Source organism: Phacochoerus africanus, chromosome 8 (genome assembly GCF_016906955.1).
Source record: "Phacochoerus africanus isolate WHEZ1 chromosome 8, ROS_Pafr_v1, whole genome shotgun sequence".
Taxonomy (NCBI): Eukaryota; Metazoa; Chordata; class Mammalia; order Artiodactyla; family Suidae; genus Phacochoerus; species Phacochoerus africanus.
In genome coordinates, this window is record NC_062551.1 from 83,835,774 (window position 1) to 83,906,154 (window position 70,381).

At 50.5% G+C, this 70,381-nt stretch overlaps 2 protein-coding genes across 4 annotated transcripts; one reads left to right on the forward strand and one right to left on the reverse strand.

The window, feature by feature from the left end:
• The first annotated feature begins 21,450 nt into the window (after positions 1–21,450).
• On the forward strand, positions 21,451–27,847 carry TRNP1 (TMF1 regulated nuclear protein 1). Of its 3 annotated transcripts, XM_047792788.1 has the most exons (4): positions 21,466–22,458; positions 23,249–23,347; positions 24,134–24,230; positions 27,091–27,847. In XM_047792788.1, exon 1 carries the CDS (start codon positions 21,593–21,595, stop codon positions 22,295–22,297), a length of 705 nt encoding a protein of 234 aa, XP_047648744.1. In that variant the 5' UTR covers positions 21,466–21,592; the 3' UTR covers positions 22,298–22,458; positions 23,249–23,347; positions 24,134–24,230; positions 27,091–27,847. The 3 variants fall into 3 exon arrangements, with proteins under 3 accessions (XP_047648745.1, XP_047648744.1, XP_047648743.1); XM_047792787.1 differs by lacking the exon at positions 24,134–24,230; XM_047792789.1 differs by lacking the exons at positions 23,249–23,347; positions 24,134–24,230 and having other exon boundaries at positions 21,451–22,458.
• A 3,508-nt stretch (positions 27,848–31,355) lies between these two features.
• TENT5B (terminal nucleotidyltransferase 5B) lies at positions 31,356–38,847 on the reverse strand. Its single transcript, XM_047792790.1, has 2 exons — positions 38,395–38,847; positions 31,356–33,278 (listed from the first exon to the last, which is right to left on the reverse strand). Exons 1-2 carry the CDS (start codon positions 38,656–38,658, stop codon positions 32,256–32,258), a joined length of 1,287 nt encoding a protein of 428 aa, XP_047648746.1. The 5' UTR covers positions 38,659–38,847; the 3' UTR covers positions 31,356–32,255.
• Between the last annotated feature and the right edge of the window lie 31,534 nt (positions 38,848–70,381).

Genomic DNA, 70,381 nt, shown 5'->3' on the forward strand with positions numbered 1-70,381 from the left:
TTATACGTATATATCCCAGAAGATTAGACAGCGTTCCCTAGGACCTTGTTGTTTATAAATTCTAACGTAATAGTTTCCATCCACTGACCCCAAACTCCTAGTCCTCCCATATCTCCCCCCTCCCCTTTAGCAGACACAATCCTGTTTCTGTTTTGTAGGCAGGTTCATTTATACCTTATTTTATTGTATTTTATTTTATTTATTTATTTTCTTTCTGTCTTTTCTAGTGCCGCATGTGGCATGTGGACATTCCCAGGATAGGGGTCTAATGGAGCTGTAGCCACCGGCCTTCGCCAGACCCATAGCATCGCCAGGTCCAAGCCGAGTCTGTGACCTACACCACAGCTCATGACAGCAACGCCAGATCCTTAACCCACTGAGCAAGGCCAGGGATCGAACCCACAATTTCATGGTTCCTGGTTGGATTCGTTAACCACTGAGCCATGACGGGAACTCCTATACCATATTTTAGATTCCACATATAAGTGATATTATATGGTATTTGTCTTTGTCTCTTTTTTTTTAAGGGTTGCACCCATTGCATATGGAGGTTCCCAGGCTAGGGGTTGAACTGGAGCTGTAGCCACTGGCTTATGCCACAGCCACAGCAACGCGGGATCTGAGCCGAATCTGCAACCTACACCACAGCTCAGGGCTATGCCCTTAACCCATTGAGCGAGGCCAGGGATCAAACCTGTGTCCCCATGGATACCAGTCAGATTTATTTCCGCTGAGCCACGACTGAAACTCCTGTCTTTCTCTTTCTGACTTACTTCACTTAGTATGATAAATTCTAGTTGCACAGAATGATATTTAGAAGCTGTAAGGCCTGCAGTTTGGGGCGTTGGGAGAAGCAGTGGGTCAGGGGAGTGTGGGTGGTAAAGCCTGGATCCTTGGGTATCTAGTATCTGGTGTGCATCTCCCATAGGGGGCACTAGGGGGCAGCACTCAACAGCAGAAATTGCCAGAACTTTGGTGTCAACAGATCTGAGTTGGAATCCTAGAGGCAGCCCTGTGAGCTTCACCTCTTTGAATCTGAGCATTTCTCATCCTAAAATGGGTTTAATGTGAGCTAGGATAGTACATTGGTTCAGGGTTTGAACTCTGGAGTCAGGGGGTCTGAATTTGTGTCCCAATTCTGCTAGTTGTGTGACTTCAGGCAAGTTATTGAACTTCTCTGTGCCTTAGACACCTTGTCCATAAAGTGAAAGCAGTAATAGTTTCATGTGGTGATTGCAACAGAGGCCAGCATATGGTAAGTGCTAAGTAGTTGATAGATATTTTTTATTTTATTTTATTTTTTTTATTTTTTGGTAGGTATTTTACTTTAACCCCTTCTTCCTGTCCCCAGGCATTCTGGGGCCAGGACTCTCAGAGGCAAGACGGCTGCTCTGAGAATAAGCAGAACAAATTACTGTGACTGACCTTACTGTGCTAGGTATATTATAAGCCTTACTACATTTAATCCTCATAATAACACAGTGAATAGATCCTAAATCCTTATTTTATAGCTAAGAAAACAGAGGCTCAGAGATTTAAGCCTCTTGCCCAGCGTCACACAACTAGTAAGGGGCAGAGCCCAAGTTTATTCTTTCAGAGCCTGAGCTCTTTGCAGTGGCTCCTCTAGATACTGCCGAAACTGGGTCCTGGAGGATACTCCAGGCACCAGAAGAATAAGGGAATTCTCCGGTCAAGAATTCCCTTGTAGGGAGTCCCCTTCATGGTTCAGCGGTTAATGAACCCGACTAGGATCCATGAGGATTCAGGTTCCATCTCTGGCCTCGCTCAGTGGGTAAAGGATCTGGCATTGCCGTAGGTCACAGATGCAGCTCGGATCTCAGCAGCTATAGCTCCGATTCAACCCTAGCCTGGGAACTTCCATATGCCTTGGATATGGCCCTAAAAAACAAATGCAAACAAAACAAAACAAAAACAGAACCCTTCTAGGGGTTCCCTTGTGGTGCAGCAGGTTAAAGATCCAGCATCTTGGGGTTGCTGCTATGGCACAGGTTCGACGCCTGGCCCAGGAATTCCACATGCCACTGTCGTGGCCAAAAACAACAACAACAACAAAGAAAAAAAGATTAAAGAATTCCCTTCTGTAATTTGTTCCAATTCTGCCTACTGCACCTCTCTTTCCCAGATATAATCTCCTGGAATTCTGAATGGAATAAATAGAATGGAGCCACCTGAAAGGGAACCCAGTGGGGTGGAAGGGGACAGAATGATGGAGGAGGAGCAGAATTGGAACATGGAAGCTGAGGCTGTCTCAGCCTCTCTGATTGGTCAGGCCTATTTGTACTGGTCAGATAACGGGCCAATGACCATTCAGAGTTGCCTCTTCCCTTTCCTTCATTGGGCAAAGGATGGTGTATCCTGGAGGCTGGAGAGAACCAGGGGAGTCTGGGAGTTACCCTGGGAAATGGTAAGCAGAGACAGGTAAGCTGGGATCTGGGCTGGGCTGCTAATGTGGACAGAGCTGTGGCTGGAACCCTGGAATTCTAAGGAGCTGGGCTGTAGGGGCTTCTGAAACTCTAGGTTGGGTTGCTGGGAGGAAGATCCCAGGTCTACCTAACACTGGGGGAATCCTGGGGCTCCCTGGCTTTAGGCTGCTTGGCACTTGGTTGCTGGACCTGGAGGGAACTGCAGGCTGAGAAGCCATCCTGTACCAGGTAGAGGCAGGGGCTGCCCCTTTGGTCCTAAATTTGGTTCCAAGCTTGAGTAGAGATATTTTCTGCAGAGTCCTTGTGCTGATAAAATCTTCATCCAACTCCATTTTACTGATAAGGAAATAAAAGAACGGCTTTAGCTGATGTCACATAGTGAATAAGCATGGGCCCTGGAGGAGGTGGACGTTCCTCCTTTGCCTTGCTGTGCGGTGTCAAGATAGGCCTCAGTTCAAATCCTGCTTTTACCTGGCTTTGTGAGCTGGGACAAGCAACTCAGCCAGACATTATTATTATTATTATATTATCATCATTATCATTTTAGGGCTGCACCTGTGGCATATGGAAGTTCCCAGGCTAGGGGCCAAATCAGAACTGTAGTTGCCAGCCTACGCCACAGCCACGGCAACTTGGGACCCTTAACCCACTGAGCTAGGCTAGGGATCGAACCTGTGTCCTCATGGATACTAGTTGGGTTTGTTACCGCTAAGCCATGATGGGAATTCTCAGCCAGACCTACTTATTCATTAAGTCCTTCTCTTGCCTAACCTCCACCTCTCCCCCGTACTGCTCTCTCAGTCCCTTACACAGACACAGACACAGACACAGACATAAACACACACACACACACACACACACACACACACACACACACGCAGTGGAAAGGACACATGTGTCCGGTGCTGAGTCTCTTTGTCACTCACAAGGAAAAGTAGGCAGCTCTGGCCATTGAACGACACCACTTCCTGGCCCTCCCCCCACCCACCCCCCAAGTCAATCTCACATCTCCTGTTAAGCTTTCCCAGAGAGCCCCCAGCTAGGCCGTCTCCCTGAGCAACCTCAGAAGGCTCTCTGAGTCCCTCTGATGGCCTTGACTTCCTTTACTGCTTTCCCTGTCCCCAGATTGGAGCTCCCAGAGGGCAAAGTCCAGGCTGATTCCTCTCTGGGTCCCCAGCACCCAGCCTGGGGCAGGGGCCAAAGGCTGTGGCGGGGTATGGTTATGGAAAGAATAAGTGAAGGAAGCCTCTCCAAGCCCTCCCCTTTCACAGGAGCCCATAACCTTCACCCTCCCAAACCCCTGATGTGGTAGCTAGAGCCCTGGAGTGAGGGCTCCCGCAGACCTCGGATGGAATCCCAGCCCAGACTCTTCCTGACTGTGTGTACCTAGGAAATGACCTCACTCATTTGAGCCTCAGTTCCCTCTTCTATAAGCAGCCTTCCTGGGGAGGGGACATGGAAGCTGAGAACTGGAAGATCTAGATGGAAAGACCTGGAGAAGGGTCTTCTGGGCAGAGGAAAGAGATGATGTGAAGGCTCCAAGATGGGGATAAACTTGGCATGTTCAAGAAATAGGAAAGAGGGAGTTCCCATTGTGGCTCAGTGGTAACAAACCTGACACTAGGATCAGTGAGGACATGGGTTCGATCCCTGGCCTTGCGCAGTGGGTCAAGGATCCAGCATTGCCCTGAGCTGTGGCATAGAGGGAAGACGCCGCTTGGATCCTGTTACGGCGTGGCTGTGGCTTAGACCTGCAGCTGCAGCTCCGATTTGACCCCTAGCCTGTGAACTTCCATATGCCGCAGGTGCAGCCCTAAAAAGACAAAAAAAAAAAAAAAAAAAAAGGCAAAAATAGAAAAGACGGAGTTCCCGTTGTGGCTCAGTTGTTAACGAATCTGACTAGGAACCATGAGGTTTCGGGTTCGATCCCTGACCTTGCTCAGTGGGTTAAGGATCCAGCATTGCCATGAGCTGTGGTGTAGGTTGCAGACACGGCTCGGATCCCGAGTTGCTGTGGCTCTGGCATAGACCAGCAGCTAGAGATCCGATTAGACCCCTAGCCTGGGAACCTCCATATGCCACGGGTGTGGCCCTAAAAAAGAAAAAGAAAAAAGAAGAAGAAGAAGAAGAAATAGTCAGACAAGAGGGTGGAGCTGGAGCAGGTAGGAGCCAGCCTGGGCCCTTGTAGCTGCCTTCCAGCCCTGGCAGTGAAGGTGGGAAAGCAGGCCCGAAGGGAGGCTCTGGGAAGACTGGGGGCTGCAGGTATTCTTCCCATTTTATGGATGAGCCAACTGAAGCTCAGAGTGGGGAAGTCACCCAACCTCGTATCCTGGGCTTCTTCCCACCCTGTTCAATCTTTGCTGAAATCATAGGGAAGGTGGGGGGGAGGGAGGGCTGTCTCCTGAGCTGGCAGAGGTTGGCATGGGAGCTACTGTGGAGTGCCCCTTCCCTGGGTCCTGGATTTGTGCCACCTCCCCTAAGGAAGGCAGAGCCCTGTGAGGAGGCATTAAGGGAGGTGGTGACATGGATTGGGGATGGGCAGACCCAGACTGGAGCCCCCAGTCTGAGCAGTCTTGCCCTCAGTCTCCTCCATGAAGTCCCATCCTCAGAGGCCCTGTGTCCGAGGGATGAAGGAGGGAGGGGAACTGTGTGGAGGTCAGAGGTCAGCGCCGGGAGAGAACATGGGATACCTGGGCTGGGCTGGGTTCCCTATAAAATGGGGAAGGTTGAGGAGTGGCCAGGTTTTGCCCAAGGGGCTCAGAGGACAGGATGGGAGGGAGGCTGGGAGCTTAGAGCCTTGTCCAGCTCAGCTTCAGCCTGAATGACCTTGTGTTTGTTCCATTCTTCTAGACTGGTGCTTAGGGTCCCCATGCTCTGCCAGTTGGAGCCACTAGCATAAGAGCTCAACAATATATGAGCCAGCTGAGCTCTGGCCTCCCCTTGGAAGGGAAAGGCAGCCCCACATCAGAGCCAACCCAGCCAAGCCAGAGCCCTGCTGTTCCTTCCTCCCAGCTAGTCTTGGGGTGGTGGCGGTGGTGGTGTTGGTGGGGGCGTGGCAGCTCAGTCCAGGCCTCAGATACAGGAGGAGGGGGCCATGGAAGGAGGAAGAGGGAGAGGGAGGGGAGGTTCTGGCATCTGATGCACTCACAGCAAAAGCCTCTTTTCCTTGGAACCAGAGTGCTCTGTAATAGGCTGGGTGGGCTGGGCAGGGAAGGGAGGCTGGGAGGAGGGGAAGGCAGAATCAGAAAGACCTGGAAAGGGGGATGGAGACAGACCGAGAAAGTCAGCAAGAGACAGAAGGGAGAAAAAAGACAGAAGCAGCTGTAGTGGGCATACATATGGGTGCACACAATCAAGCAGGGAAGATACAGGCTTTTTTTTTTTTTTTTTTTTTCCCTTTTTGGCTTTTGTCTTTTTTAGGGCTGCACCCTCAGCCATATGGAGGTTCCCAAGCTAGGGGTAGAATTGGAGCTGCAGCTGCCCGCCTACCCCACAGCCACAGCAATGCAGGATCTGAGCTTCGTCCACCACAGTTCACGGCAACACCGGATCCTTTAACATACTAAGTGAGGCCAAGGATGGAACCCGAATCCTCATGAAGACTTAATTGGGTTCTTAACCTGCTGAGCCACAACAGGAACTCCTGATAAAGGCTATTTTTAAAAACCCACTCAGAGGCCTCATTCCCACTGGCTGGTGGGAAACCCAGCTTCCATTATCGTTAGGCTGTCCACGACAGCCCCTAGGGTTGGCCCAAGGCCGAGAGGTGTTACAGAACCAGACATGGACAAGGTCCTTCCATCTGCTCTCTAGCCCTCCTCGGTGACCTGACCGGCATGACTCCATCACATCAGGGACTATGCCAATCCGTGCCAGCCATGCTTGGCACATGGAATCTTTGGTCATCTGGGAGGCATTTGATGTGGGGTCCACTTTTCTGAATGCCACTGTCCCCTTGAACCCTGGGCCTAGAACCATCTATTCCTTGGGATCAGGGAGCCTGTACGGCCACCCCCACCCCATATCTAAGAGGTTGGGAAAGAGCCTCCCACTGTGGTCCCTAGAAGTCCTGGGCAGTTGTTGGTCCCAGAGTCATACCCTTGCATCCCTCTGGCACCTGGGTCTTGGGATCTGTCGCTTAGCAGAGTCTTTGTTCCTCAGCATCCTATAGCTGAGCAGCTGAGGCCAGCCCAGCAGTCCTTCTGGAGCCTGGAGGCTTTAGGCCAGTCAGAGAGCTTGGGGGAGGATCCCCAGACCTCTATCAGCCAGCCAGCTCTGAGGTAGTGATGGGGTAGCGGATGGCAGATGGGCAGAGCTGGAGCCTCGTCATGAGTGAGCAGGAGGGTCCTGATCCAGAGACAGATGGTCCTTAAATTATCCAGAACAAATTTACCTGTGTCTGCAAGGGCCAGGCCCTACCCCAATCTCGAAGGCCCCACATGACCTGGTCTTACATACTTTATTTAAAAATTTTGAGTTCCCGTCATGGTGCGGAGGAAATGATTCCGACTAGGAACCATGAGGTTCCGGGTTTGATCCCTGACCTTGCTCAGTGGGTTAAGGATCTGGCGTCGCTGTGAGCTGTGGTGTAGGTCTCAGATGCCACTCGGATCCTGCGTTGCTGTGGCTGTGGTGTAGGCCAGCGGCTGCAGCTACGATTGGACCCCTAGCCTGGGAACCCCTATTTGCTGCCGGTGCGGCCCTAAAAACCAAAATACATGCATACATACCTACATACATAAATATAAAAAATTTTTATTGCAAAATATCTTATACGTGTAGAAGAATATGTATGTGTGTATACACACACACATAGAAATATAAAAGTATACATATTGTTTAAAGAGTAAAAAATGAAGACACCCACTCATATTTTAATGGGATATTTCAGTACTTTTAAGCCCTCTGTATGGCCTTCTCTGCAGCCTCTTCTTCCCGCCTACTTCCAGAGCAAAACATCCTGAAAATAGTGTTAGTCATTCCCTTAATAGTGTTAATCATTTGGGCTGATTTTTCCACTGGGCACCATAAGCACAGTTCCTAGGCATCTCAATACTTTTAGGGTTCCACAAAAATGTTTTAATTTATTTTATAATGAGAGCTGATTTATGCTGTAAACTTTAAACTTATTCATAACTCTTAATTATATCTCAATAAAACTAAAAAAAGAATAAGGTGATTGAATAAATGAGAGATTTTCTTTACAGAATTATAAATATATGCAGATATTCCTCCCTCCAGTAGGGGGAGCTTTATCAGGTTAATAGTGCTTTATACCTAGTTCGCTAAAATATTTTAACTTAAAAGAATGTTGGCAGTTCCCGTCATGTCTCAGTGGTTAACAAATCCGACTAGCATGCATGAGCACTGAGGTTCGATCCCTGGCCTTGCTCAGTGGGTTAAAGATCCTGTGTTGCCGTGAGCTGTGGTGTAGTTTGCAGATGTGGCTCGGATCTGGCGTTGCTGTGGCTGTGGCGCGTGCTAGAGACCGAAGTTCCACTCCAACCCCTAGCCTGGGAACCTCTATATGCTGCAGGTGCAGCCCTAAAAAAGAAGACAAAAAAAGGAAAAAGAAAAAAGATTGTTGTGGGAGCTGCCATTGTGGCTCAGCGGTAACGAACCTGAATAATAATCATGAGGACTCGGGTTCGATCCCTGGCCTTGCTCATTGGGTTAAGGATCTGGCGTTGCCATGAACTGTGGTGCAGGTTGCAGCGGCAACTTGGACCTGGTGTTGATGAGGCTTTGGCATGGGCTGGTGGCTTCAGCTCTGATTCGACCCCTAGCCTGAGAACTTCCATATGCCAAGGGTTTATCCCTAAAAAAAGATTGTTGAATTATCAGATGTGTTTCCTTTACTAGTTGAAATGTTCACTTGGTTTTCTTCAATTAATAATATGGAGGAAATTATGAATTATATTAGTAGATTTTCTAATGTTTTTATTTATTTATTTATTTTATTTTTTATGGTTACACCCACAGTATATGGAAGTTCTTGGGCCAGGGATTGAATCTGAGCCACAGCTGTGACCTATGCTGGATCCTTGAACCCACTGTTCTGGGCCAGGGATCAGACCCACGCCTCCACAGTGACCAGAGTCGATGTCGTTGGATTTTTTTACCCACTGCGCCACAGCAGGAACACCTAGATTTTCTAATGTTGAATCGACCTTCCTAGAATAAACTCAACTCGGTCACAATGTGCTTATCATCTTTTACATACATGGCTGGATTTAGCTTGTTAATATTTTTGGGGGGCACTTATATCTATGTTCTTAAGTAATACCTTTCTGTAATTTTTCTTTTCTTTTTTGGGGGGGGGGGGCGTGCAGACTGGAGGCATATGGAAGTTCCCAGGCTAGGGGTTGAATTGGAGCTACAGCTGCTGGCCTACACCACAGCTCACGGCAACGCTGGATCCTTAACCCACTGTGTGAGGCCAGGGATCGAACCTGCAACCTCATGGTTTCTAGTCAGATTCGTTTCTGCTGCGCCACGACAGGAACTTCTCCAGTTATCTTTTAAATCTCTGCTACAACTGCAGTTCTGTAGTCCCAATCATCAACCCTAACACTGTTTATTATCCACCTCCCTTTTTTTCTTGGTCAATCTTGTCAGGAGTTTCTCCGTGCTGTTCCTGTGCCAGTTAGGAATTAGATTCAGCTGGAAGTATCAGACTCCACACAGCAGCTCGCTGTTGTAACCATCCCTAGAGTGAGGCCCTTGTCTTAAGGTCCTTGATGGCATCTGCCACATCTGTGTTTTTGCCAGCAGGATGCAGGAAAGGAGAAAAAAAAGGGCAGAGGTTGTGGGTCAGTTCTGCTCGTTGGCTGCTTAATATCCAAGTGCCTCAGACTCAGTCCTTGGTCCTCCCTCTGCCTTCTCTCTTTCCATGGTCATCTCATCCAGTAAAACACTGTCTAGGAGTTCCCATCGTGGCTCAGTGGGTTAAGGACATGATGCTGTCTCCTTGAGGATGCGGGTTCTATCCCTGGCCTTGCTCAGTGGGTTAAGGATCCAGCGTTGCCATGAGCTGTGGTGTAGGTCACAAACGCAGCTCGGATCCTGCACTGCTGTAGCTGTGGTGTAGGCCGGCAGCTACAGCTCCGATTACACCCCTAGCCTGGGCACCTCCATATGCCAAGGGAGTGGCCCTAGAAAAGGCAAAAAGACAAAAAAAAGAAAAAAAAGATCTGGCATTGGTGTGGCTGTGGCTAGGTCCATTTAATCTAAGAACTTCCATAGCCTGGGAACTTCCATATGCCGCAGGTGCAGCTGTTAAAAAAAAAAAAAATGCTGTCTATCTGCTGATAACTCTGAATTCACAGCTGCAACCCAGTCCTCTCTCCTGAGCCCCATTTAAATTCAGCTGCCCACTTGAAATTTCTGCTCAAGTATCTAATCGGTGTTTCAGACTCAACATGGTCAAAATTTAACTCCCTAGAAAACAAAAATCCAACAAAATGTTGGAGCTGGGACCCCAAATGGTCTCTTTCTTCTGAATGCTTCCTGATTGCAACTTCCAGTTAGAGGGGTTTTCGGTTTTGGGTTTTTTTTTTGGCTGCAGTGTGCAGCGGCTTGATGTGGGACTTCAGTTCCCAGACCGGGGATTGAACCCTGACCCCAGCAGTGAATGCACGAAGTCCTAACCACTAGACCACCAGGGAACCACCCCACAACTTGCAGTTTGATTGCAAGTTGGCTTCCCTTTCCCAAATAGAACACTCTCTGGATCCTAGCTTTCCATTGTTTAATAGATCTCAACCAGCATTAAGATTTAAAAAAAAAAAAAAAAAAAAAGAGGCAGTCGAGTAGTATGGAATAGATTAGACAGGAAATATCCATCTGCCTCACATATAATTAGGGTGAGTATTGCTTGTGAAACTTTGTCTGTGCCCCGGGTTCTGTTGTAAAATGTCTTTTTTTTCTTCCGGTTTTATTTATTGAGATAGAATGGACATGCAGCAGTGCATAAGTTTAAGGTGTATACAGCATAATGATTTGACTTAGGAACTTCATGAAATGATTATGCTGTGAAATGCCTTATCATGGGTTAAAGATCTGGGCCTTAGGGTTCAACAGGTGACTTCAGGGCCAACATCAGCTACAAGACCTATTTACTCCTGAGGAATTGCCCTTTCTTGTCATTTCTGACTTATGTTTCCTTACTCAGCTCACTGATGCTTTACAGAGGATAATTTTTAAAAAATTTAACCATCATTTATGGAGTTCCCCCTGTGGCTCAGTGGGAATGAACCTGTCTAGGATCCATGAGGACATGAGTTTGATTTCTGGCCTCAATCAGTGGGTTAAGGATCCGGTGTTGCTGCAAGCTGTGGCATAGGTTGCAGATGCAGTTTGGATCCCACGTTGCTTGGCTGTTGCTGGCAGCTACAGCTCCAATTTAACTCCTATCCTGGGAACTTCCATATGTCACAGGTGCAGCCTTAAAAAACAAAAAAAAAAAAAAAAAAAGGAATGGAAGCTGAGACTTGGAACTTTCAGTACCCCTCACCCCATGCTCAGGAGGGATTTGGGCTGGAGATTGAGTTAATAATTTAATCATGCCTATGTGATAAAGCCTCCATAAAAATCTCCAAGGTACAGTGTTTGGAGAGCTGCTGGGCTGGTGAACATATCCACATGCTGGGAGGCTGTTGCACCCCAGATCCACGGGACAGAAGACCCTTCCAGGTCTCATGCTAGGTATCTCTTCATTTGGCTGTTCCTTTGTATCCTTTATCTTATCCTTTATTAGATAATAAACTGGTGTTTCCCTGTGCTCTTGAGCTATTCTAGCAAATTACTGAATGCAAGGAGGGGGTCGTGGAAACCTCTGATCTGCAGCAAAGTTGGACAGAAGTTGCGAGTAACCTGGGGATCTACTACTTGTGATATGGCATCTGAAGTGAAGGCCGTCTTGTGGCAATAGGCCCTCACCTGTGGGGTCTCTCCTACGTCTGGTTAGTGTCAAAATCGAATCCCAGTGAATTGCAAGACACCCAGCTAATGTTGAAGAATTGATTGGTGTGGGAAAACGCACACACACGCATTTGGTGACCAGACGTGTCAGAAGTGAAGTGTTCTGTGAGCAGAGTATTGAGAATAGGAAAGAAAACTGTCGTGGTGCAGCGGAAATGAATCCAACTAGGAAACATGAGTTTCCAGGTTCGATCCCTGGCCTCGCCCAATGGGTTAAGGATCTGGCGTTGCCGTGAGCTGTGGTGTAGGTCGCAGATGTGGCTTGGATCTGGCATTGCTGTGGCTGTGGCATAGGCCAGAGGCTACAGCTCTGATTTGACCCCTAGCCTGGGAACTTCTATATGTTGTGATTGTGGCCCTAAAAAGACAAAGGACCAGAAAAGAAAAAAAATATATATATATATATTTTTCTTCTCTGTATTTCTTATTTATTTATTTATTTATTTATTTAATTTTGGGCCACAAGGAAATCTGAGTATTTCCTTTTTATTGAGTTTTGCCTTTTTTAAAGAAGAAATTTTAAAGTATAGTTGATTTATAATGTTCTGTCAATTTCTGCTGTATAGCTAAGTGATCCAGTCATGCATATATACATTCTTTCCCCATATTATCTTCTGTCATGTTCTAGCACAAGTGAATTGGATATAGTTCCCTGTGCTATACAGCAGGACCTCATTGCTTATCCATTGTAATAGTTTGCATCTACTAATCCCAGCTGAGTTTTGCTTTTCTGCATTAGACTGATGTGTCATCAGCATGATTTTACAAGTCAGACTTTCATTTTCCAGTGCACAGGAACTCAAATCATGTTATCTGAATGCGGTTATGCTAAGGCCAGTTATTTCAAATAATCTTTCCACCTTGAGAACTGAATGTATACCCTTCACATGATACACTATTTCCTAGTTAGGCTAAAAAATGAGAAAAGAGAATGGGCTACTATTGCAGACTTCTTTTGTTCTTCTTTTTATTTTTTCCTTACCAAAGGCGTGTGGAAGTTCCAGGGCCAGTGATCAAACCTGTGCCAGAGCAGCGACCTGAGCCACAGCCGTGACGATGCCAAATCCTTAACCCTCTGTGCTACCAGGGAACTCCTGTTGTTGTTTTTGGAATGAAGCAATTTATTATTCAGGGAAACAAAACAAAACCTCTTGACCTTGATTTCTTTACTAAACCTGCTCCTCCCTGGTCTTTTCCATCTCAGACAAGGGCACCACGATAGCTTCTGCTGCTCTATCCACAAACCTGGAGGGCCTTCCCTCACCCCCACACTAATCCATCCACAAGTCCTTTCATTTCACCTCCAATTAAAACTCAAATCTGTGCCCCCTCCTACCTCTTGCCATCACTCCTGGCCTGGCCACGTCCTCTGTCAGCTGGATTACTCCACTAATCTCCGAACTGTCCTCCTGCATTCTCCTCCTGCTGTCTTTCAGTTCATTCTCCACATAGCTAATAGCACGATCTTTGCAAAACAAATCAGATCCTGTTGATCCCCGCTTTAACCTTTCAAAGGCTTCCCCTGCTCATAGAATAAAACCCCAAATCCTCTCCCTAGCTTCCAGACCCAGCTCCTCTGACCTCAGCTCTCCTCATTTTCCTGCTGGCTTGGCAGACACTGAACACCTCTTTCTGTCTCAGGACCTTTGCACGTATTCGTTTTTCTGCTGGGAAATTTCTCTCCCCAGTTCTACCTGACTCCTCATCATTCATGTTTCAACTCAAATGTCACCTCTTAAGGAGGTGCCTTCCCGGCTCCCCTTTCTATCATGTCATCTTGTTCTTGATTTCTGGGGAAGCACTATGGCCTCATGGTTGAAGACAGGCTCTGGAGGCAGACTGCCTGGGTGTTGAATCCTAGCCTGGCCACCCCTTGACTATGTGACCTTGGTCGCATTTGCTTAACTACTCTGTCCTTCAGGCTCCTTATCTGAAAAATAAGGAGTACCTCATAGGATAGGTACTCTGTACTTGGCACAGAGTAAACACCAAGTAAATATTGGCAGGTATTTTATTGTTCCTTCATGGCACATTTCTTGGGAGTTAATTATTTTGGCTTCTGAAATGTAAGCTTTGTGGGAACAGGGATTGTGCTTTTTTTCTTTTTCTTTTTTTCTTTCTTTTTGTGGCTGCATCTGCAACACATGGAAGTTTTGGGGGCTAGGGGTCGAATCGGAGCTGCAGCTGCTGACCTACACCTCAGATACAGCAACACCTGATCCTAGCTGCATCTGCGACCTATGCCGCAGCTTGCAACAACACCGGATCCTTAACCCACTGAGCGAGGCCAGGGATGGAACCTACAGCCTCGCAGACACTATGTTGGGTTCTTAACTTGCTGAGCCACAATGGGAACTCCTGCGCTTCTCTTATTTACTGCTGTGCTCGGAGCACCTTGCACAGTGGCTGGTACATGGTAAGGGCTTAATTTTGTTCTGAATAAATGCGTGAAAGCAGACTCAATGTCACCCCTTTGGAGCTTACAATCTAGAGATCACGGACTCTAAACGTAGCTTTCTTACCCTTCAAGACCTGGGCATTTTAGAAAGGTGAAAACTGAGACCCATAAAGGTGGGGATTGATTTGAGCAAAGCTTCAAGGGGGAAAACATATTGCTGTTTCCAACTTCCCAGAGGGAAGTAACATTTCTACTTGTCAGAAATGTGATGAAACACCAAAAGCACATGGAACCTGCTACATCCATTGTGAACACAAACACAAGTCACAGCCTTTTGTTCTCGGAATGAGAACTAGGGCAAAATTTTCATCACAAGAGAAATTTTAAAAAAAGAAAACTTGTGAACTCTCTGGATGGAGCAGCAGGATGGGTTGCAGTGCTGTTGACTGAGATGGCACTGAACTGCAGGTTTTTTTTTTTAATTTTCTTTTTCTTTTTTTCTTTTTTTGCCACACCCACAGCATGTGGAAGTTCCCAGGCCAGGGATCGAACCTGCACCACAACAGCAACCCAAGCCATAGCAGTGAAAACGTAGGAGCCTTAACCGGCTAGGCCATTGGAGAAGTCTTCTTTTTTTTAAATTTTAGTTGATTTACATTGTTCTGTCAATTTCTGCTATACATCAAAGCGACCCAGTCATACATATATTTACATCCTTTTGCTCATATTCTCTTTCATCATGTTTCATCACACTTGATTGGACATAGTTCCCTGTGCTATACAGCAGGACCACATTGTCTACCCATTCTTTTTTTTTTTTTCCTTTTTAGGGCCATACTTGAGGCACATCAAAATTCCCAGGCTAGGGGTCAAATCAGAGCTGCAGCTGCCAGCCTATGCCACAGCCACAGCCACAGCCACAGCAACACCAGATCCAAGCCGCATCTGTGATCTACACCACAGCTCACAGCAATGCCGGATCCTTAACCCACTGAGTAAGGCCAGGGATTGAACTCAAATCCTCATGGAGCCACAGTGGAAACTCCCTGTGCCATATATATATATATACATACTTTTTTGGGTTTTGTTTTGTTTTTTTGCTTTTTAGGGCTGCACCTGCAGCATATGTAGGTTCCCAGGCTAGGGGTTGAATTGGGGCTACAGCTGCCAGCCTATACCACAGACACAGCCACGCCAGATCCGAGCTGCCTCTGCGACCTGCGCTATAGCTCATGGCAATGCCAGATCCTTAATCCACTGAGCGAGGCCAGGGATGGAACCCACAACCTCATGGTTCCTAGTTGGATTTGTTTCTGCTCCACCACAATGGGAACTCCCCCTGTGCCATATTTTAGATTCCCCATATAGGTGGTATCATATAGTATCTGACACTGCACTTTCGCCTTCCTGGGAAAGCTATCTGGTCCCCTGACTGGGGCCCTGCCCTCCCCCTACCCAATCATGTTGTTCTTGGGACCTTCAGGAATCCAGAGCCCTCATTCTATAGATGTGGAAACAGAGACTTAGAGAAGAGGAGGGACTTGCTCAAGTCCACATTGTGAATTAAACCCAAGTCTTCTGACTTGTGGCACGAGGTTCCTTTAAGATCTAATGAATACAAAAGCTCTTCATTTGAGAATGGTGAGAAAGAGGAGGTGAGGAGGAGGAGGGTAGAAGAAAGAGGAGATGTCAAATCAGGAGCCTGCTGATGAGTGTGGGGCAACCAGAGGCCTTGGGGGGAGGGCAGGGGAGTCTGCTGAGCAAAGAGGAGATGGAGGCTGCGGCCTGGCTGGGTTATTTTCAGAGCTGCTATCTTTGTCCGCATCTGCTAAATTATTAAACTGATATCACATCCTGGAGGATGCCAGACCAGGTTGCCAGGAAGAGGCTGAAAGGGAGGGGTTGAATCTCTTAGCAGAGGCCCTGAATCTTCTTGGCGGAGGTGGACATCAACTCTTTAAGCCTTGACCTCCTGCCCTACCCCACCCGCCTCTCAGCTGATGGAAGGTATCCTGCTTTGGGCTGCATCTTCCCTCCGTATAGTTCTGTGTCCACTGGCTGCAGTCCTGGGAGGGGAGTGTGTATAATGGACAGGACTCTGCATCTGGAACCAGGCCCCCCTTGGCTGCCTCTTCTCTTTCATGATCTCTAACTACAGAAGACTAGCTGTGAGAACTTGGATGCAGTCTTTTTTTTTTTTTTTTTTTTCTTTTTAGGACTGTACCTGTGGCATATGGAGGTTCCCAGGCTAGGGGTCTAATTGGAGCTGTACCCACCGGTCTACAACAGAGCCACAGCAACGCGGGATCCGAGCTGAGTCTGTGACCCACACCACAGCTCCCGGCAATGCTGGTGTCCTAACCCACTGAGCAAGGCCAGGGATGGAACCTGAATTCTCATGGATACTAGCTGGGATGGTTACCTCTGCACCACCATGGGAACTCCTTTTTTTTTTTTTTTTGGATATGCAATATTTATTTTGTTTTTTATTACAGTTGATTTACACTGTTCTGTCAATTTCTGTTGTACAGCAAAGTGACCCAGTCCTACGTAGACATACATTCTTTTTTCCTATTATCTTCCACGGTGTTCTATCCCAAGTGATTGTGTATAGTTCCCTGTGTTGAACAGCAGGCCCTCATTGCTTACCCATTCTAAATGTAACAGTGTGCATGGACTAACCCCAAACTCCCCATCCATTCCCCCTCCCTTCCCTCCCCTACCCTTTGGCAACCACAAGTCTATTCAGTCTTGGACAAATTTTTGAGTTTTGCATATCTGTATCTTTGCCATAGGTATCAGACCCCAAAGTTGACATAGAAAAAGTGCCTCTCTCAGAGTTGTGTGTGCAGCTAGGAGACGACTGAGCTTCAATTCAGATTCAAGTCTTTAATTCTGGATGCCTTTCCTTGCTATTCTTTTTTAAAATTTTAGTATTTTCTCTATTTCCTATCTTTCCTACAAAAGGAATGTACATTTTGATAAAAAATCAGGGAAAAAGATAATAAACTTTATAGTTTAAAAATATCTTTTTTCTGGAGTTCCCGTCGTGGCTCAGGGGTTAGCGAAACTGACTAGGAACCATGAGGTTGCGGGTTCGATCCCTGGCCTTGCTCAGTAGGTTAAGGATCTGGCATTGCCGTGAGCTGTGGTGTAGGTTGCAGACGCGGCTCGGATCCTGCATTGCTGTGGCTCCAGCGTAGGCTGGCGGCTACAGCTCCGATTCGACCCCTAGCCTGGGAACCTCCATATGCCATGGGAATGGCCCAAGAAATGGCAAAAAGACAAAAAACTATATATATATATATATATTTTTTTTTTCTGGGGAGTTCCTGCTGTGGTACAACGGGATGGCCGTAGCATCTTGGGAGCACTGGGATGCAGGCTCAATCCCTGGCACAACACAGTGGGTGAAGGATCTGGTGTTGTCAGAGCTGTGGCTCAGGTCACAATTGAGGCTTGGATCTGATCCCTGGCGGAGGAACTCCATATGCCGTGGGGTGGCCAAAAAAGAACAAAAAAAAATTTTTTTTTTTTTTCTGGGAGTTCCTGCTGTGGTGCAGTGGGTTAAGAATCTGACTGCAGTGCCTCGAGTTGCTATGGATACTCAGGTTTGATACTTGGCCCAGTGCAGTGGGTTAAAGGTTGCAGCTGTGGCTTGGATTCAGTCCCTGGCCTGGGAGCTTCCACATGCTGTGTGTACAGCCATTAAAAAAAAAAAAATTAGGAGTTCCCGTTGTGGCTCAGTGGTTAACGAATCCGACTAGGAACCATGAGGTTTCAGGTTCGATCCCAGGCCTAGCTCAGTGGGTTAGGGATCTGGTGTTGCCGTGAGCTGTGGTGTATGTTGCAGACATGGCTCAGATCTGGTGTTGCTGTGGCTGTGGCATAGACTGGCAGGTGCAGCTCCGATTAGACCCCTAGCCTGGGAACCTCCATATGCTGCAGGTGCGGCCCTCAAAAGACAAAAGACAAAAGACAAAAAAAAAATGTATTTTATAATTCCAAATGTGTTTGCCAGGCTGGCTGTGCCCTAAGAGGTGGTTGGCTGTGGCCCCGGTCCAATCTTGGGAGTGTGGAGCTCAGGGCATTTAAGGAAGCCATGAAGGAAGCTGGCAGATGCCAAAGCTCACTTACCTCTGGTCCTGTGCACATAGTGTTCCCATCCCAGATCCTTCTCCCTTCCTGTCCCCCACCATCTGTGTACCATGTACTTTGACTCATCCTTCAGGTTTCAGTTTAAATATCATCTTCTGCAGGGAACTCTCCCTGATCCCCTCCCCACCCAGATGGGCTCAGTGTCTGCTCTGTGTTCCCATAGCCCCTATTGCCCCATCCCAGGCAATAGCTCACTGCACTGCCATCATCTGTGTCCTCTCTGAGGGCAGGGCCCCATCGGATTGTTGCTGCGCCTTCAGCAGCCATCCTGACAAAGAATTTAATGATCAGATTTGTCAAATGAGGGGAAATAAAGAATGAATGAATGAAGAGTTCCTATTGTGGCTCAGTGGGTTAAGGACGCAATGATGTCTCTGTGAGGATGTGGGTTTGATCCCTGGCCTCAGTGGCTTTAAGGATTAGGCGTTGCTGCATAGGTCACAGATGTGGCTCAGATCTGGTGTAGCTATGGCTGTGGTGAAGGCCTCATCTGCGGCTCCAATTTGACCCCTGGACCAGGAACCTCGATATGTTGCAGCTGTGGCCATAAAAAGAAAAATAAAGAAAGAAAAAGTGAATGAAGGGGAGTTCTCTATTCCCAACAAGCTCTGTTCTCTTTTGCATACTTTTTCTTTTTTTCTTTTTTTGTTAATGGTTACACTCGAGGAATCTGGAAGTTCTTAGGCCAGGGACCAAATCCCAGCTGCAGCTGCAAACAATGCCATAGCCGGGGCTACATCGGACCCTTTAACCCACTGCTCCAGGCTGGGGATCAAACCTCTGCAGTGACCCAAGCCTCTTCAGTCAGATTCTTAACCCACTGCACCACAGCAGAAACTCTACTCTTATATTATTTTTCATTCTTTTTGTATTATTTTTCAGTTCCAACAAATATTCGAGTGGCCTTACGGGCCAGGCACTCTACCCAAATTCAAGGAAGTCTGATGATAAGCAAAACCAGTTTAGGGAGAGACTATGAAATAACTAAACAATAAATAAATACACATAGATGACTCATGGGAAATGCCATAGGGGACAGGAACAGGGAACATGTCAGAGATGACAGGGAAGTGAGCTATGACTTTAGGGTGGGTCACATCTGTGTTTGAATCTTTTCTTTTTTTTTTTTTTTTTGGCCTTTTCTAGGGCCCCACCTGAGTCACATGGAAGTTCCCAGGCTAGGCCTGAATCGGAGCTACAGCCACTGGCCTACCACACAGCCAAAACAAAATGGGATGTGAGTCTCGTCTGCGACCTACACCACAGATCTCAGCAACACCAGATCCTTGACCCACTGATCGAGGCCAGGGATCAAACCTGGGTCCTCATGGATACTAGTTGGGTTCATTTCCACTGTGCCACAACAGGAACTCCCTGTGTTTGAATCTTTGGCTGCTTATCTGCTGTGTGACCTTGAGCAAGTCTCTTTACTTCTCTGAGCTTAATTTTCTCATTGGGAATAAAGGCTGATGATGCTCCCTCTCCTAGGTATGCTGTGGAGAGATGGAGAATGTTCTTCTAGTCAATAAATGTGAATCTCCTATTCACGACTTGGCCAAGGTCACCCAGAAGGGCAGTGTATGTGGAATTTAAACTCACACACACAACAACAACCCCCTGTGATTATGTTGCATCTACAGATTAGAGATAATTAAAATCCTTTTCTAATGTTGAGTCTGCCAATCCATGAACATCACCTGTCTCTGGGAGTTCCCGTCGTGGCGCAGTGGAAATGAACCCAACTGGGAACCATGAGGTTGCGGGTTCGATCCCTGGCCTCGCTCAGTGGGTTAAGGATGCTGTGTTGCAGTGAGTTGTGGTGTAGGCCGGCAGCTGTGGCTCTGATTAGACCCCCTAGCCTGGGAACCTCCATATGGCGGGTGCAGCCTTAAAAAGACTCAATAAGTAAATAAATAAATAAAGGAGGCAATTTAGTAGGACATTCCTCCTCAGCAGGGGCAAGGGGTAACCTGCTAACCTTCCCATTGAGCCCCTCTGAGTTCCTGAGCCCCACCCCCCTCCCTCTGTGAGCCTCTGGCACCAATGTGCCCACTAATCCCCTCTTTCCTCACTGAACCCATCGCATTCACTGAGCCCACGCCCTCAGCCTCCCCTGGGCCTCCACTCCCCGTCACTGAACACCCCCCCCATCCCCTCCTAAATCCTCCTCCCCCTTCACTGAGCTTGATGCCCCCTCAAGCTTCTCTCTGAGCCCCTCTGAGCTACCTCCTCTCTGAGCCCCTCTGAGCTACCTCTCAGGAGCCGAGCTGTTGCCCCACAAGTCCCCATCACTCAATCTAAGGCATTTACAAGCACTTAGAGAACACGATGGGGTGTGGGCATGGGGATGGGGGGGGGATGCCTCACCCCCATCAGCCTCCTTTTCAGGCTGGGGCAGTAATCACACTGGCCACACATTTGTCAGTTCCCCCCTGAGCCCAAGATCTGTTGCAGTTCTTCCCAATCAGTTTCAGCTGTTTTTTGGGCCTCCAGCCCCTGCCACCGCCCAACACAGAGACCTCTCAGTTATGATGACACTTTCAAGCACATGGCAGGGCCACGGAGTCTGGGTCAGTGTTTGGAGATAGTATGGCCGTCACTTCTGCTGTGGGAAAATGGCCAGAACTCAGTACCATCATTTTGCCAGTACGACTAAAGTCCCAGTTAAAGAGGGTGCCCTCAGTGACAATGAAAAGATTCGGGTATCTGAGCTCTCAGAGGGCACGAATGGCTGAGTTTGTCTCTGAATGGTCTAGATTCAGACCCCGATCTTGGTAAGGCTCCACTGCACCTTCTGGATCTGTTTCTGCCTCTGTGTAAAAGGTGTAGGGACACCTACTGGGAGGAGCAAACAGGCGCAAGAACATGGAAAGAATTTTGCCCACTGTGCGGTGGGGCTCCTCTAGGGGGCCCACCAAGAGTTGCCAAAGCCACGAAAGCCACGCAGCAGCAGCCGTTCCGCAAATTGAGGGAGCCTGGTGAGTAACCAACCCTGCCATATCCCCACCTCGACACCAGTAGCTCCTCTGTGTTAATCTCTCCATCGCCACAGGAAGATTGGAGAACAGGGTCCTGGCGAAGTTTATGGCCCAGGAGACCAGGTAGAGCCTATTCGGCCAAGGGGCAGCGTGCGGTACAGGAAGGTGGACGGTGTAAGGAATCAAAACTCTTGAGTTCTAGTCCAGCTTTCACTGGTACCTGGTGTGCCATCAGGCAAAACTCTCAGCACCAGCTACTAGAGCTTTTGGCTCAGGGGCCAGACGAGAGAAGATGCGTTCCCCTTTCCACCCCGATTTTGGGGGAGGTAGATAGGGACTGGCTGCCCTAACGGGACTGCGTGGAACGAAGGTCCAAGGACCCGAAGGGTTTGAGCTCAGTCCTGACGGGGCGGGGCAGGGGAGGCGGGTTCAGGACCTGACAGTCTGACTGGCTGTGCTGCCCTTCGCTCCGCCCCGTGTCCTATAAGATGCACCGGCAGCCGGCGCGGCGCTGGCGCAAGGCTTTGGCTGCGTCTCTCTCGCGTGTGCGTCCTCCCCCGGGTGGGGGGACAGCGGGGGACAGCCAGCCAAACCCGAGGATCGACTGTTGTGGGCCGCCAGGGGGGCGGGGGATGCCGGGCTGCCGCATCAGCGCCTGCGGCCCGGGGGCCCAGGAAGGGACGGCGGAACCCGGGTCTCCACCGCCGCCGCCCCGGGAGCCCTTGTCGTCCCCTCAGCCCCCACCTTCAACTCCGACCTTGACCCCGACCCCGGCTCAAGCTTCACCGCTGCCCGAGGCGGTCCCGGAGTCGGCGGGCTCAGCGGAGGGGCAGGAGCTACAGCGTTGGCGTCAGGGCGCTAGCGGGGGCTCTGGGGGTACTGGGCCGGCAGGGGGCGCGGGCGACGGCCCCAGCAAGGTGGCTGCCGCGGCTGCTGGGTCTGGGGGCCGTGCGCTGGAGCTGGCCGAAGCTCGGCGGCGGCTCCTGGAGGTGGAGGGCCGCCGGCGCCTGGTGTCAGAGCTGGAGAGCCGCGTGCTGCAGCTGCACCGCGTCTTCCTGGCCGCCGAGCTACGCCTGGCGCATCGCGCCGAAAGCCTGGGTCGCTTGAGCGGCGGCGTGGCGCAGGCCGAGCTCTACCTGGCAGCGCACGGGTCGCGGCTCAAGAAGGGCTCGCGCCGCGGCCGCCGCGGCCGCCCGCCCGCGCTGCTCGCCTCCGCGCTGGGTCTGGGCGGCTGTGTGCCCTGGGGCGCCGGGCGCCTGCGACGGGGCCACGGCCCCGAGCCTGACTCGCCCTTCCGCCGAAGCCCACCCCGCGGCCCTGCCTCCCCCCAGCGCTAACCTCCGCGCGGGGACCCCTGGCCACCCCGACAGGCAGTCGCCGACTGAAGGATTACGGACGCCGGCTGGACCGACGGCGCCACCCACGCGGACGGACAGACTGGCCGACCACTGGAAGAGAGTTGGGGGGCCGGGGGCCCAGTAAAAGAGGCTGAACTGAGGTGCGGTGCATCCATGGGGTGGGGCGGGGCGGGGCAGGGCGGCGCTGCCTTCCAGGCTTCCCTTCCCCGGGGCTTCTGGAGTCTGCTGGGTCCTTAATAAAACTGTCCACTTTCTGTTGCCACCTCTCCCAGACCTCCTGGGGAATGAGGTGGTAGCACCAAGTCGCCATTATATAGTTGGACAAATTGGGGATGCTCAGATAGCAGGAGGGGTTTGCCAGCACACTTTTACCAACTGGATCCTGCTGCACTGACGCAGCAACCCCCTCCCCCAAACCTCCACCTGCGCTCCCTTTCCTGGGTCCCTTGGGGCTGTAAGAAGAATCTTGCCCTTGAGGCTGCTGCTTTCTGGCACCGCCCTCCTGGAGGACCGAATACTGAGGCCCCAGGATGGGGTGGGGTCTGGTACAGCGATATACCACCGAGGTCCCTCCTAAGCCCCTATTTTCCATCTGGGGAGATGGAATCCCAGAGAGTCTAAATTAGGCCCTTCCACTCCCAGGAGACAGATCTTTCTCAGGTCCCCATGCAGCTTCCAGCTGAGTACAGGCTGACTCATGACCAGAGTAGGGTGTTTGGTGACTGCCTAAAGCCTTGCTGGCTCTCCTAGGGGCCCCTCCTAACCTGTTGCCAAGATGGCTCTGCCAGGGATGGAGCCAGGTGACATCGTTTAACAGGACCCCGGGGGAGGGGGGAGGGCAGGTATGTCATCAGCTCTTAGAAAGGGGGAGCCTTAAAGGGCCAGACCTGAAATGAGATCTGCTTCTCTTCCTTTCTGCATGCCCTTCAGGCCCTCCAGTCTCCTGCCCCACTCAGCTGGGAATGGCCTGGCTGCTGCTCTGCTGCTCACCGGCTGCATCGACTGCAGCCTCACTTGTCAGTCTGTGAAGTGGGTATCTTCACCTTATGGAAGGGTTGTAGTGAGATTAACATAGGGCAGAGGTCTGTCTTCTCCATAAGTCGTGGAAGAATGTTTTATTCCTTTATATCACACCTAGAAACAGGCCCTGCTTTGGGGAGCTAATTTAAAGTCCTCATTTTATGGAATGGCAAGGTCACACGGCAGCTACGGACAAACCTAGGTCCTAAGCCCATGTGTCCTTCCTGCAGCATCTCTCCCCCATCCAGGGCAGGGGCTAGAGAGAACTGGCATCAGCCTGTCTGCTGTGTGACCTAGAACAATTCTGCCCCTCCTTTGGGTGGGTTTCCTCAGTCCTTCTCTGAGCAGAGCTGTCCCTCCTCATTTCAGGGCTTGGGAGTGGTGACAAGGGGGTAGGATGAGATCATTAGAGTCATGGGAATCTGGTTTAATCCTAGAGTCCTCTGGGTCAGGCTCACTGTTCTGAAAAGCAGAGCCCCAGGGGCCCTCCCCTAACCACCCCCTCCCCTGCCCCCAGCCCTTCCTCTCCCAGGTACCAAATTTTTGGCTGGTTTCTCAGCTAACAACCAGGCCTTCCTGAACTCATTCTTTGGGACTCAGAGACTCTGAGATCTTTGGGTCTGGGAGGGCATGAGGGACCCTGGCATCCTCTGGCCTCCCCAGAGAGCGAGGATCTTCCAAAGCTACTTGGGTCATTTTGGGTCTAGAGGCCCAGAGAGGACAAGGACTCCCTGGAGGTGACATAGGAGCTCAGGTTGCAGTGCTGGGCTGCAGCCAGGACTGTTTGTTTTCTAGGTTGCACAGAAGAGGGACATTTGGTCCAGAGAAGCTTTTAGCTAATGGTGTAAAGTGCTCTGTGCCATCACAATTTTGCCTTCTCGGGGATTTATTGGTAATCAGCTTTGTCCTGATTTGGAGGAGGGGGGTGGGGTGGGTAGGGCATTAGAGATGGCTCTTGCTGGAAAATCGATATATGTAGGAAGTAGAGACTAGTCCAGGTGTCACAGGCAGCTTTGTCCCCTCCCTCCATTTCCAGATGTCCCACTCCCACTCTTCTCACCAAGGGCATCTGCCAGGGCACACAGCGCTCAGTGGCTTGAACCCCAGCTCTTGGTTCAGTATTCTTCCCACTCAGCCAACTAATCACCTTCCCCTCTGTTCCTGGCCCACTCAAGGCCCCTGTAGCAGGCTCCATTTTCTCCTCAATCAGCAAACATTGATATCTGTTCAGTCCAGGGGCTCAAGAAGCAGCGCTGAATCAGAGGGTCTCTGCTTTCAAGGGCTTGTGTCTCCCAGTCCTCCTCTAGGGAGCCTTCCCGTCACCGGCGCAGGGGACCCTCTGGGGCTGGGCAGTTTATGTTGCAGGGAGGGCTGTTTTTAGGCCTGCACAAGTAACTATAGCCCTTCCCCACCCCCAATTACTTCCTGAACACTTCCTAGAAGGTCCCTAGCCATCTAGCCCTGGGGGCCCAACAGAGTACAGGGGCTCCTGAGGGGTCTGTGCACTGAGGGACACTGATGGCCACCAGCGAATCTGGGATCTCCGCAAAGGGAAGTGACGGGGGGAACCGGAGCCTTTCCTCAGGCTAGGGCCTAGGGCTAGAAGACCGGTTCAAGGCTTGAGCAGGGATCTGCCCCTCCCCTGGAGGAGCCCTTTTCACTCTCTTGGCCCCGCCCTCGCCGAGTCAGGGCGCCTCTGGACGGTGCCACCAGAGGGCAGTGTGGGCTGCTTCCCGGGCGTGGGGGCGTGGCCTGGAGCAGGCGCGGCCTTCCAGTGTCCCCGCCCCCAGCCAGTCCCCACGTTGTCCCGGCTTCGCAGGCTTTGAGCTTTAAGGGTCTGGCAGAATGAGCGGGTACTGGTGGTCACTTAGAGATGGGGCGGGCCTCTGGCCTCACAGGGGAGGTCCATTAGGAAAGATTTTCCTGAAAAGAGAGGTTGCTTCTGTGGGCGGTCACAGTCTGGGTGAAAGCCCAGAGTCATTTCTCTCCTCCCAGATTTGCTACCCTGATAATTGATGAGAACACCGCACCCCGCTGCCACCTGGGGATCAAGGCGGCTTTCTAAAGATTAGGTTGCGGCAACAGATCTCAACCAAGGTGCACCAAGCGTGCAGTGGGCTAGACGTCTCTAGGAGGTTCCCTTCCCCAGACGGCCAGGTCCCCTGAAAAAAATCCAGGATCCCAGTCTTCTCTGAGCTGAAGGAGAGACTCTTTACCTCCTCCCCTATTTTACAGCCAGCGTGGGAGGAGGTATTTGGGAAAACTGGGAGCTCCCCAGCCTATTTCTTCCCACATCAGACCTTGACCACACCCTGGCCAGGAGTGATGGGGGAAGGGAATCCTTGGTTCTGGAATAAAATATAAACCACCACCTCAAATATGCCAGGCACTGTGCTAAGCACTTTGCAGCTGTCTTTTCAGGAAAATCTTTCCAAAGTTGCTTCAACCCATCTACTTTGCAAAGTAGGAGTTATCCCCATTCCCACCAATGAGGAAACTGAGGATCGGGGAGTGCAGGTGACTTGCCTGAGAACATGGAACCTCTAAATAGAGGACACCGTAAACATTAGGCTATGCGGCTTTTTCTTTTTCTTTTTTCTTTTTTCTTTTTTTTTTTTTTTGGCCATGCCCACAACATGCGGAAGTTCCCAGGCCAGAAATCAAACCTGAGCCAAGGCAGCAACCCAAGCCGCTGCAGTGGCAACACTGGATCCTAACCTGCTGTGCCGGAAGAGAACTCCCTATGTGGCTCTTCATTTAGTGAGCTAATGAGGGCTTCTAGACTCTCACCTTTTGTGTCTGGGTACAGTGACCCCTGGTCCTTGGTTCTGAGGAGGGAAGTGGTGAGATCTTGGAGAGGTGGCAGAAGGTGCCAACCCTCCAAGATCTGGGCATGGCTCCACAGGCTGGCTCCCCAGCTTGGTTGTCTGGGCTCTGGGGGGTGAGTAAGGCTGAATCAGCACAAGGACAGGCCAAGGATGCTCAGGGCCTGGGCTTGCCTTGGAGGGCTGCCTCCACTCACACTTAGGCTGGAGTGTTTGGTGCCAAAGAGAGCAAAGAGCCTGGGATGGCAGAGGAGGAGGGTGGCAGGGCAACGTGTCCTGTCTTAGAACAAGACAGGCCTGGGGTTTAGTCCTGGCCTGGAGCTTCTCAGGTGGGAGACCTTGGGCAATTGACTTCCCTCCTCTGAGCTATTTGTGTGTGTGTGTGTGTGTGTGTGTGTGTTTTATGGGGAGTTTAGGGAGGAGATAACTTCTGAGTATTAAATAAAAGGTCATACCATGTGCCTAGCACACAGAAGAGGTCTGTAAATGTTCGGAGGAGCCAACTTACCTATCCTAGGAGAGGGTGCCAAGACAGAGCCCCCAGGCAGTATGGGCCTTGGCTTCTCCAGAGCATCGCCATATCAGGCATCCCTGGACCGGTTTCCCCCCTCCTTCTTTCCCCCTCCTGCAGTCTCTGAGGAACTCCATAAGGGGAGAGGAGGAGGGGCAGGCTTTTTATCCCAGGAACATTCCATTCCAGCTGCTCAGACCAGTGGGGATCCTAGCCAAGGACAGAGGCCCAAGGGAGCTCACCCCAGGGGCCCCCACCCCTTCCAGGGAGGGAGCCAGGGGAGCCCATTCCAAAATATGGCCTCTATACCTTCTCTTCACTATAGCCCCTCTTAAGGAGGTGGATGTGGAAGGGCTTGGGTGGGGCCGGGTGGCTGTGAGAGAGGTAATTAAAGCTCTTGACGTTGTCCTTTCCAGCTCCTCCCAGCTCCTCAGTGCCCCGACTCTGGATCTGACTCCTGGATTCTGCTCCTTTCCTGGGCACCTCCTTCAGGAAGTCGTCTCAAATCCACCCTGCTCAAGCCCGGCGCCCTCCTCCCATCACAGGAGCCCTTCACTTTAGAGTGGTGAGGGGCGGGATTGTGGGGAAGGTGCCTGTACTCTGAATGTCCTTATGTGTGCCACATCTGACTTGGGCTTACGCTGTACAATTGGAAATGTTACGACAAGTCCTTGAGATGCAATCAGATTATTTAAGAGTGCAGCACACCTTTCCAGTGTGAAAGTGAAAAGGATTTCTTTTTAAGAATAGAGTCATTCTCAAACAAGCCACAGCATAGCTGGGGCCCGCAGTGTGGTAGGTGTTGTTGCTTCTCAGTGTAACAGCGCCAGGAGGCCCATTTGAGGGAAAACACTGCTCTGAGCAATTCCTCAGTTGCCCTGGTCCACCGTCCTTGCCCTGCCATGTGGGCACCTGCCGGTGGCCCCTCAGAAAGAGGATCGGCTCCCGGGGGACACACCTCTTTCTCAGGAAGGAGTGTTGGCCACATAACAAGTCTAGGTTTTAAATGAAAAAAGGGAGCACATTGATTCAAATCTCCTGATGGGAGAGGGAAGGGGTCCCTCGACTCACACGCAGCCCAGAACTTGTAGAATTCCGCAAAATGAACATGTATTGAGTCAGTTCCCTGATTTATACATTCAGGAAGAATAAATCTTAGCAATGTGAGACAGATGCATGTGGTTTTGAGGTTTACTTTGCGAGTGCCCTCGCCGCCTTTCCTTTGTGTGTGTCCATCACAGTTCCTTAAGCTGGCAGCTCCTTGAGCAGCTTCAGTTTAGTTTTGTCTGGTGATCTGGGCTTGGTGACTGATTTACAGACTGACTTCTCCCTTGGCCTGGCTCAAAGCTGTCCCTCTCCAGGAAGTCTTCTCCAGTTAAGGATGGGCTGAGGGGGAGTTCCCACTGTGGCTCAGTGGTAAGGAACCCGATGAGTATCCATGAGGACTGGGGTTCTATCACTGACCTTGCTACAGCTCCGATTTCCCCCCCTCGCCTGGGAACTTCCATATGCCACAGGTGTGGCCCTAAAAAGACAGGAAAAAAAAAAAAAAGAAAAGAAAGGATGTGCGGAGGAAGCTAGGGAATGGAATGGACTGGAATGCATGCGGAGACCATGTGACACAGGGAGGTCAAGGCTGTTTGGGGAACCCCTGCAGCATGAGGGAGGATTGTCTGTGACTGTGCTGGTGGCCGGATGGTCTTGTCTGTCGGTCAGGGTCCCAACAGGAGACAGGGGACACTCAAACTAGGGAGAGATTGAAAAAGGGACTCTTGGCTACACAACCAACAAGGTACAGTGCAGCTCTCTGGCCAGCAACAGGGGGAGGGCTTTACAACGCCTGGGCCTGACGAGGTGCAGAGAGGAGCGGGAGCGAAGGGCCCAGGGAGGCCCTGCCGGGAGCAGTTCTTTGGTTGGGAGATGTAGGCAGCCACGGCAACCTGGCGGGAAGGGGACAGGGGGAATAAACACCCAATTCACCTCCTCCCTCCAGTACTTCCTGCTGGGACTCTCATTGGCTGAAACAGAGAGGAACAAGGGAGCCATTGATGCACAGTCCATAGAGGTCGGCCTCCCAAGGGCGCAGAGCATGGAGAAGGGCGGAGAGTGGGGCCAGAAGGGCAACACATCATGTAACTGCCTGGGGTCATGTCTTCTGTTCCCCAAGTTCACAGCAATGGGTTTCCCCCTCCGGAGCTCCCCTGCCCCCCACCAACTGCGGGTCATGGGGGGTGGTGGACTGATGAGAGAGCACTGAGGGGTTGGGGGTGCGGGGTGGGTCTTTCCTCCCTTAGCCTCCCCCAGTCTGGCTCTGATTCCCAGTTCTTGATTTTTTTCCTGTCCTGGCATCATAGATGGCTACAGGAATTATCCATGAGAGAACAATGCCAGCCACTGAGTCAGTGTTTTTCTTGCACCCGGAAACACGGCACCACCCCCAAACACACCCACAGGCACGCCTGCTGCCACTCAGGCCTCTGACATAGTCACCACAAGCCATGGCTGGTGTCACAGCTGCATCAAGAAAGTATACAACTTGGCACACGGCGACACTGGGCCACAGTCATACATAAAACGGCAGTCACAGTAATGCAAACGCTTTTTCTCTGTCACATGCCAAACATGCCCTGTCACATGTATGTACAGGAGACATACCATCACACTCATCTGTGTCATGAGTGCAGGAGCAGGATGGTGCAGGGGTCAACAGCCACGGCTCTGGAGGCAAGACAACCCCCTTTGACCTCTCTGGCATCAGTTTCCTCGTCTGTAAAATGGAAATAACACTTGCTCTGCTCTTGTGGAGATGAGAGTGAAATGAGAGGGCATGAGCAGGGAGGGCTGAGCATGGTGCCCGGCCTGAAGCAGAGCATTCCAGAAGTGGAAGCGGTCAGCGGGAACTCCTGTCTCAGTCTCCCGCTTCTCTCAGGGAGCACACATGTCTGCACAAGCTCAGCTAGACACCCTGAGGCGCGTTCGCCCTTCCCCAGACACTCCTGCGGGGAGCGAGAGTACACTGACAAGTTCCCTCTGCCAGGAACGCTCTTGCTCTTTCCCCAGACATCCGCATGGCTCGCTTCCCACTGTCTTTAAGCCTTTGTTCAACTAAATGTCACCCTTTCAAGGAGGTTTGATCCTTTTTCAAATTGCGAACCCTAGCACTTCCAATCCCTTACCCTGCTATGAATATTTTTAGGCACCACTGACCTTCTCAGACCATATAGTTTTAGTGAGCAGCGCCACCCCATTAGAATGCCATCTTCACAAGGGCAGGGATCTTGGTCTTTTGTCTGCTGATGTGTTCCCAATCCCTGCAGGGGTAACCGTGCATGTGGGCGGAATCCAGTGTATACGCACGTGTGCCGTGGGTTTCTGGCTCTCACCTCTGAAACAAGCACATCTGAGTGAACTCCACTCCCCACTCCAAGCTAAGCCTGTGTGCTTACACTGTGAGCATCCCCCCCATGCCCAAAGCAGGAGCTGGCACAAACTTAGTCCCCCCTCCCAGGACCTTAGTTAGGTGGGCACAGCTAGGGTGGGGTGGGAGCCTGCTGTCAGTCACCAAGCAAAGAAAGCCTTTTTAGGGAGTTCCCATCATGGCTCAGTGGTGAAGAACCCGACTAGTTTCCATGAGGACGTGGGTTCCATCCCTGGCCTTGCTCAGTGGGCTAAAGATCTGGCATTGCTGTGAGCTGTGGTGTAGGTCGCAGACACACTCATATCTGGCATTGCTGCAGCTGTGGTGTAGGCTGGCAGCTGTAGCTCCAATTTGACCCCTAGCCTGGAAACTTCCATATGCTGCAGGTGTGGCCCTAAAAAAAAAAAAAGAAAAAGAAAGTCTTTCTACTCACCCATCCAGCTGTTCTGAGCCCATTGAGCAGGTGAGATGGCTGGACTCACCCAGGTGAGCTGGAGCCTCCTCTCCAGCCTTGTTTTTTCCACTCTGGCTGGAACCATCAAAGCCAGCGCTTCAGAGCCCATTAATGGCCTGAATATGTTAAGGGCTTTGCAATCCCTGGATCAAAGAGGCTGGGTAAACAATGGGCAGCGTCCAGGCCCATGACTGGTTGGTGCCCTAAGGGGACAGCTCTCTGTGAGCTTGTGGCTGCCATTCACCCCCAGACCACCAGGCAGGGCCCCAGCTGGGTTCAGAAAGGAGAGTGCCTGCCCCTCTAGGGGAACTGATTAGAGCAGGCCAGGGTGTGCCCCTCAACACTGGGGTGGTGAGAGGGAGCCAGAGGACTGAGAGCACCTCTTCCAGGCAGGGAGAGGGGGACCTTAGAAGCCCCCCAGTTCCAGCTGCCACTACTGGAGGGGTCTCCTGCCCAGACTCACCTTGCTTGTTCTCTATCTGCTTCCTGGGAAGGGTTGGGGAGAGGGACAGAACTGGGGTCAAGCAGCCCTGAGCACTGGAGTGTGAGGCCAGGTCTGGAAGGAAACCTTGAAATATTGGCTTTTGAACAAGACTTGCTGAGGGGATATGCAGAGGCAAGGCACACCTCTGGACAGGGGTTCCCAGCACCGTCGCCAATCTGGGACATTCCCCAGCTGCAGCCCAGGACTCACCAACCCCCGCCGATGCACTCTCCCAGGATATAAGCCAGACTCAGGCTGGGGGAGGCATCCACAGCCCCCGCAGTCATGGAAGGTCCTTCTCCCAGGAGAAAGTGTGGTGCTAGGCTCAGTGTAGACAATCTTTATTGGCAGGTGTTAAGAGTGCAAAACAGTAACAAATCCAGAGGGGAGGGATGGGAAAGGAGGTGGGGCCTGGGTCTCCTCCCTACATGAGGACCCGTAACCATGCCAGTGGGGTGGGAGCACTTGACTGTGGCCACTCTGGGCCTAGCACCCTCCAGAGAACTAGCTCCTAGGCAGGAGGGCTCCTTGCTACACGGGAAGGGAGCAGCAGCCCAGCAGGGGTCTGGGCTGTGTTCCACCCCAGGCTGCTGCTTGGTTCCCGCCCAGTGCACACCTTGATGGCTTTGGGTGGGGGTCTAGGCGGCTAGGGGATTGGGCTAAACCGATCCCTTTCCAAGCCCAGGTATCTGCCTCATGCCTCAGTTTCCCTCATCCTAGTGATTAGTGAGGTTGAACCACCAGGCCCGATTAGTGGCCCAGCCTGACCTGAAGTGAGTAGTTCCCATAACATAGCATATTTTAGCCATTGTGTGACCTGCAGACCCTCAGAGGCTGCTGGTTTCACTGTGGGCTGGCCCTAGCCGCAAAGACTCTTTCTAGGCCACAGAAGTCAACCGAAAACGATGGGCAGAGACCATCCCAAACACGCTTTGTCTCCTGAAGGCAAATGGCCCCAAGATGAATTTCTCCTGCACCCCGCAATCATGCTGGTCCAAAAGTGTGGAGCAATCACCTGAAGGTCCCTCTACCAAGAACCCCAGCTTGGCCTTCAGCCCCCAGGGGCCTCACTCCAGGGAGTCTGGTCAGTTCAGTTGAAGGCCCAACCCTGCAGCAGTGCTGGGCCACCTGGTCCCGGTTGCCTGTCTCTGGTCATGTCCTCCACGCCCTCCTGGAGGCCCTGCTCCATGCAGGGAGGCCTAGCCCTTTCTGGCCAGGGTCCGAGTCAGTTACAAGGCAGCCAGGTGGGATAGGAGGCATGGGCCCGGGCCAGCAGAGGCTGTATTGGGGTCACGTAGTAATTGACAGTGGTGGGCACGATCCCATCGGGGCCTGGGGAGCGCCAGGCCAGGGCGGCCGCGGCGGCAGGGCCCTGCTCGGCCAGTGCCTGGAGCGCCAGCGTGGCGATGAGGTCCAGGGTCTGGCGGCGCTCGTGGCTCATGAGGCACACGGTGCTCTCATTGACCACGCGGTGCAGCGTCACCAGGCAGGCGTAGCGGCGCACGGAGTCGGCCCCGCTGAAGTGGGCCTCCAGGTAGCGCTCCAGCGTGCGCTGCTGCTCCACCAGGTCCGGGAAGTCTATGAAGAAGCGTGAGCACATGTAGCGCTGCAGGGCGCCCACGTCGGTGCTGGGCCGTGGCCTGAAGCCCCGCACCAGCAGGTGGCAGTACTTGAGGAGGCCGCCCCCGCGGATCTCCTCCGGGCTGCGCGTGGCGATGACTCGGTGCCGCAGGTGGGCCAGGGCCTCGGCGAAGTCCCCGTACAGGCTCTCGCCTGTCACGGTGGGGTGGAAGGCCTCGGACATGGGCGTGGAGGAGCACTGGCCGAAGAGCAGCAGGGAGTCCAGGAGGATCTGGAAGGAGTCTACACTGAACTCGAACTGGCGCCGAACGGAGTCCACGAACTTGAGCTCCACGTTCTTGCCGCTCTTGTTGGACAACGAGATGAGGCTCCAGCGGTCCGTGTCCGTGCACACTTTCACCAGCTTCTGCACGTACGCCTCCTTGAGGGTCAGGGGCGTGATCTTGGCCCGGCTCACGCCTGCGGGCAGGAAGTCCAGCAAGCAGGCCAGTACTACCTCCTTGGTCAGCTGGAAGGACGCCTCACTGCGCAGGTCCACGCGGAACACCAAGTCTAGGTCCTTGTAGCCCAGGCCACTCTCGGGATGCAGTACGTGGCTGGCGGCCGAGCCGTGCAGCCGCACACTGTGCACGCGCAGTCCCTGCTCCTCCAGGCTGCTGCGGACCGCCTGCAGAGGGGGCGGCAGAAGTGAGAGCGGTCAGACACCTCGGCCCTGGGGCTCCGTCCCATCTGGGATATGGGCTTCCTCAGAATAATCACAGTGACGTCAACCACTATTGATCACTTACCAGCTGCCGGGCCTTTGGAAAGTCACTTAACTCTCTAAGCCTTTTTTTCCTAATCTGGAGAATGGCCCTTTCGGAGCAATGACTCAGAAAGAATAGCGGAGTTCCTGTCGTGGCTCAGTGGTTAACAAACCCGACTAGCATCCGTGAGGACGCGGGTTCGATCCCTGGCCTCGCCCAGTGGGTTAAGGATCCGGTGTTGCCATGAGCTGTATGGCGTAGGTTGCAGACGTGGCTCGGATCCTGGGTCACTGTGGCTGTGGTGTAGGCTGGCAGCTGCAGGTCCGATTTGACCCCTTGCCTGGGAACTTCCATGTACTGTGGGTGTGGCCCTAAAAAAAAGAAAAAAAAAAAAAAGAAAGAAAGAATAGCAATAATGATAGCAGATGCATGTATAGAATTTCCTAAATGCCAGGTCCTGACCTAAGCACTCTCTACATTAGGATATAAACCTGCGTGATTCTCACAGTAATTCTATGAAGTGGGTACTATTAGTGCCACTCTACAGATGGGGAGATGGAGAAGCACAGAGGGGCAAAGTAATGTGCCCAAGGTCACACACCTGGTGGAAGCAGAGCTGGGAATTAAACTAAGGGTTCATGGCTTGGCCGCTATGCTGGTCTACCTCTCTGTAAAAACTGTAAGACAGTTTTGTGCCAGGCATGACGCCAACTGTGCAAATGCGTTGGGAATGTAATCGGCAGTTCACATACATGGCTACATTAACCCTCACAACAATCCTATTTGAGTATTATCATCCCAGTTTACAGATGAGAGACCTGAGGCGCAGAGAGGTCCTGTCCAAAGCCAGAGAGGAGCCAGGCTGAGACTAGAACCTAGGTGAGCTGGATTCTCAAATCCATGCGTGCTCTTTTGACTATGACACACTCATCTTAATTCATCTTTACAAGGGTCCAGTGAGGCAAATATTAGGCTCATTTTACAGATGAGGAGACTGAGGTTTAGAGTGGTAAAACACCTGAGGCTCAGAGGGGAAGCCATTCAGAAATGGCTGTACTGGAAGTTAAAACTCACTCTTTCTGCTCTTGGGCAAGGGGATGGGTCAAGATCTCAGGAAGCCTCCCAAGCCTTAGCAGGAAGAACGTACAGACCCCATCTGCTGACACAGGAACATAACCGGTAAACCTACAAGTCACCTTGGACCTGTTCCTCTAGCCAGAGGTGTCTCCCTGGGCCTAAGACCAGGGAGGGAAGAAGACAGGAGTCGGGCCCGGACATTGAGTTTTCTCAGCAGCCCAGAGGATTTCACACACCGAAAGTGACCAGGCAACATTCCTCCCCCGAGTGATTCTGTAACCCCGCCTTGCTGCCAAGTCAGCTCCAGGCCTGGCTGCTCTGCAGGCCTCCCAGGGAATTACTGCAAAGAATGCACCTAAGTGCTGAGGAGGCAAGCTGAAGTGGGGCAATCTGAGGCAGGGCGGCTCCCTCCAGGGAGCTTCTGGGAGGAGGACCCTGACTTGGGGGAAGTATTGTCACAACTGTGGGGGGTTAGCAACTGATCATCAAGAACTTGGGGGCGGGGGCAGGAGTTCCGGCTTTGATGCAGTGGTGAATGGTGGCATCTCTGGAGCACTAGGACACAGGATCAGCACAGTGGGTTAGTGATTAGATCAGAACTGTGGCTCGGATCTGAGTCTTGGCCAGGGAACTCCATAGGCTGTGGGGTGGCCAAAAAAAGAAAAGAAAAGAAAAGAAAAAGAAAAAGACTATGGGGGGGCCAGGAAGCTGGGGCAGGGGAAGAGAATGCTGGTTAGGCACCTACTGGGTGTAAGGTGTTGGACCTGCTCACCAGAATCTATGGGGGATAGGTCTTTCTAATCTCCAGGTTATAGATGGGAAAACTGAGGCGTGAGGTTTCATGCCCAAGACCACACAGAGGTGGCTTCAAATCCAGGTATGGCTGACTATTCTCTTTCTGCCACATTACCATCCCAGGGCTCAGAAGGAGCAGAGACCAGAAACGAGTGTTCAAAGCCACCCTCTCTTTCAATATTTCAAAGTGAGGGCAACCCACCAGTCTCTGATGCCTGGGGTCAGAGTAGCTGGGGAGCAGGACAGTGGGGCTTGGGGATGCCTCTGCCAATCAGACAGGGGAGGCTAGAAGTAAAGGGCCAGTTGCTGCAGGTCTCCCCAGGAGGCCAAGGGGAAAATCAGGCCAAAGACCTTGTCCCAGGGACCCTGGTGGATCTGCAGAGTAGACCAGCCCTCTCCCCAAGTCTCATTAGAGCTGACTGAGCCTAACTCAGTGTCAGCTCCTGCTCCCAGGTTGATGCCCACCCCAGGGCATGGCATCTGGCCTGGTGAGTAGGTAGCAGTACTCTTATTAAATCACCTGCGTCAGGCCAGGGGGCCAGCTGTGTCAGCCAGCCAGTGGCTGTTGTCTCTTTCCCAGGTGTGACTACAGCCAGCTTGGCAGGCAATCCCCAGATACCACCACACCCAAGGACTGCAGGGCAACTTGGAGCCTCCTGAATCAGACTTTCCAGCTATGGAGGGGGCCGTGGCTGCACCCTCCTTTCTCCTGTGCCAAGGCCCTCCCCCAAACCGCTGAGCTCCCAGGCCGCTGCTGAGACCTGCAGGGAGACCATAGGTGCTGTCAGCCAGCAGGCTCGCCAAACTTGAATCCGGAGCCACCCAAAGAAGGCCCTCTGGCTGCAGCTGGAGAGATCAGAGTCTGATTCAATTCTTTGGACCAAGAGAAGGCAAAGGACTTGGTCAGGGTCACACAGCAAAAAAGTGGCCCAAACTTAATTAGAATCAGCCCTCCCAGAGCCATGGACAGGGGGCCTTCTACAGGAGAGGTGGGGCGGGGTGTGTGTGTGGGGGGTCCCTCTAGCTCAGGTACAAACCAGAACAGAATCTCTAGCTGCCCAGACTGCTGCTGTAGGCAAAGCCTTGTGGGGTAGAGAGGGAGAAAGCTTCCAGTATTTCAACTGTGGGACAACACGGCACTGGTGAGAAGCCCAAAGTCAACAACCAGCACCTTCCACCACACCCGCAACCAGTACCACCATCCCCCCAACATATATGTACACATATGCCAATAGCTTGTGAAGCTGCCAGCTGCAGATTCCTGCCAGGAGATGGACTTTCTTTCCTGTGGAGGCAATTGTGCAGGCCAGGTGAAGGCACCTACCTGTTCCCTTTGTATTCTAGAACCAGAAGGGGTGTTGAAGAGCAGTTCACCCTGTCCTTATTGAACAGATAGGGACACTGGGCCCAGTGAAGGGAATTGACAACTGTTTAGGCCCTGAAGGCCCGGTCCAACCCTGAAGTCTCTGCTCTCCCCTCCACAGCACAGCCGGCATCTCCCTGTTCTGTGCTATGCTTGACCCTAGGAAACATTGTATAATCATCGCATTAGTAGAGTCAGCTCCTGTTGACCTGCAGTCTCCCCCACCTGGCCTGGAACACCTGGAAGGTAGGGAGGCTGGGTCTCAGTCACATCTATGCACCTAGTGTCCTGAACAGGGCTTGTCAAAGAACAGACACCAGCAAAGACTGTTTGGACCATACTGACAGAGGCAAGGACTTCCTCTCCAGGGCACCCCTTGTTCCTGCAGAGAGGAACTGCTAAACTAAACCCCTCCGATGTCTGAGACAACAGTCCTGGAGATACAGCACTTGGGGCCCCTCGGTTGACCTGACTGTCAAGGGGAGAAAAGCCTCAACTAGTTTCCTAATTACCCCATGACAGCAGGCTGCCACTGAGGAATGCCTCAGTGAGCACCACCCGTGAGTCAGCCCTGGGGAATTTGCTCCCACCCCCTCCCATTCCTTGGGAGGGAGGAAGGGAGGGCGAGGTAATCCCTCAGCAAGCACCCCTCCCCCTCTGTGGAAGCTAAGGCAGAAGGAGAGCAGGTGGCCTATTTCACCTGGCTTGTATGGCCACCTCCCTAGAAAGTCAATCTGCTGGCAGGAATTCACAGGAACTGTGGCTAGATTTTCTAGTTTCTTCTATTGGCTAAGGCCTAGAAGTTGAGTCTTGGGAGCCAGGGAAGAGGTGGGAAAACCTCGAACCTGAATAATCCTGGGAAGATCCAAGATTCTCTAGATTTGATTTTCACTTCTAGGTGAACTTAGGCAGCTCACTGCCCCTTTTGGGGTCTCAGTTTCTCCAGCTATAAAATGGGTATAATAATTACCATATTCTGATATTTCAGATCATGACAACAGTGCCTGGGCCGTACAGGTGAAAGAGCAATTTTTGGGTTGTTGGGGGTCAAGTCAGGGGAAGAGATGGTCTGTGGAAGAGGAGTGGAGTTGCCAGAATTTTCATTCCTTGCTCTTCAGGAGATGGGGCTTGGGGCTGGAGACCTGAGCCTTCCTTTCCAACCTTGGAGAGGGGGAGAAACACCTAAACTGGACATCTGATGTTGCCCTCCAGCATGTGGGCATCAGGTCTGGCCTGGTGTTTAGTTAGTTTCCTGCCACAATCCCAGTTGAGAGGGAAGGAGTCCCTGTTGGGATTTCTCAGCTTTCTCACCTAGCCAGGGAGCTCTGGAGCCATGGGCTGTGGGAACACAGGACAGAGTCTGCCCCTAGAACCTTGAGAGAGGGAGCGGGTGGAAAGTGAGGCCCCAGGGATGACGATTTGGAGATGAAAAGGACGATTCTGCACTCAAGCGTGCGCGTCTACCCACCCAGGGCTGCCTGGCCATCTGTTGTCCTCGCGGGCGGGGCTGTTCTTTCTTGCCGGCCAAATCCCTCCCCATTCCCCGCCCCTCTCTCAGCCAGGGCACGGGTGAATGGTCCGAAGGGAACTGGGGCTCCTCAGGGCCAGGGGACGGGAAAGTCAAATGGGAAGGATTATGAGGTGCAGGGGGAGGTGGATACGGACTACCATCAATGCTTTGTGATTTTTTTACAGCCCCTCTCCTTCTCTGAGCCTCGTTTTCCTAGCTGTCCAGAGAAACAGACAGACTCCGGGAGACTGCCAGCTGCGAGACCCTCATATTCCCGCCCAGTGCCTCTCACCTGCACGATCTGTCGGGGCTGCACGCTCAGCGTGGGGAAGTTGCCGCGCCCGTGAATGGGAATCGGCTCGCTCAGGAGCGCATCCAGCCTCTTCACCTGCGGCCAGGCCAGCCTACTCAGGTGACGTCCGAGGGAGGTAGATGAGGCCTCTGGGTCGGGGCCGCCGCCTATCGGGGCAGCCGTAGCCACCGCCGAAGCCGTAGCCGTCCCCACCTGTGCAGCCGCCTGGTCCCGGCTCTCGGTTCCGCTCTCCGACGGCATCATTAGCCCGGCCCCAGCGCCCGAACGGCAGAAAGCGGGGTCGGGGAGTTGAGGGGAGGAGGGCAGGGAGAGCGGTTGGGCCTGGGCCAAGGCGGAGGGCGCAAGGACAGGACGGCAGCGACGGCGAGGCAATCCCAGGGCACACCTTCGACGGCAAAGGCCAACCGACCCTAAAGCTTGTCGCCCGGGGCCCAGCCGACTCTTATAGGCCGCGGGCGACACGCCCATTGGTCCCGGCAGCTGTCGCACAGCGGGCGCCGCCCCGCCTCTCGACCCCCCTGCCATTGGTCAGCAGAGCTTTGCACGTGAGTCCCTAGTCGCCAAGAAGATTCCGATTGGCTGGAAGGCACGCCCCTGCCCCGCCCTCCTCCGGCAGAATTCCCTCCTTTGGTCCTTAAAGAACTTCTGTTCACGGTGATTGGCCCAAGCGTAAGGCAAGGCCTTGGTTTTTAAAGGGACTGCGCCCTCCAGGGGCAGGTGTGAGGGGAGTGACCTGTGGAGTTGGTAGCAGTCTGACCACTAAGAATGTTTTTTTTTTTTTTTTTTTTGCGCTGGAAGTAATTTAGAAATCACCCGGCCTGGTCCTGGTCATCTGCTATTTTCAGAAGCCCAGAGAGATTGCACCACTTAACTCCACGCAATGCTCCTCCTGCTTTCCGGCAATCTTCCAGAGACAAAAAAAGGTAACAAATTGGTATATCGAAGTAGATGTTTTTGTTTTTGCTTTTTCCCGCGCCTGCGGCGTATGGAAGTTCCCGGACCTGCCAGTCCCTTAGCTTTCTCAGATCCTGTGTGCCATTGGACAAATCACTAAACTTCTCTAAGCCTGTTTCCGCATCCGCTCCAGAGAAGCGCTCAAAAAATACTTTTTAAAATTTTGGCTTAATTTGATTATAGTTGGCAAAACATTTTCATTGTTCTATTTAAATAATATAGTCACATGATTTTCTGCTCCTACTTTGCAGGGCCTAATGAGATGAGGTTTATTATTACTGTTACTTTTAATCTTTTTTTTTTTCTTTTTTCTTTTTAGAGCTCTTCCCAGGCTAGGGGTCACATCAGAGCTACAGCTGCCAGCCACAGCCAGAGCCATAGCAATGCGGGATCTGAGCTGCGTCTGTGACCTACACCACAGCTCACGTCAACGCCAGATCCTTAACCCACTGAGGGAGGCCAGGGATGGAACTGGCAACCTCATGGCTACTAGTGGGATTCGTTTGCACTGTGCCACAATGGGAACTCCTGTTACTTTTAATCTTTATTTCTGATTTTAAACATATGTGCTTGTGGCAAAATTTTAGAAATTAAGTCTGGTTCATCTCTGCAATATTCTTTCTCAATTAAATATCATTCTCCCAACAATGAATTAAATATCATTCTCCCAACAATGAATTAAATATCATTCTCCTAACACCCCCATTCTGTAAGGTAGTCTGGGCAAGGAGTAATATGCCCAATGTACAGAGAAACCAAAACCTAGAAATGGTAAATTACATGCCAGGGTCACCAGGTTGCCTCAGACAGACCTAGATCTAGAACCCAGGAGCCTGACTCTCAGACTAAAGCAGCTTGTTCCTTTTTCTGGAGGCCAGACCAAGAAAGATGCCACCCTTGTCTCCTCCATCCATCTTGTCTGGAATCGAAGGCTTCCTCTGGTGCCCCCAGGACAGAGAGCTACTGCTTGCTCTGTTGCTTGGCTGTGTGACTCTGGGCAAGTCTCTTGCACTGTGTTCAACTTTTGTTTCACCTTCTCTTGAAAGATAAGGAATAGATAAGAAACGTCCTTTGGCTGAGGCCAGAGTCTTCAAACCCTTGACCTATCCTTTCCATGCCCGGCAGAGAACGAAAAGAAAGGAAACTAACATTTACTGGGTACTTACTAGGCACCAGACACTTTACATACGTTATCTCTAATTTCTAAAAATACGTCTCAAGATGTGGGATCATTATCCTCAACTTACAGATGAAGAAACTAAGGTTTACAGAGGTCAAGTGACATGCGTAAGGTCATACAAGTACTAATTGGCAGCGTGAGACTTGAATCCAGGTCTCCCGACTCCAGAGCCCTATTTCCCAACTGCACTTTTTGGAAGAGGTGGCACAGATTGCAGAGTCATGCTTGGCACAGCCTTGGTACCACCCACAAGATTCAATCATTTATTCATTCGACAACCACCAGGTATACTAAACACCTACTGTGTACCAGGTGCTGGGGTAGGCCCTGTGCTATGATAGGCAGGGTCCCTGCCCTTCTCGAATTGATATTCTAGTGTAGTAAGACAAGAGTCAAATAAGTAAATAGGTAAAAATTTCAAATAGTGCTAAGAAGAATATAAAACAGGGTAATGGGAGGGACAGCAACCATTTGTGGGTGTGGGTGTGAAAAAGATGTAGTGAGAGAAAGAGAACTAGAGAGATCAATGTGCAGCATTTGATGGTGTAATCATGGAAGGCCTCCCTAAGAAGGTGGCATTTCCATTATCTCTGCTGGATCCACCTCTGCCTCATCTCCCCATACTTTTTCCTGGACAGCCAGGGCAGCAGAGAAGTTGACAAACCACACATTCCTAGAACTCCAAAGGCTTGACCCTGGCGGCCCTTTGGCAATCATTTTGTTCATTCTCTTCCCATCTTGTAGATGGGGAACCGGGGGTCCAGAGAGCTGGAGGGATTTACTTCAGGGACACTGGCTAGGGCTGGAGTTACACAGGGGCAGGGCCTTGTGGGGGCAGCCTGGTACTGAGGCCACGCTATATACTTGAATTAAGTTCTCTAAGGAAGGAAACTTAGAGATCTCTTTTCCTCTCTCCTCCTTCTGTCTGGACGAGGAAGAGCAATTAGCAAAGTCACATGCTGTGCGTCATCCTTCTGTTGACACTTCTATTTCCAAAGGTAATAGGTCCAAAGTTTGCCCAATCAGAGGACCTGAACATCACTGTGACAGAGGCAGGGGTGACTTGGGAATGTAGGAAGAGGAGATAAGATGAGAGAGGGCAGAGGTAAACGCACAGGGTTTTCATTTTCATCAAGACCAACCTAGGAGTTCTCATTGTGGCTCAGCGGTAATGTACCCAACAGGTATCCATGAGGATGCGGTTCAATCCCTGGCCTTGCTTGGTGGGTGTTGCCGCAAGCTGTGATGCAGACTCAGCTCGTACTTGACGTTGCTGTGGCTGTGGCATAGGCTGGCAGCTGCAGCTCCGATTTGACCCCTAGCCTGGGAACTTCCATATGGTGCACGTGTGGCCCTAAAAAGCAAAAAAAAAAAAAAAAGACAAATTGTCCCAATGAATGGAGGGGAACAATGGCTGAAGTACATCCTGAAGAGTCTCAACTGGCTTTCAAGTTTTATAGATGAGTCTTTCCCCTCCCATACAAATTCCCCATCTTAATTCTGACTCCAGTTGATTTTAAAAGGGAACTTACTCTGTATGATCATTGAGTCATAGTGATATAGGTAGGTCACTTTCCCTATCTGGGCCTCAGTTTCCTATTCTGTACAACAGGAGTGCAATAGGAGTCAGGTTCTTCCATTCACATCTTCTATGATTTGAGGTGGCCGGAGGGGAGAAGGGGTCCTGGGAGAGTCATGGTCCCTACGTTGGCCCTTCCTCAGCTCTGAGACCCCCAGGCAAGAGCTTGCTGGGATCAGCCCACATTGCTGAGCATTTTGTGCCTAGAACCACACCAAGGACTTTCCACACAGCTTCTTATTCGATTTTCAGAACATAATCTTTTGACGTAGGGGTGATCTCACTTTGCGGGAGAGGAAACGGAGGCTCAGAGAAGCTAATTAATTTGGGCACGGCCCCAAAGTTGGTGAGAGGGGCTTCATACCCAGGTCTGGCTGAATCCCCGGCCCATGCCCTACCCAGGGCCCTGCCTCTGACGATGACCTGGTTTGCTCAGTCACACACAGATGATCCTCCCTATGGAGAACACCTGTTCCTCCTCCCATGGTTCTGGTCCCCCGCCCTGCCTCAGCCCCTCATGGCCAAGGTAATTTCGTGGACCTCATCATTACCAATAATTGGGCCCCTACCCTTTGTAATTTCTATATCAAATATCCCAACCTCCTGGCACCACTTCCTGACTTTTCTGCTCACTTCTTCTAAAACCCCGACTCCATCAGCTCCTGGACCCACCAGACCCTTCAATGCATTGGTCCTCCCACCTCCCCCCCCGCCCCCCGACTGTTCCTCGGCTCCCTCATGGCCTGAGTTTCCTCCATAACCAGCTTAGACTCCATCATTATAATTACTTCCCTGGATACGCCCTCAACCCCCTTGCTCTGTTCTTGTTAAACTGCACTCCCCTGGCAAAACCACACCCTGGTTAATACAACTCAGCCCTTGCACCCACACAGTTGACAGAAGCTGGAGAAAGACACACAGCTCTGCTGACTGGTCTCACTATAATGTCACTGAGGATTGTCCCAAGATGCAACCATAGGACCCAAGTCCTGACCCCCTCCCATGGTCCTGTAGAATATCTTACTTTCTCCTCTCTCCTCAACCCCGACAGCTCTTCCCCAAACCCCTCTCAGCTGATGACCTTGCTTCCTACCTCACTGAGAAAATAAGAGCAATCGAAAGAGAATTTCTGGGAGTTCCCGTCGTGGCTCAGTGGTTAGCGAATCCAACTAGGAACCATGAGGTTGCAGGTTTGATCCCTGGCCTTGCTCAGTGGGTTAGGGATCCGGCGTTGCTGTGAGCTGTGGTATAGGTTGCAGACGTGGCTCAGATCCCGTGTTGCTGTGGCTGTGGCATAGGCAGGCGGCTACAGCTCCGATTCGACCCCCAGCCTGGGAACCTCCATATGCTGCAGGAAGCAGCCCTAGAAATGGCAAAAAGACAAAAAAAAAAAAAAAGAATTTCTGCAGATGCTTCACGTCTCCTCTGCCCACTCACTGGGTCTGTGCCTCATTTTTCCCCTTCCTTCTGCTACCTTGGATGAACCCCACTTGCTCTCTCTGTGCCCCCCCAAGTCCCCGAGTCTCACCTGCTGCAGAACTTCACGTGGGCCATTTCCCCCTCTATTGGATCATTCCAATCAGCACTGAAGCATAAGTTCTTGCATCTCAGGCAAAAATACAACAAAACCAAAAAATCTCTCTTGACCTTACATCTGTCTCCCCTCTACCCCACTTCTCTATACAGATCTTTCTTAATTTACAGCCCGATAAGGCTGCTGCAGGTTAAAAATATAGTAAGTGAAGAAATAAGAAAATATCCGGAACTCCCTGGTGGCTCAGTGGGTTAAGGATCTGCCGTTGTCACTGCTGTGGCTCAGGTCACTGCTGTGGCTTGGGTTCGATCCCTGGCTCCGGAACTTCCACATGCCACTGGCACATCAAGAAAAAAAAAAAAGCATGGTCATAAGACAATGCATTTAATACATGTAGCCTACTGAATATCACAGCCTAGCTCAGCCAACCTTAAAAGTGCTCAGAACACTAACATTTTGCCTGCAATCGAGCAAAATCATCTAATACAAAGTCCTATTTTATAATTAAGTGTGACTAGAGGTGTGGCGGGTCCAGTGGCTTCTCTGCAGCAGCAGGACGCAGCTTCAGTCCCCAGCCAGGCACAGTGGGTTAAAAGATCCAGCGTTGCCACAGCTGCAGTGTAGGCTGCAATTACAGCTCAGATCTGATCCCCTGGCCCAGGAACTCCATATGCTGGGGGGTGGCCAAAAAAGAAAAAAACAGCAACAAAAATAATTAAATGTTGACTATCTCATGTAATTTGTTGACTACTGTACTGAAAGAATGGTTCAGTGTATTGGTAGTTTCCCCTCAATGTCACTGCCACTGCCTGGCATCACAAAAGAGTCTTGGACTGAATATTGCCAGCCCAGGAGAAGATTGAAATTCAAAGTACATGTTCTAAAATAAAATTTTTTTTTAAATTAAATACAGTAACAAAGAAAAAAAAAAGTAGGAGTTCCCATTGTGGTGTAGTGGAAACGAAACCAACTAGGATCCATAAAGATGCAGGTTCTATCCCTGGCCTCACTCAGTGGGTTAAGGATCCCGCGTTGCCATGAGCTGTGGGGTAGGTCGAAGACAAGGCTCAGATCTGGCGTAGCTGTGGCTGTGGTTTAGGCCAGCAGCTGTACCTCTGATTCGACCCCTAGCCTGGGAACTTCCATATGATGCAGTTGCAGCCCTAAAAAGCAAAAAAATAAAAATAAAAAAGCATAATTTTCTACTGAATGAGTATCACTTTTGCACTACCATAAAGTTGAAAAATTGTAAGTCAAACTACCATATGTCGGGCGCTGCGTGTATAACAAAACTCTGAAAATGTTCACACTTGCTGTTTTCACTTGTTCTATTCTTTCTCAAACACTTCAGGCAAGTTTTCATTCCCACCAATTAACCAAAACCGCTTTTTGTCAAGTGACCTTCACATTGCTAAGTCCAGTCATCAAGGTTTTTTTGGTAATAACTTTACTGAAATATAATTCATGTAACATACTATTCCATATAAAGTGTAAAATTCTATATATATATATATATATATATATATATATATATATATATATATTTGTCTTTTTAGGGCTGCGCCTGCCGCATGGAGGTTCCCAGGCTAGGGGTCTAATTGGAGCTGTAGCTGCCGGCCTATGCCTGAGCCACAGCAAACCGGGATCCGAGTCGAGTCTGCGACTTACACCACAGCTCACAGCAACGCCAGATCCTTAACTCATTGAGCAAGGCCAGGGATGGAACCCACAACCTCATGTTCCTAGTCGGATTTGTTAACCACTGAGCCATGACGGGAACTCCTGAAGTGTAAAATTCTTATAAATCAATTATAAGAAAAAAGTTAAAAATAAAAAAACAAAGTGTACAATTCACTGGTGCTTAGTATACTCAGAGTTGTTCAACCAGCACCATAGTCAATTTTAGAACATTTTTATCACCCCCCACAAAGAAGTCTTGTACCTTTAGCAGTCACTCCCCATGTTCCCTCAACCCCTTCAGCACAGAGCCCTGGGCAACCAATAATCTACTTTCTGTCCCTGTATAGATTGTCCAGTTTGGAAATTTCATATAAATGGGAACCATACAATACCTAGTCTCTGATGACTCATTTCTTTTATTTAGCATGATGTTTTTAGGGTTCACCTATGTTGTAGCATGTGCTAGTATTTCATTTTTTCTCTATTTCCAAATACTATTCCATGGATCTATGGCTATATCACATTTTATTTATCCCCTCATTAGTTGATGGACAGTTGAGTTGTTTCTACTTTTTGGCCATTATGAATACTGCTGGGAATACATATATATATATATATGTATATATATATATATATATATATATACATATATATATAGTGTGTGTGTGTGTGTGTGTGTGTGCTTTTTTTAGGGCCATACCTGTAGCATATGGAGGTTCCCAGGCTGGGGGTCAAATCAAAGCTACAGCTGCCAGCCTATGCTGCAGCCACAGCAACTTGGGATCCGAGCCTTATCTGCAACCTACACCACGGTTCACGGCAACGCCAGATCCCTAACCCACTGAGCGAAGCCAGAGGTTGAACCCGAAACCTCATGGTTACCAGTCGGATTCACTTCCACTGTGCCACAACAGGAACTCCTCTGCTTGTATCTTTATGGCCTCCTCAAACTTTGCAATCTACAGCTGAATTCTCTTTTGGGGGATCTTTTTGCCTTTTCCAGGGCCGATCCCACGGCATATGGAGGTGGCCAGGCTAGGGGGCAAATTGGAGCTATAGTTGCCAGCCTATGCCACAGCCACAGCAGCGTGGGATCCGAGCCACATCTGCAACCTACACCACAGCTCACGGCAACGCCGGATCCTGAACCCACTGAGCAAGGCCAGGGATTGAACCCGCAACCTCATGGTTCCTAGTCAGATTCATTAACCACCAAGCCATGATGGGAACTCCGACAGCTGAATTCTTGAACTGAATTGCTCCTCCCACAGCAAATGGCAACTTCCAGTGTTCTTGGGCCAAACATCTGAAGCCATTTTTTATTCCTTTTTCCTCTCACATCCCACATCCAATTTGTCACCATGTCCTATTGGCTCTACCTTCAAAATACAGGCAGACTCTGACCCCATCTCGCCCCCAGCCAGCTTGCTGCCGCCTCGGAGGTCATTGTCCCTCTCCTGGATTATTGCAGCCTTCCTGCTGGCCCTGCTGCTGTTGCACTTGCCTCCTACAGTCGGTTTTCAATCTATTAGCCAAAGTGATCCTTTTAAAACACAAATCAGATCATGTCATTTTAATGCCCCATCTCACTTAGTATAAAAGCCGAAGCCCTTCCACTTACCACCAGGCTCTATGGAGTGCCCTGCCCCCATCTCCTCCCACTCTCCCCTCCCATCTGCAGGTGCACTGGCCTGCTTGATGCTTCTTTCTCGGCTCAGGGCCTTTGCGATCACTTTCTTCTACCCAACCTACTCCACCCCTCAGAGCCACGTGGCTTCCCCCCAGTTCCTTCAGGCCTTTTTCTCCCTGTGTCTGTTTCTCAGTGAGGCCTCTCCAACTACCCAGTTAGAATGGCGACCTCCCCTCCCGACCCTCTCCTCCGCTTTATTGTTTCCACAGCATCCAGCACCATCTACACATCATGCTGTGCATTTATCTATTTGTTGTCGGTTTGTCTGTTGGAACAGAAGCTCCAGGAGGGCAGAGGTTTTGTCTGTCTTTGTTTTTTGGAATCCCAGGTCCTGGAATCTATAAATATTCATGGAAGGAGTGAAGGGATGCTTTTTTTTTTTTTCCCCTGTCTTTTTAGGGCCGCTCCTTCGGCATGTGGAGGTTCCCAGGCTGGGGGTCAAATTGGAGCTGTAGCTGCCGGCCTGTGCCATAGCCACAGCAACGCCAGATTCAAGCTGCATCTGTGACCTACACCACAGCAATGCTGGATCCTTAACCCACTGAGCGGGGTCAGGGATCAAACCCAAGTCCTCATGGATACTTGGGTTCATTACCACAGTGGGAACTCCTAGAAGCTGATCTTGCAAGGAGTGGCGTGTATGGCCCCAGCCAAATCTCTAAAGCAGGACTTTAAAAAGAGTCCTCCCCAAGGTCAGGGAAAGTTGGTTCCTATTTTCCAGCCAAGGAATCCCCATGTGGTAGGAGGCAAATCTTTAGTTCCTATTTGAGCTTGGCCTCTTATTGACTGTGCGCCCTGGGTGCAAACCACTCCCTTTTGCTGAGCCTTGGTTTCCTCACCTGTTTATTGGGATGTGATCACCTAGTCTCTGGGCTGACATAAGACCCAGTACAAAAGGGGTGCCTGGTATGTGGTCAGTACTCAATGTTCGCTCTCCCCAGAAACAATGATTTGCTAATTTGGAGCAAGGTTCAGACAGGTGTGGGTTTGTTTTTAGTTTTTTTTTTTTTTTTTTTTTTTTTTTGCAGTGGAGGAGGAAGAAAGAAGAGGGAAGAGGGAGAGGGAGATCATAGAGGCAGATGAGGCTCTGGAAGAGAATGAGGAGGGCTGGGGACTGGACCCTGAAGGACAGGGAGAAACACCAGAAGACAGAGCTGTGAATAGGGCATTTGCAGAACTCACTTCCCTCAGATACCAGGTAGCTCACAAAGCCCCTCCCTGAGCCAAGCTCATTTGTGCCTGTCCCACCCCTCTGGGAGGCAGGCAGAGATGACCGATGATTGATTATGCCCATTTCATGGATAAGGAAACTGAGGCTCAGCAGATGGCGCTATGCATCTCTGTCCCATCTCCCCTGCTAGAGGTGAGCTCCTTGGGTTCAAGGGCTGCCCAGCCCCATTTCTCTTTCCTCAGGGCTGATGCTGTCCACTGTAAACAAGAGCAACTGCGCATCAGTGGGCTTCCGGCCCCAGCAGACCTCATACTCTCTTTTATAACAAATTTCTTCATTTAAAGAAAGAAATATCTCTTTTTAAAAATTTCTATTGTAGTTGATTTACAATGTTCTGTCAAATTCTGCTGTACAGCAAAGTGACCCAGTTATACATATACGCATTCTTTTTTCATAATATCTTCTATCATGTTGTATTACAAGCGATTGAATATAGTTCTCTGTGCAATACAGCAGGACCCCATTGCTTGTCCATTCTAAATGAAACGAGAACTCCATGCGCCATATATTTAGATTCCACATATAAGTGATATCATATGGTATTTGTCTTTTTCTGACTTCACTTAGTATGAGAGTCTCTAGTATATTATCTCTTTCCTATAATGGAATGAAATTCATAGATAAAACATCCTGTTTAGGGAGTTCCTGTCATGGCTCAGTGGTTAACGAATCCGACTAGGAACCATGTGGTTGCGGGTTCGATCCCTGGCCTTGCTCAGTGGGTTAAGGATCCGGTGTTGCTGTGAGTTGTGGTGTAGGTCGCAGACGAGGCTCAGATCCTGCGTTGCTGTGGCTGTGGCGTAGGTTGGCAGCTACAGCTCCAATTCGACCCCTTGTCTGGGAACCTCCACATACCGTGGAGCGGCACTAGGAAAGGCAAAAAGGCAAAAAGGCAAAAAAAAACCCCCAAAAAACTCCTGTTTATACACTCATAATTTTGAGGAAAAAATCAAGGTAATGCCCTGATTAGATATTCGTATATATTGTGAAATAATCACCACACATAGTTACTTTTTTGTTTGTTTTTGGCCACCCAGCAGCATATGGGGCCTGCAGCCTCAGCAACAGTGCTGGACAGGAGGTCAGGGATCGAACCTGCGTCTCGGGGCTCCGGAGATGCCATTGACCCCTTTGCATTGCAGCAGGAACTCCTCCTTGTGATGAGAACTTTTTTTTTTTTTGCTTTTTAGGGCCACATCCAAGGCATATGGAGGTTCCCAGGCCAGGGGTCGAATCGGAGCTACAGCCATAGCAATGCCAGATCCGAGCCATGTGTGACCTACGCCACAGTTCATGGCAATGCAGGATCCTTAACCCACTGAGGGAGGCCAGGGATTGAACCCACAACCTCATAGTTCCTAGTCGGATTCGTTTCCGCTGCACCACGATGGGAACTCCTTCCCCCCCGCCTCCCTTTAAATACACAGGCTGATTCTTGCAGAACAGGGTTTCTCAAATTGGACTGTGCCTAGAAGTTCCCTGGGGAATCTTGTTAAAATGCAAATTCTGATCAGCAGGTCTGCGCAAAGACCTGAGTCTGTGTCTCCAACCTGCCAGCAAGGGCAAGCGTTGTCCAGCAGCTGCTCCGCAGGCTGAAGAAAGATGCCCCCAGTTCCCTGGGCCCTTGCATCCCACCGTCTTTCCCAGCCGGGCCTCTGCCCAGGGCCTCCACCTTCCCAAGTCCAAGCAAGAGGCAACCCTGTCGGGACCACCCAGGACTGCCCAGAACGAACGCTGCCCAAGAAAGCGCCTGCCCTGCTGCCCAGCCTCATTCCTGGCACCCACGTGGCTGGGTGCCTGATGCCAAGACAGCAATTCCCATGGGAGGAGCCGGCCCTGGGGAATGGGCCGCCGGGGTGGGAGGGAGGCCCAGGGAATTGACGTCTGAAGGGGCGGGGTCTCCATGTCCCTGTCCGCCCCAGCTTCGTCCCTGCCCGCCCCAGCTTCGTCCCTGCCACACGCACCTGGGGCCAGCAAATCCCCAGCACTGCTTTCTTGCCCCAGGTGTCTGGGCTAGGCCCCTGTAGAGCTCAGATGAATCTAGGTGTTTTCTATTCTGCAACTGTCTAGAAGCCAGCAGACAGGCAACCGGACACCTTTCATCTTTAAGCCAGCGGGCGTTTATGTCAAAGGAATGTGGGAGGGAACTCACTTCCAGCCTTCTGGATGCCAATCAGGGCAGGCTTCATGGAGGAGGCAGGAGCCCAGCAGGGCATGAGGGCTTCAGATGGGTTTCCTGGACAACCCTCTCCCAGAGCCCCTGCCTGGCCAGGGCCTGCTGACCTGGGGCAAGACAAGGGGCATTGCTGCTCTGAGGATCCCAGAGGACCCCATTTAGAGGCTAGGGTAGGAGTTAAGAACCCACCTAGCATCCATGAGGATGTGGGTTCCCTGGCCTCGCTCAGTGGATTAAAGGATCCAGCATTGCTGTGAGCTGCGGTATAGGCTCAGATCCCATGTTGCTGTGGCTGTGGTGTAGGCCAACAGCTGCAGCCCCAATTCAACCCCCAGCCTGGGACTTCCATATGTCGCAGGTGCAGCCCTAAAAAGAAAAAAAAAAAAAATAGAGGCTGGGGTAGAGGAGAGTCCCGGGTTTGAGGCCTGACAAGCTGTGTGCCTCCTTAGGCAAGCCCTCTCCTATCTAGGCCTCCGTAAAGGGGTGGGATCTGAGGGTCCCCAAGGCCCGCCCAGCTCTAAAGCCCACAAGCCCGTGGGGCCTGTGAGGAAGGTTTTTGGTCTCCAAGGTGGGGAGGACAGGCAGTGGCTTATGCAGGGCTGGGGCTTGTTCTGGGCAGGAGGAGTGGGCCCTGGGGACTCTGAGGAGGTCTCCCCGTGAAACCTGGGCCGGACTCATCCACTCTCTGGACTCTGCTGGAAGGCAAAACATTAACCCATGACAACAGCAATAACAGCTGCCCCTCCTTCCCACGAGGGCTGTGCCCCACAGCTTACAAAGCACTTTTCTTGCCACTGTCTCATTTGATCCTCCCAAACTTGGGGTTAGTGCCATTTGATGGATGGGAAAATTGAGGCCCAGAGAAGCCAAGTCACTAGTGAGTGCAAGGTATCAGAGCTAAGATGACATCCCAGGACTTAAATCCAGTATCCCACATAGGGTTGTTTTTTTTGCATTTTTGTTTTGTTTTGATTTCTTCTTTTTATGGCCACACCTGTGGCATATGAAGTTCCCAGGCCAGGGGTTGAATCAGAGCTGCAGCCACAGCCACAGCAACGCCAGATCCGAGCCGCATCTGCAACTTACACCACAGCTTGCAGCAACGTCAGATCCTTAACCCACTGAGCAAGGCCAGAGATCAAACCTGCATCCTCACAGACACTATGTCAAGTTCTTAACCTTTTGAACCACAATGGGATCTCACTCCCCACATAGGTTTTAAGAAAAGTTGCCTGGGTTTTCTGGGTCTGAATTATCCAGGAAGCACAACTCTTCCAGCCCTTGAACATGGGGCCCTAAATTTCCATCAAGAGCCTTAACTTTGGGAGTTCCCGTCGTGGCTCAGTGGTTAACAAATCCAACTAGGAACCATGAGGTTGTGGGTTCGATCCCTGGCCTCGATCAGTGGGTTAAGGATCCGACGTTGCTGTGAAGTGCGGTGTAGGTAGAAGGTATGGCTGGGATGTGGTGTGGTTGTGGCTGTGGCGTAGGCCGGCGGCTACAGCTCCGATTAGACCCCTAGCCTGGGAACCTCCATATGCTGCAGGTGCGGCCCTAGAAAGACAAAAAAAAAAAAAAAAAAAAAAAGACAAAATAAACAAAAAGAGCCTTAACTTTGGACATTAGAGCTGCAAGGCTAAATCTTTCACTGTACAGACAGAGAAACTGAGGCTGTAGAGAAGAAGGGTCTTAGCCATTAGCCAGATCAGGGCCTGGCTTCTACTCCCTAGGTTCTCAGATGAAGTTCCTGGGGCTTTCACAGCTCCTTCTCCTCCTGGTGACCTGGAGATCTGTGTTTGGGGGCTTTGGGGAAGGAGGTTTAGGGCAAGAATCCTCCAAACCAAAGAGGGAGTCTGACATGGATGGGGAGGGGTTAGGGCTTAGAAAATATGCTTCGCATTTAGGCTTTATTTCCTAAGACCAAGATGTGTCTCTAAAGCAAGGAGGAGATGCTAGTGGGTTTTAATTTGGTTTGATTTCTCACTGTTTGCTTCCCAGGCAGGAGCTCAGACTACAGAGGTGGATGGTGCTGAGCCAACCCCTCGCCAGCCCTGCTCCCCTTTGGGCTCAAGGGCCGGGCTTTGTCATGATTTTAGGGCTGAGCCTGTGGCAGGGGCAGATGAAGGTGGGAGTGTTTTTTCTGTGGCCCGATCATAGCCCAGCCCAGATCTAGGGTGGGGTTCTGTCTGGGTCTGGGTGGAGATCTTTGTCACTGGGCTCAGGTCCAGTTTATGACCAAGGTCAGCGCTCATCCTGGGATCAGAGAGCAGGGAGAAGCAGCCCTTGGTCCCTCCCAGGACAGACCCAGCCCAGGAGGGTGAGTCAGGCAGTCCAGCTGGGAGCCCATAGGCCTTCCTTTAGGCCCCTGGGCTGGAGCAGAGGCTCCGGTGAATGCGATGCCCAGGCTCTCTGGTCCACCATCAGGTGTGAATTGAGAGGAGGTGACTTCCCACCTCCACCCAGCATCCGCCCACCAGCCCAGCTGCCCACTGGGACTCTGGTCGTGCGTGGCTGTCTCCTTCCACTCGTCCTGCTCCAGGCTCAGGAGTTTTTGCAGAGACAAATGGTGTGGGGCAGGATCTCTAACTGTCCCTGGGGCACTGTCCAAAAGTAGGTTGGCCAGCTGGCTAGCTGGGAAAAATAACCGAAAGCCCTCCCTGTGGCTGATTTCAAGCTACCCACGTGGCATCTTTGCTTATGGAGGTGGCAAGAGGCTCATGGAGGTGGGAAGAGGCTCGTGGAGTCGGCTCTCTCAAGCAGGTAGGAGCCAGCTCCAGCACACCACCCTGTCCCAGAACAGTCCCACTGCCATCCACAGGGCAGCTAGGGGCTGGGGTCCTGCTGGCTCACAGAGTCAGGGTGCCCTTGAGGGTTTCCTGTCCTGTCCTTGTGCCCATTGGTGTAAAGGTGGCGGTGACAACGCTCATGATTAACCTTGTGCTTGTAATGGTCGAGACTTCAGTTTTACTGCTTGGCCTCTTCTCAGCCAAGGAAGCGCCTCCATCCTCCAGGGAAACTTCCAGGAGGGGTCCAGGGGGATGATTAGGACCTGGGTTCCCCAGGGATGTATCATGGCTCTTCTAGGACCCTGGAAGCCCGCGTGGCCTCATGGGCACAAGTCCTGCCATCTCCTGCTCCCCCTGAGCAGTGACCTAGCCTCACACCTCACTGAAGAAGCAGGAGCTGGGGGAGGCCCTGCCTTACCTCTGCTGACCCTCTGCCCCATCCTGCATCCTGCTCGTCTTTTCCTGGACTCATGCCTGAGGACCCTCCAAGGAGGGCCCTTAGTGGCTTCCCGTTGATGGGAATCACATGCCAATTTTTTTTTTTTTTTTGCTTTTTAGAGATGCACGCATGGCATAAGGAAGTTCCCAGGCTAAGTGTCCAATCGGAGCTACAGCTGCCAGCCTACGCCACAGCCACAATGACACAGGATCGGAGCCGCATCTGCAATCTACACCACAGTTCACAGCAAGGCCGTATCCTTAACCCACTGAGCAAGGCCAGGGATCGAACCCTCATCCTCATGGTTAAGAGTCGGGTTCATTACTGCTGACCCACAATGGGAACCCCTAAAATATCAATTCTTTCTCCTCCCACCCCCACTCCCTGTGCTTCCGCTGCATGGCCACCTTTCTTTTTTTTTTTTTTTTTTTATTTTCCCACTGTACAGCAAGGGGGTCAGGTTATCCTTACATGTATACATTACAATTACATTTTCCCCCCAGCCTTTCTTCTGTTGCAACATGAGTATCTAGACAAAGTTCTCAATGCTATTCAGCAGGATCTCCTTGTAAACCTATTCTAAGCTGTGTCTGATAAGCCCAAGCTCCCGATCCCTCCCACTCCCTCCCCCTCCCATCAGGCAGCCACAAGTCTCTTCTCCAAGTCCATGATTTTCTTTTCTAAGGAGATGTTCATTTGTGCTGGATATTAGATTCCAGTTATAAGTGATATCATATGGTATTTGTCTTTGTCTTTCTGGCTCATTTCACTCAGTAGGAGATTCTCTAGCTCCATCCATGTTGCTGCAAATGGCATTATGTCATTCTTTTTTATGGCTGAGTAGTATTCCATTGTGTATATATACCACCTCTTCCGAATCCAATCCTCTGTCGATGGACATTTGGGTTGTTTCCATGTCTTGGCTATTGTGAATAGTGCTGCAATGAACATGCGGGTGCACGTGTCTCTTTTAAGTAGAGTTTTGTCCGGATAGATGCCCAAGAGTGGGATTGCGGGGTCATATGGAAGTTCTATGTATAGATTTCTAAGGTATCTCCAAACTGTTCTCCATAGTGGTTGTACCAGTTTACATTCCCACCAACAGTGTAGGAGGGTTCCCTTTTCTCCACACCCCCTCCAGCACTTGTTATTTGTGGATTTATTAATGATGGCCATTCTGACTGGTGTGAGGTGATATCTCATGGTAGTTTTGATTTGCATTTCTCTTATAACCAGTGATGTTGAGCATTTTTTCATGTGTTTGTTGGCCATCTGTATATCTTCTTTGGAGAAATGTCTATTCAGGTCTTTTGCCCATTTTTCCATTGATTGATTGGCTTTTTTGCTGTTGGGTTGTATAAGTTGTTTATATATTCTAGAGATTAAGCCCTTGTTGGTTGCATCATTTGAAACTATTTTCTCCCATTCTGTACGTTGTCTTTTTGTTTTCTTTTGGGTTTCCTTTGCTGTGCAAAAGCTTTTCAGTTTGATGAGGTCCCATGGGTTTATTTTTGCTCTAATTTCTATTGCTTTGGGAGACTGACCTGAGAAAATATTCATGATGTTGATGTCAGAGAGTGTTTTGCCTATGTTCTCTTCTAGGAGTTTGATGGTGTCCTGTTGTATATTTAAGTCTTTCAGCCATTTTGAGTTTATTTTTGTGCATGGCGTGAGGGTGTGTTCTAGTTTCATTGCTTTGCATGCAGCTGTCCAGGTTTCCCAGCAATGCTTGCTGAATAGACTTTCTTTTTCCCATTTTATGTTCTTGCCTCCCTTGTCAAAGATTAATTGACCATAGGTGTCAGGGTTTATTTCCGGGTTCTCTATTCTGTTCCATTGGTCTGTCTGTCTGTTTTGATACCAGTACCACACTGTTTTGATGACTGTGGCTTTGTAGTATTTCTGAAGTCTGGGAGAGTTATGCCTTCTGCTTGGTTTTTGTTTCTCAGGATTGCTTTGGCGATTCTGGGTCTTTTGTTGTTCCATATAAATATTTGGATTGTTTGTTTTACTTCTGTGAAAAATGTCATGGGTAATTTGATAGGGATTGCATTGAATCTGTAGATTGCTTTGGGTAGTATGGCCATTTTTACAATATTGATTTTCCCAATCCAGGAACATGGAATATCTTTCCATTTCTTTACATCTTCTTTGATTTCTTTGATTAAAGTTTTATAGTTCTCGGCATATAGGTCCTTTACCTCCTTGGTCAGGTGTATTCCGAGGTATTTGATTTTGTGAGGTGCAATTTTAAAAGGTATTATATTTTTGTATTCCTTTTCTAATATTTCATTGCTGGTATACAGAAATGCAACTGACTTCTGAATGTTAATCTTATATCCTGCTACTTTGCTGAATTTATTAATCAGTTCAAGTAGTTTTGGGGTTGAGTCCTTAGGGTTTTCTATGTATAGTATCATGTCATCTGCATACAGTGACAGTTTTATCTCTTCTCTTCCTATATGGATGCCTTTTATTTCTTTTGTTTGTCTAATTGCTGTGGCTAGGACTTCCAAAACTATGTTGAAGAGCAGTGGTGAGAGTGGGCATCCCTGTCTTGTTCCAGATTTGAGTGAGAAGGCTTTCAGTTTTTCCCCATTGAGTATTATATTTGCTGTGGGTTTATCATAAATGGCTTTGATCATATTCAGGAATGTTCCCTCTATACCCACTTTGGCGAGGGTCTTGATCATGAATGGATGTTGGACTTTGTCAAATGCTTTTTCTGCGTCTATTGAGATGATCATATGATTTTTGACTTTTTTTTTGTTAATGTGGTGTATGATGCTGATTGATTTGCGTATGTTGAACCATCCTTGTGAACCTGGGATGAACCCAACCTGGTCATGGTGTATAATTTTTTTGATATGTTGTTGGATTCGGTTGGCTAAGATTTTGTTGAGAATTTTTGCATCTATATTCATCAATGATATTGGGCGATAGTTTTCTTTTTTGGTGGTATCTCTGTCTGGTTTTGGAATGAGGGTGATGGTGGCATCATAGAATGTCTTTGGGAGTATTCCTTCTTCTTCAACCTTTTGAAAGAGTTTAAGGAGGATGGGCACCACATGGCCACCTTTCTGCTCCACAAGCACAAGCTTGTTCTGGCCACAGGGCCTCGGAACCCACAGCCACCCCCATCTTTGCACATCTGGCTTCAGCTTCAGTTCAGAGCACTCCCCTGACCTCTCCCTCCAAAGGGGCTCCCTCAGTTCCTCTCCACCTCCTCCTCCTTGTGTTTCCTGCCCCCCTGAATCCTGTCTACTGGTTTGACTGTCTGCCCCACTACATTGTAAGCTCTGCGAGGTAGAGACCTCATCCTCTGCTGAGTCTGGTACCCGATTGGTGCCCAATAAAAGGATGTGGAATAAATGAACAGATGCCTGTGTTTGTTTCCCTTTTGTTCTCCCTGGGCCGTTGCTAACATCCTGTTCAAATGTTCAGCAGGCTGGTTTCTGTTCTGTGCTGCACTGCAAGGGAAAGGGCAGAGCATGGAACATCTTCCCTGGGGCCCCATGGGGCGCCTATGGTGGTGACAGCAGGACCTGGTGGGCAATCATAAGGAGCTTTGGGTGTGGCTAGTGTTGAAAGGTCCAGCTGCCTCTGACTTAGTTTTGGTTTTAGTAAACAAAGCAGCATCTCTTCTCAGCTTCATACCATCATCACCACCAGGCTTCCTTACTGGGTGAGATTTTGTTGTGTTCTGGCTGCCCCGTGTCCCAATCCCGTTTCTCTTTAGCGGGAAGCCACTGCTGCGTGAGTCTTGATGGACATCCTACTACTGAAGCTAAGGGGACTGCAGACCCCTCCTCCCACTCCTGGGCAGATAGGACTTGGCTCATGACCTGGACTTGGCCAGGTGGATGCCTCAGCCCAGAACTTTGAATCTTGAGTGAGGGATGAAAATATAGGAGGGGTTAGAATTCACTCAGGAAGGTGGCCTTTGGGAGCAGTGGTCCACGTGGTCCCTGATGGTGACAGTTGTGTCTGGGGTGTCTTACAGAGGGGGCTCGGTTGGTCCAATGCTGTGACGTCTTTGGTTCCTGCCCTTTGTCTCAGCCTGGATGACTAGGCTTTGTGTCCATTCTGGGAGCTCCCCAATCATCTTTCATTTCCTCTTAGGTCAGCCAGAGCAGATTCTTGAGGCAAACAACTCGTTGTCACCTACCTTCTCCACTAGACACTGTCATTATCACCATTTCCATCAGTCTCAAGATCAAGCACCTGTCAATTTAGCTCCATGCTCCTCACCAGACACCATCGCCACCCATGTCTTGTGACTTCAAGCATCAGCAGCTCTAACCATCCTCGGGCTCCCACTCCCCTGAGTATTTGCCCACTCCCCTTGGTCTTTTTATCAGGAAGATATTGAATGCAGGACAATCACTGGAGAGGACAAATAAGCCATGCCTCTTGGAAGGACCCCCTGAATCATACAGAACTGACCCGCCAAGAGAGCCACTGCCTTTGGTGCTGTGAATTCCAGAACACTCCCCTGAAGCTTCAGTCCAGGGAGCAGCAGGAAGCTGCAGGTAAGAAGTTGCTACTACCATGATCAGCATTGCCACAGCCTTTGGGCAAGCTGGAAGGTGGACCCAATACCAGGACACTGTGGCAGAAAAACCACCTGTTCACTGCGATCTTGCTGGCCAGCAGAAACAGCCAAAAGAGAGCAAGAAAAAAAAAAGTAACAACAACCAAATTGTAGATAGTGCTTATTATGTGGCCAGCAATGTTCTATTTTTTTTTTGTCTTTTTTTTTTTTTTTTTTTTTTTTTTTTTTAGGGCCTCACCTGCGGCATATGGAGGTTCCCAGGCTAGGGGTCTAATTGGAGCTGTAGCTGCCAGCCTACACCACAGTCACAGCAATGTGGGAACCGAGCCACATCTGTGACTTACACCACAGCTTATGGTGATGCTGGATCCTTAACCCACTGAGTGAGGCCAGGGATGGAACCCACAACCTCATGGTTCCTAGTCGGATTCGTTTCCGCTGCACCACGATAGGAACTCCAGCAGTGCTCTACTATTATTAGAAATTAGAAAACCAAAGCTCGGAAAGGACTCCGCCTCGCTTCTGCCATCCAGATTCTGCCCCAGTGAATCTAATAGGTGGAGCCTGTTCCACGTGTAAACTCCGCAAGGGAGTTGCTAACTTTCCAACTTCCCTGTCATTGAGGAGGATGGGATGGAGGCTGAGGGAGCCCAGCCACAGGGTCTACCCCGTCAGTCATCACTACCAATGTCACCTTGCCATCACCGCTGTGATCTGCCACCACCATCAACCATCCCCTGCACTACCATCAAGTCAGTTCCCAGCCCCAGCACCTCCTCCACCATCACAGAGATCTGACACCCGTCACCTTTTCCGTCACTTGACGTCACCATCAATGTCCCTCCCACCGTGGTCATGATTACCCTGTTACCTTCCTCCCCAGCGGCAGGGCGGTGTCGTGTCGAGCGGCCAGTGAGGTCACTTCCTTGCCTTGGCGCTCCCAGAGCTAATTGCTTAATGAGATGGTTGTGCTCTGAGCGATTCGTTAGCCTCACGAGTAGGAAATCTTCCCAGGCTCTGATGAGGCAGGGGATGGTTCGTATCCTGGAGGGGTCTGACCCTGTTGCCTGCTCCCTGGAAAATGAGACTCCTTTCCCCCCCCAGGCTCCCCTCCCCCTGCACCCTCTCCATCTCTTCTCCCTCTTACCCCATCCCGGGGTCCTCAGGGAGCCAGCCCCACACCCCAGGGCCTGGGCGTCCCAGTCATACCATGGTTCAGCCTGTCCTAAACTCAGCACATCTTCTCTCCCCAATTTTGGCCTCCGTCTTAGCCAGAGGCCCAAACCAGAAGGACGAGTGGTCTCCCTAGACTTGCCCCTTCCCCTCCGCGACACCATCCCGGCCAGCTAACAGTGAGCACTTACTGCACACTGGGCTGAGGAGCTCCCAGAGTTGGGGCTGACAAGGTGGGCTTCAGGTCCCATATGAATACCCCTGAAGGAGTTCCTGCTGTGGAGCAACAGGATGGATGGCATCTTGGGAGCACTGGGACACAGGTTCCATCCCCAACCTGGCACAGTGGGTTAAGAATCTGGCATCGCCACAGCTGTGGCTTAGGTCCCAACTGCGGCTCAGAATCTGATCCCTGGCCCAGGAGCTCCATAGGCCACTGGGCGGCCAGAAGAGAAAAACAAAGGAACAAACAAAACACTCCTGAAGTTTCCACAAACGAAGGGATGGATAAGATATTTGAATAAGTCCAAATTTTCCACAGTTCACCGGGGGTGGGGAGGGCCCCTCTAGAAGGTGGTGGGAAGCAGCTGCTCACGGACGTTGGGGTGCACACCGAGACCCCTTTGCTGAGTCCATCACTCACCCCCCCCAGAAGCCAGCCGCCTAGTACAAGATGATGTCCCCTCCCTGGGGTCCGCCTGTATTCCGTGACTGGTCACTGGGGAGGCTCAGGAGCCTGGCTACCCTGCCTCAGTTGGGGTTAACTCTGAAGGGCTCTCCCAGCTCCCGGGGGAGGGGGGCCTTTCTGATACCTTGCCAGCATTTAGGTGTGGCCTCCTCCTCCTGTGTCTTTCTGTAGACTTCCTGTATCTTTTATTCAGAGTCCTCATCCCACTTGGTAATTGTCTTCTTTTGTTTGTTCCATACCTCCTAGCGAAGGTGTGCTCCAGACACTGCTCTGTCCAGAGCCAGACGATGTCATATGTATAATAGAACCTGAGGTGGTGACCTGGGCTCTGAAAGAAAGGGAGGAGGACAAAGGATAGAAGGAAGAGGCTCTTTGAGATGCTATGAACAGAGGCCCCTGTGGAGTGAGAGACAAGCCCCAGAAACACTGGGGTGTGGAATATTCCAGGAGAGGGAACTGCAAAGGGCCCCGAGGCAGGAATGTGCCACAAACTTATGAAACAAGGAGACCAGTGTGTCCAGAATGGAAGGAGCCGGGGCCAGAGGGATGTGCTGGCTTTTTGGTTCCTTCATCCTGCCTCGTCCTTGCCCTTGGACAAGAGCCTGTCCTGTTCTGAGATTTGGGATCTCAGTCTGGGGCAGCGGGGGTGAAGGTCATCCTTGACCACTGCTGGGTCGGTGTGCTGAGATGAAATCAGGCCCCTTGTCATTCTCTTCCTTGGGTCCTCCCGCCGCCCCCCGTATCATTCTTTCCTAGCCCTTAATCCTGTTTCTCACTCTCTCTATATATATACAGATATATAAAGATATTCCAAATATATATATATATACACACAATATATATTCCTCTTTTTTTTCTTTGTCTTTTTGCCTTTTCTAGGGCTGCTCCCATGGCATATGGAGGTTCCCAGGTTAGGAGTCTATTTCAAGCTGTAGCTGCTGGCCTACACCACAGCCACAGCAACGCCAGATCTGAGCTGTGTCTGCGACTACACCGCAGCTCACGGCAACGCCAGATCCTTAACCCACAGAGCGAGGCCAGGGATCGAACTGGCAACCTCTTGGTTCCTAGTTGGATCCGTTAACCACTGACCACTGAGCCACAATGGGAACTCCCAATATATTCTATATGTATATATTTTCTATATATATTTTTTGGCCATGCCCGTGGCATGTGGAATTTCCTGGGCCAGGAATTGAACCCATGCCACAACAGCAACCTGAACCACAGCACTGACAACAGTGGATCCTTAACCCACCGAGCCGCCAGGAAACTCCTCTAACTATATTTTTATGTGTGATTACTTGATGTCCATAAGCTCTCTAGGTCCAGGGACAGTGCCTGCCTCATTTACCAGGAGATGCCCAGAGCCCAGTGCTATGCTGGTTTACACAGGAGGCACTCAGTAAATGTTAAATTAATGAATGGAACCGCTTTGTAAATGATAAAGCAAGAGTGATGGGAAAGTCACGACTGTGCTGGTCATAAAATAACTGCTGTCTACACAGGCAGAGGAAGCAGCCCAGCAGGAGTCTAGCCTGTGTGTGGTGAGGTGGAGGGGTGGCAGGGTGGCGGGGTGGCGGTCATCTGAGCAGTCTCTGCCCCTCCCCACTCCACCCCACTAACCTCAGGACTCAGTAAGCCTGAAAACAATAACAATAACAACCGTCATTTCATCCATGCTACCTCATGAGTCTGCACAACAAAATCACCAGGTGAGTACTATTATTATTCCCAATGAAAAGGTGTGGAAGCTGAGGCTCGGGGATTTTAAGGAATTTACCCAAGGCAAATAAACGGTGGGGCTAAGATTCAAACTTAGCTCTTTCTAAAGTCACGATCCACCAGAGGGTTTACACTTTTTTTTTTTTTTTTCTAGGGCTGCACCGGCGGCATATGGAAGTTCCCGGGCTAGGGGTCAAATCAGAGCTGTAGCTGCCGGCCTATGCCACAGCCACAGCCACACGGGATCCGTGCTGCATCTTCGACCTACACCACAGCTCACGGCAATGCCAGATCCTTAACCCCCTGAGCGAGGCCAGGGATTGAACCTGCACTAATGGGGTTTGTTACCCCTGAGCCACAATGGGAACGCCTCACCTTTACACTTTTAAGTCTCCCCTGTCCCCATCCTGCTTTCTCCAGACTCCTTGCTCTGTCTTCAGCAGCTTGAGCAGGCTCTTTTCAGACCCTCAGTTTATCCATCGGTGAAATGGACACCTTCATTCCTGCCCATTTCGTAGTGAGGATGAGGACATGCTCTATACATTGTCCAGAGCTGGTCAAGCTGATGCCGAGGTAGTGGAAGACACTGCAGGGACCTGCCCGAGGCCACTACAAGGTGGCAGATGGATGAAGAGATCTCTGCCTCCCATCTCTGGGTTCTGGAGGGCACCGTGTATGAGGGTATGAGGGTGCGGATGATCCCCCTGCTTCCAATTGTAAGGCTTCCAGTTTATTAAATAAAAAAGTAAAGGAGTTCCTGTCATGGAGCAGTGGTTAACGAATCCGACTAGGAACCATGAGGTCGCTGGTTCGATCCCTGGCCTTGCTCAGTGGGTTAAGGATCCGGCGTTGCTGTGAGCTGTGGTGTAGTTGCAGGCGAGGCTCAGATCCTGCATTGCTGTGGCTCTGGTATAGGCCGGCGGCTGCAGCTCAGATTAGACCCCTAGCCTGGGAACCTCCATATGCTGTGGGAGCAGCCCTGGAAAAGGCAAAAAGACAAAAAAAAAAAGGGCTGTATAATACATGGTGTATCTAAATGTTTACATTTAACAAATGAATGCTTTGAACACAGAGAATACAATGCAATATAATTGTGCTATTCACAAGATAATTACAGGATTTATAGAAAATATTAATTCATAGCGCACTGTGGGAGGTGTGGTCGGGTAATGAGACACAAGTTTAGATTTGCCTAATGAGAGGTCTGTGCTTCTCTCCCATCGTGTACCTTTGTCACTGCATGCTACATCCTCATTTGGGCATCTCGGTGGCCTGTAACGTCCTATCCATCTGGCCTCCCTCCCCGCCGCTCAGCCCCCTCTCTGGCTCCTTGAATCAAGGCAGGTACAGTCTTGCCCCAGAACATTTACCCTTGCTGTCCCCTCTGCCTGGGACCCTCCTTCCTCAGATATTCTCGTGAATTACTCACATCGCATCTTCTGGTCTCCCTTCTCAAGAGGTCATCCTGCGCCATCCTATTTAAAATTGCAAACCATTCCCACAGGCTCTATTCCCTGTTGTGTCTTCATTTTTCTCCCCAGAAGAACTTTTCAACTCATCACCACACACACACACACACACACACCCACACACACACACCATATATATAGTTTATTGTAGATGTATGCTTATTGTATATGTATCTGTTTATTATATATATGTATACATGTGTGTATATATATATTTATTGTCTACTGCATTGCCAGGGCTGCTGGACCATAGTAGGAACTTAATAAACAAGAATGAACTACTAGTTACATTAAAGATCTCTATCCGTCGCCCTTTCTGTGAGGTCTATCCCAGTTCCTTGACCTGATACCCATGATTAGAGGATGAATCTTTGCTGCCTTCTGGGGGGTGGATATTTGGACCCCAAGGGATTTCCTGGTGCTGCCATCTGAGAGGTGCTAATTTAAAACCCGATGGGGCCTGTGAGCCCCTCCAGCTCTAAGTCTCAGACCACTCCCCAGGGGTCTCTGGGGCCCAGCAACTGCCCCTGGTAGCCATACCCTCGAAGTGCATCTGGGGTGGTGAGTAACCCATTACAGAGACCTAAAGGTGTGCCAGGCCCCGTGTGTCATTTCACCCTTGTCTTATTTTGTGGATGAGGAAACTGAGGCACAGTCAAGGAGGGATTTGTTTTAGTGGCACATCTCTGACAAATCCCCGCAGACCCCTCTTCCTCCCTTTGTCCTCCTCCTTGAGGCTTAGAATTTACAGTGCACACCACTAAGCGGGCACTTGCTGGAGAGGTGGCCTCTGCCTGGAATGCCCACCTCTTCCCTCCCGCATCGGTCTCAGCGCTGCTGGTCATCCTTCTCAGGGCTGGGGAGGTTAGGTGCTTCCTCTGGGCTCCCAAAGCTCCTGTGAGTCCCTCTGGCAAAACACTGAGGGAAGGTGGGTGGTGGTGGAGGGGCAGGAACCACGTCTGCCCTTTGCCAATCTGCCTTCCTCAACAGGCTGTAAGCGCCTTAAGGACAGGGACACGTTTTCAGGTTTTTAAAAATCTCGTATTCATTCATTGATCTATGAGTTCATTCGCAGAGGTTTACTGAGCACCTATTCTGTGTTCTGAGATCAATTTTTAGCTCTGGAAAGGAAGCGTCTGTGTTGTGAAGGGGATTAACAGGGACTGAGATGGGGAATTACAGGACATCCCAGTGCCCAGTGTAGAGTCTGGCACAGAGACAGCACCAAAAACATATTTAAAAATGTGTGTTTTTTTCTTTCTTTTTGGCTGCACCTTGGCAAATGGGGTTCCCAGGCTAGGGATCAGATCCGAGCCACAATCTTGACCTAAGCTGCAGCTGTGGCAATGCTGATCCTTGACCCACTGTGCCGGGCTGAGGATCAAACCTTCATCCCAGCAGTCCTGTGACACTGCCAATCCCATTGCACCACAGCAGGACCCCCTCCCCCCAATTTTTTATTTGTTTTTAGATTAGGAGTTCCTGCTGTAGCGCAGTGGGTTAAGAATCCAACCTCAGTGGTTTGGGAACCGCAGAGGCATAGGTTCAATCCCTGGCCGGCACAGTAGGATAAAGGAACCTGCATTGCTGCAGCTGTGGCTTGGATCCAATCTCTGGTCCAGGAATTCCATATACCGTGGGGTGGCCAAAAAAAAAAAAAAGGAAATTTATTTATTCATTCTTCCCCCCGCCCCTGTGGCATATGGAAGTCCCTGGGCCTGGGATTAAATCCAAGCCGCTACTGCAACATACGCTGCAGCTGCCACAATGAGAGATCCTTAACCTACTGCTCCAGGCTGGGGATCCAACCAGCAATGCCACAGAGAAGAGCCAGATCATTAACCCACTGTGCCACAGCAGAAACTCTCATTCATTCATTCATTCATATATTAATTTTATTGATGTATAGTTGAACCAAAAACATTTGAATTAAAGCTAAAAGGCTGGGAGTTCCTGTTGTGGCTCAGCGGTAGTAAACCTGACTAGTATCCAGGAGGATGCGGGTTCGATCCCTGGCTTTGCTCAGTGGGTTAAGGATCCAGCGTTGTCATGAGCTGTGGTGTATGTCGCAGATCTGGCATTACTGCGGCTGCGGTGTAGGGTGATTTGACCCCTATCCTGAGGACTTCCATATGCCATGGGTGCAGCTCTAAAAAGCAAAAAAAAAAAAAAAAAAAAAAGAATTGGCATGTTATTCCCATCAGTAGGAAGCTGCTAAGGGCTGTTTTTATACCATGGATATGGTCCTAAAAAAAAAAAAAAAAAAAAGCTGAAAGGCCCTAAAGCCAACCAGCTGCTAAGAGGCAGGACCGATTGCTTTGCTGTCCCTCTCCTGTACAGAGAGAAGCTCTTCTGGTCCACTTACTAGCTGCACAGCCTCAGGAAAACTTCTTCACCTCTCTCTGCCTCAGTTTCTGCCTCAGTTTCTTTTTGCATTTTTTTTTTCTTTTTAAGCCAACGCTGGATCCTTAACCCACTGAGTGAGGCCAGGGATCGAAACTGCATCCTCATAGATACTAGTCGGATTCTTTTTTTTTTTTTTTGTCTTTTTTCCTTTTCTAGGGCTGCTCCCGCAGCATATGGAGGTTCCCAGACTAGGAGTCCAATCGGAGCTGTAGCCACTGGCCTAATGCCAGAGCCACAGCAACTCAGGATCCGAGCCGCGTCTGCGACCTACACCACAGCTCATGGCAATGCCGGATCCTTAACCCACTGAGCAAGGCCAGGGATCGAACCTGCAACCACATGGTTCCTAGTCGGATTCGTTAACCACTGAGCCACGACGGGAACTCCACTAGTCGGATTCTTAACGTGCTGGGCTGCAACAGGAACTCCTGTGCCTGATTTGTAAAATGGTATTACGTATTACCTGCCTTTTAAGACTGTTTCAAGAATTAAATGTGGTAAAGACCTGAAAATGCTGAGCACAGAGTCTGGAATACAGTTAGTGCTCAATAAATGGAAAGGAGGCCTGGACATTTGGAGGAGGGCTGGCTTGGCTCCCTCTACTCTTAGACCTCTGGGCTCCCCTCAGCCTGAGTGGGCAGTTTCATGAATGGCCACGAGGTGGTGCCCGAATCCCAGTTATTTGGAAGTTATCCCGCCCACACCCCGCCCCTCCCTCCAACCCCGGAAGAAGCTGTTCAGGGAAGTAGGGACCAGAAAAAGAGGTGGGCTCCTATGGCTTGGGATGCATTGGGGCTGGGATCTGAACATGGAGCCTCTTTCAGCCTCTCTCCCTTTTTCTTTTTCTTTCTTTCCTTTTTTGCTTTTTTGGAGGGCCTCCCCCGTGGCAAATGGAAGTTTTGAGGCTAGGGATCAAATTGGAGTTATAGCTGCTGGCCTCTGCGGCCATAGCAACAAGGGATCTGAGCCGCGTCTGTGACTTATACCACAGCTCACGGCAATGCCATATCTGTGCGAGGCCAGGGATCGAACCCACATCCTCATGGATACTAGTCGTAGTCGTTTCTGCTGCACCACGACAGGGAATACCCCCTTTAAGTTTTTCTCTTGGGGTTTCCTTTTTGGTGTTCAGGTCCACGGTCCCCTCACCGCCTTTTCTCTCGGCCCCCCAGAATTGAAGCCCAAGGCTTCTGCTAAATAGGCTCCACTCCTTGACGACCCATGATGGGTGCCCTGGCCCTGTGACCATTTTCCCTGCCCTGCCTCATTCAGGAACCAGGCCAGGATGTGGGGGTAGAAGGAAGACACTTAACTGAACACTTCCTGTGGGCCTTGCAGGGTGGGGAGCCAGAGGAAATGACCCTGTTCCCATTCGTCGTATTCCGAAGGTGGGGTGAGAATAGAAACTAGAAGAGGCAAAGGGAAAACATGCAGGAGTTACTTAAGATTTCCTTCCCATCTGTGTTTTCAGCACATAGGAAATATTATCCTCATTGTACAGATGCAGAAACTGAGGCCGAGAAGTGTTAGGTCACGTGCATGAATTGCCCTCCCAGGATCCAAGGCTCCCTCACCAGCAGTGGAGTGTGGTCCACATTAAGAACATTCATAAATTGGAGGAGTTCCTGTCGTGGCGCAGTTAAAAATAACTAATGTAGGAGTTCTCATCCTGGCTCAGTGACTAACAAATCCGACTAGGAACCATGAGATTTTGGGTTCGATCCCTGGCCTCAATCAGTGGGTTAAGGATCCGACGTTGCTGTGAAGTGCGGTGTAGGTAGAAGGTATGGCTGGGATGTGGTGTGGTTGTGGCTGTGGCGTAGGCCGGCGGCTACAGCTTCAATTAGACCTCTAGTCTGGAAACCTCCATATGCCGCAGGTGCAGCCCTAGAAAAGACAAAAGAAAAAAAAAAAAAGATTATTCATAAATTGGAGTTTCTGCTGTGGCTCAGTGGTTAACAAACCCGACTAATATCCATGAGGATGCAGGTTTGATCGCTGGCCTTGCTCGGTGGGTTAAGGATCTAGTGTTGCTGTGAGCTGCGGTGTATGTCACAGACGCAGCTCGTGGTCCTGTGTTGCTGTGGCTGTGGTGTAGGCCAGAGGCTGTAGCTCCAATTAGACCCCTAGCCTGGGAACTTCCATATACCGTGGGTGTGGCCCTGAAAAGACAAAGGACAAAAAAAAAAAAAAAAAAAAAGAGTATTCATAAATTCCTCTAACAGCATCTGCCACGATCTGGAGATCCAGTGAGAATCAGACCTAGTTCCTGCCCTGGGGAGCCGACAATCTGGAGGGAGAGGCTGGCAGAGAAGCACACAGGGCACTTTGTCCTGAAGTAAGTGTTGGGCACAGTGGGGACCCAGAGGATGCAGTTGCTGGTGTCACCTGAACAGGTTAGGGGCACGAATGAAAGGAAGGTCTGAGAGACTTTGTAGATTCCTAGAGGACTAAGAATTTATTTTAGAAACTCCTGCTGTGGTGCAGCAGGATTGGCTGCATTTCTGCAACATCAGAATGTAGGCCTGATCCCCGGCCCCACACAGTAGGTTAAAGGATTCTGCTGCTGCAGTTATGGAGTAGGTTGCAGCTGCAGCTCGGATCTGATCCCTGGCCCGGGAACTCCATATGTCAAGAAAAGAAGAAGAAAAAAATAATTTACTCCAGCATAATTTTCAAAAAGGTAAAATCATGGCGCTCATACAGATTTTTTAAAAATGAACGTGTGTCAAAGATTTCCTTTAACTCTTTAATTGACAAGGAAATAGCAAGATGTTAAAAGTAGTTCAAATGAAAATTTGACTTACAAGTACTTGTGTTTTCTACTGGACAACCAAAAGTCCTTTGCATAGTTGTGAATAAGGTTCATTTTCTTGATATAGGCAGGAATCCTTTGCATTATATCTGTTTTCTACAAATTACTTCTAGCCCTACAAAAAGTCAAAGATAGGCAGCCGTACACACCCCAAAGGATCAGATCATCATCAGAGGATGCTCAGCCTTCCTCTGAAAGGACCCCCAGGAATGTTTCGTATTTTCCAAGGTTTTTCTACGTTTTCTTGATTGACCCTCAGAAGGATCAGGAAAAATCAGGTAGCAGCTGTTCCTGAAGGAGCAGGTCACCTAGAGAGAGCCTGGTCTGCATGCTTCCACCATCCCCTTCCACGTGCTGGTGACAGGCTTCCAATTCCAGCAGGAGCGGGCCCGCCAGTGCCCGCCAGCAGGTGGCGCTGAGGCACATCCTCAGCAGCACCCTGAGGAATTCGGGGCTAGGAACTGGTTCCCCAGAGTTTTCCACACTGCTGGCCCTTGGAAATCAGGTTTCATGATTTAAGAATTTCACAGGGCTCTTTCTGGGTGAGCTCGACAAGCCCTGTGAATTCATTCATTCACTGGTTCAGTCATCTTTTCATTCAACGAACACGCAGTCAGGCCCACAAATCGCGTTGCTGAGATTCTCCAGAGAATCAGTCCTTGTCTCTGCTTGTTTTTGCTTGCCTGGCTTTGCTGCCGGGACTCAGAGCCACCTGGAATTTTGAACACTCAGCATCCCTCCACTCCACCCCTGCCCTGCCTGCTCGTGTGTCCACTTCCCTTGGAAAATTCACCTCCTCAGAGCTTGAAGACAAGATTTACGGAGTTTCTGTTGTGGCGCCATCAGAAATGCATCTGACTAGGAACCATGAGGTCGTGGATTCAATCCCTGGCCTCTCTCAGTGGGTTAAGGATCCAGTGTTGCTGTGAGCTGTGGTGTAGGTCACAGATGTGGCTCGGATCCTGTGTTGCTGTAGCTGTGGCATAGGCTGGCAGCTGCAGCTCCGATTTGACCCCTCGGCTGGGAACCTCCACATGTCGCGGGTGCAGCCCTAAAAAAAAAAAAAGAAGCTTTACTTCTATAATCTCCTTTGAGATATTATTGTTTGTGGAAGTTCCTGTCATGGCTCTGAGGTAACAAACCCAACTAGTACCCATGAGGACTCAAGTTCCATCCCTGGCCTTCCTCAGTGGGTTAAGGATCTGGCATTGCCGTGAGCTGTGGTGTGGCATGGATCTGGTGTTGCTGCGGCTGTGGCATAGGCTGGTAGCTGTAGCTCCAATTTGACCCCTAGCCTCGGAACCTCCATGTGCCATGGGTGTGGCCCTAAAAAGACAAAAAAAAAAAAAATCTTATCGTTCTCATTTTCCAGGTGAGAAAGCAGACTCTCCTGCTTCTTGGGACTGTCCTGGCTGTGTGGGAAGACTCTGCCCCCAACCCTTGAGGCCCAAGTATGGCTGAGATGCCACCCCAGACCTCACCATTACCCTGGCCTTCCTAGAAGCTTGTACTCCCCAAGGCCTGCAGCCTCGGTCCTTCCCAGGAGTCATAAAATTTTCCAAAATGTTGTGGGGATAACTACAAACTCAGCAGACAAGGAGCTCCGGAGGAACTTCACTTCTCTCCTCGACTGAGACCCTTGCTCTGGGGAAGGAGCAGCCGGCCCAGGGATGGGGCTGCATGGGTGGGGTCCCAAGGGTCTGCTCTGTGGTGCGAGAGTGGTAGTGGGGGCTGTGGCGTGGGGCCACCAGAGGGCTCATCTGTCCCACCGAGGACTGGGCAGCGGTCTCCAGGAGGGTCCTGCCCTGGCTCCTTGGCCCTGCCCTGTAGGCTGGGTCCCGTATTATGGAAGAAAATCTTCCTCCCATGGTGCGAGGTGGGGAGTG

Coding starts and splice junctions, on each gene's coding strand:
- TRNP1 (XM_047792789.1), top strand. CDS start 21,593: ATGCCGGGCTGCCGCATCAGCGCCTGCGGCCCGGGGGCCCAGGAAGGG.
- TENT5B (XM_047792790.1), bottom strand. CDS start 38,658: ATGATGCCGTCGGAGAGCGGAACCGAGAGCCGGGACCAGGCGGCTGCA. Junction 33,279..38,394: donor AGCCCCGACAGATCGTGCAG/GTGAGAGGCACT, acceptor CCCCCTCTGCAG/GCGGTCCGCAGCAGCCTGGA.